The 72,089-nt window shown below is 34.5% G+C and overlaps 3 protein-coding genes across 3 annotated transcripts in view; 1 reads left to right on the top strand and 2 right to left on the bottom strand.

Moving 5' to 3' along the window:
* Window positions 1-37,136: 37,136 nt before the first annotated feature.
* LOC136227871 (signal peptidase complex subunit 2) lies at window positions 37,137-39,851 on the bottom strand. The gene is made up of 5 exons (XM_066016639.1): window positions 39,641-39,851; window positions 39,385-39,536; window positions 38,869-38,950; window positions 37,480-37,622; window positions 37,137-37,381 (listed from the first exon to the last, which is right to left on the bottom strand). The coding sequence occupies exons 1-5, from the start codon at window positions 39,719-39,721 to the stop codon at window positions 37,285-37,287; spliced, it is 555 nt and encodes a 184-aa protein (XP_065872711.1). The 5' UTR covers window positions 39,722-39,851; the 3' UTR covers window positions 37,137-37,284.
* A 2,594-nt stretch (window positions 39,852-42,445) lies between these two features.
* On the bottom strand, window positions 42,446-48,354 carry LOC136227397 (peroxisomal nicotinamide adenine dinucleotide carrier). Its single transcript, XM_066016047.1, has 11 exons — window positions 48,030-48,354; window positions 47,840-47,917; window positions 47,654-47,728; window positions 46,551-46,681; window positions 45,550-45,604; window positions 45,151-45,258; window positions 44,314-44,382; window positions 44,139-44,246; window positions 43,938-44,006; window positions 43,392-43,446; window positions 42,446-42,976 (listed from the first exon to the last, which is right to left on the bottom strand). Exons 1-11 carry the CDS (start codon window positions 48,108-48,110, stop codon window positions 42,783-42,785), a joined length of 1,023 nt encoding a protein of 340 aa, XP_065872119.1. The 5' UTR covers window positions 48,111-48,354; the 3' UTR covers window positions 42,446-42,782.
* A 23,021-nt stretch (window positions 48,355-71,375) lies between these two features.
* Window positions 71,376-72,089, top strand: part of LOC136226286 (protein SRC2) — a 1,222-nt gene continuing 508 nt past the window's right edge. Inside the window, exon 1 of the mRNA XM_066014674.1 lies at window positions 71,376-72,089. This exon is cut by the window's right edge and continues 508 nt beyond it. Coding sequence (XP_065870746.1) covers window positions 71,470-72,089 — 620 coding nt within the window. The 5' untranslated portion in view covers window positions 71,376-71,469.

Raw genomic sequence — 72,089 nt, forward strand, 5'->3', positions numbered from 1 at the left:
ACAACCTTAAGGTTTCTCAGCCAGTCCACATAATTCGGCCCTATGAGCCTATTACGGTCTAATATCGATTGGAGAGGTGTTGATAACATGTTTGGAATCAAAGAATAACTGCAGAAAATATAGATTGATAGTTAGTTATATATTTACAAGTGAATTAAAATGAATCAATGTGATATGGACTTTTATCATAATGGTTTTCCACTAATTTGGCGAATCCTATACTTCCAAATAGGAAATGATAATTCTTTGGAATGAATTACTAGTGGGTAAATCGAATTCTTATAAACTCTATTAGCTTATCCCTCAACTTCACATTGGTATTATTGGGACAACTAATAAATTCATAAGTTGACAACACTTGTCAATCACCTTGCACTTTGCTGTGAAATTCAATTTCATACTTTTCTAGCTCCTAGTGTTTTAATCCTTAGTTTCCCTTTGACATTATTGGATTTCAACACTAGATAAATCCAACCCACTAGATCAGCAGATTATATTAAGCCCGAATCAACATTGTTCAGCTTCACATTGGCATTATTACAATGTTAATTCCCTAACATAAACCACAAATTAATTCAATGGGAATTAATTTTCACATTAATCACACAAACCATTTGTGTATTAATGCACCAGTGGAGAGTCTCGATACAATTCTTGTATCTTTATCAGATTTAATATTTATTTGGAAGATTTCTGGTCTTGCAGTTAAATTAAATTTAACTTAAGGTCTCACTTTGCACATTAACCAATTTAAATTTCTAACATGCAATTTTGCATAAAAAGAAATTTATCTTGAATTAACACTTAATTCAATTTATTAGTTAATGTTTGCACATTATCCAATAACATGCCTTGTGGTGATCAATCTTAGCATTCATCTAATCTTATTGGTATAATTATGGATTGGATAAAATTGAACATGTAATTAATAAAATTATATATATTTATGTAGTAAAATCAAAATTGGTTTTATTACATAATTGACCCTTTTCGTACAATTGACCCTCAATTGTTCCTAAATGTGATGTAGATTAAAATCGATTGGAGGTTTTAATCGTAAACCAACAAAGATTACAAACTTCTCAAGCTTAACTTGAAGGTTGAATAAACCCAAAAGGAATGAATCCTTGCTCCAATGGAGGCTTCAAAATATAATATTCATCAAAGTTACTCAACATTACAAAAGATGGAGAATATATACTCCTTCTAAATAAAAGATAAAGACTAAAAGGCCACCCCTAGGGTTACCAACAACTAAGGAGCCCTAGGGTAAAATAGGAAATGCATAAAGATAGATATTAGGGTAAATAAGTTCAATGGCAAAGAGGTAAATAGTAGAGTGGCAAAACAGTAATAAAGAAGGTGGCAGATCTTGTCCTCAACAAGAAGAACTTGGGGAGGAAGTATTCTCCAAGTCTGATACGCCCCGCGTGGATGTGTCCCTGAACTTGATGTTGCTGGCTCGAACTCAAGACGCGAGGCGCCCGATAGATTACGCCCTGCGTCAAGATTACGCCCCGCGTCGTGCGACCTACGCCCCGCATACTCGGCCTCCTGATCTGAACTCTCATCCGAGGTTGGCTCCACGTCCCGCGTCTCGCCATACACGCCCCGCGTGTATGACCTCCTGGATGGTTCCCACGACTTCGAGTCCTTCACGCCTCGCGTCCCAGCGGACACGCCCCACGTGCTCTGTTCTTCGCCCTTTCCTTCCTCCTTCTCGGTTAGCTTTCTACGGGTCCCATCCTTCAACTCCGGTTCAATCTTTAGGGACCGGATGCCCTCATCATTCTCTCCTTCTTTAGAGGAGTTGGGCCCCAACTCAATGTTAGTACGAAGGTGACTCTTCCCCAAGGTTGATGTTCCGCTCTCCCCACTAGCAATGCGTGTCTCTTGGGTCGGCTCACCCACACCTAACAACCCGATGGGCTGCTCAACATAGGTCCCTTCTAGCGGCGTCGGTTCTCGGCTAGGGTATGCAATCAATGCCGCTTTCTTTTCTTCCTTAGTCGGACCCGTCAACGGTATGAGAATATATTTGACCCCTTCTTTGTAGACGGTGTACGTGTTGTCCCGTCCCGCATGTGAGGCGTCACGGTCGAACTGCCAAGGCCTCCCAAGAAGCAAGTGATACACATCCATATCAGCCACATCACACATAACCTTATCATGGTAGGCCCCGATAGAGATAGGAACCTTGCACCGGTGAGTGACATTGAGCTTCTCCCCCTCTTTGATCCAGCCCACTCGGTATGGCTTCGGGTGTGGTTCGGGTATTAAGCCAAATTTGCTCAAGGCGGCTTTACTAAGGATGTTCTCTTGGCTTCCACTATCGACGATCATCTCACATTTCAATCCGTGGACTAGACCTCTAGTTCTAAACAATTGGTGCCTCGGACCATGCTCTTGTTCAACCGACATCAATACCCTCTTCATTACATGGACCTTCCGCTCATCCCCGGATGATCCACTATCAATGGGTTCACAATATAACTCATGATTACCTCCATAATCACCATCATCACATCGCTCAACCATATTAGCGCTCCTCCTCCTTGGACACTCATTCGAACGATGACCTGGTTCATTGCATCGGAAACATTTAAACGGAGCCGGTTTTGTGTATGGGTTGTTGCCCTTAGGAAGGGTGGCTGTCCTAAAGGGTCGCACATCTCCGCTAGGTGATTTTCCCCCACTCAAGATCTTGGTTCCACTAGAACTAGCACCACATTTATCCTTGCCCACCTCTTTGGACTCTTCCCCCTCTTCACAAACTTCCTCAATTCTCGGCCTCCGGTATCCGTCACGTGCCCTAACATTCAATTGAGACTCGACCTTCAAAGCTAGGTTCCTTGCATCTTGAATCCGGATTACCATTTGTGTCCCAATTCTGTCTTGAATATTATACCGTAGCCCCTCTAGATACCTTGAAGTCTTTTGGCTTTCGGTTTCTGACAAGTTAGCCCTTGCCGAAAGCCTTAAGAACTCCGAAGTATACTCGTGCACGCTCCTCGGTACTTGCGAGCAATTCCGATAGGAGCTGTAAATATACTGCTCATAGTCGGGTGGTAAAAACCGCTCCCTCATCATCGATTTCATCCTCCTCCAAGACCTAATCGGTTCCCTTCCTCATCTTCTCCGCTCTTCCTTCACATTATCCCACCATATCGAGGCTCCCCTTTTCAACCTATATGCCACTAACCGAACTCTCCTATCTTCCGGTATCCCCGCATAGTCGAAGAACCTCTCCACCTCAAGCAACCAATCAAGGAACCCCTCAATGTCAAGTTCCCCTCCAAATGAAGGTAGATCAACCTTGAGTTTGAAAGCATCATCCCTATCATAGTGTCCTCCATAACCCACTCTCCCATTCATTCCGGCTTTATATCCGCCCCTATCAACATCATGACCCCCATACGAATCATTCATTCCATAATTTTCCCTTCCATGACCACCTACATCATCATCATTCAAAATATCCAAATTCCCGGCGCGCACATGCACGGGACCAACAACATCATGCATATTCATATCATTCACATGCCTAACATTCAACACATCATCATCCATTCTAATACCCATAGTTCTAGCAATTTTAGGCATCTCAAAATCATCAAATCGATCTCCATCGCTATCACTATCAACGTTTCTAACGGCTATGGGATTAGTACGTCTTACCTCTTGAACCCGAGGGTTCTTGGCTTGGGGTGCATAAGTTATCCTTGGTGGTGGTGTCGGTTGCCGTTCAAGTAGGGGGCAGGCTTGTTCCACTTGTCTCCGGTGAGGATCTCCGGTTAGGAGGTTGTGATTTTCGCGGGTCACTATTGTGAGTTCTTCCATGAGGCGGCGCAAGTCTCGGGTACTCGTCTCGTGTTTCTCCTCTAACGTTTTTAGAGACTCCGAAATATGTTTCATGTTACTTTCTAGCGCCTCAACACGGTGCTCCATGGATCCGGTGGCTTCGGTGGTGATACGAGGTTGAACCATTTCCGAGAAGAAGTCTCCGGTCAAGGAAAACGACTCGGCTCTGATACCAAATGATGTAGATTAAAATCGACTGGAGGTTTTAATCGTAAACCAACAAAGATTACAAACTTCTCAAGCTTAACTTGAAGGTTGAATAAACCCAAAAGGAATGAATCCTTGCTCCAATGGAGGCTTCAAAATATAATATTCATCAAAGTTACTCAACATTACAAAAGATGGAGAATATATACTCCTTCTAAATAAAAGATAAAGACTAAAAGGCCACCCCTAGGGTTACCAACAACTAAGGAGCCCTAGGGTAAAATAGGAAATGCATAAAGATAGATATTAGGGTAAATAATTTCAATGGCAAAGAGGTAAATAGTAGAGTGGCAAAACAGTAATAAAGAAGATGGCAGATCTTGTCCTCAACAAGAAGAACTTGGGGAGGAAGTATTCTCCAGGTCCGATACGCCCCGCGTGGCCTACCTCACGCCCCGCGTGGATGTGTCCCTGAACTTGATGTTGCTGGCTCGAACTCAAGACGCGAGGTGCCCGATAGATTACGCCCTGCGTCAAGATTACGCCCCGCGTTGTGCGACCTACGCCCCGCGTACTCGGCCTCCTGATCTGAACTCTCATCCGAGGTTGGCTCCACGTCCCGCGTCTCGCCATACACGCCCCGCGTGCATGACCTCCTGGATGGTTCCCACGACTTCGAGTCCTTCACGCCTCGCGTCCCAGCGGACACGCCCCACGTGCTCTGTTCTTCGCCCTTTCCTTCCTCCTTCTCGGTTAGCTTTCTACGGGTCCCATCCTTCAACTCCGGTTCAATCTTTAGGGACCGGATGCCCTCATCAAAATGTAACACTTACATTTAAGGCCAATATATAATTTTCATCACATTTTAATTTTATAACAGCACACAATATACAAACTAGACAACTAAAAATTGCCTAAAGCGTGCCCGCGCCATAAATCTGCAATCTGCCAATTTCGTCGTTTCTTCAATTTTGCTCCAAAATTACAATTTTCCTTGGTATTCCAAGACTTCAATATTTACAAACCCAAATTCATAAAAATTGAAATTTAAAATTATAACTATAGGAGTAAAATTATAAAAGAAAAAGCCCCAACAATCCATAATTATATCAATCTAGAGAACACAAAATCAATTAACTATAAAAGAACTTAGAGGGCTCTGATACCACTTGAAGGATTTGAAGCGGAAGCATGTTGGTATTTAGGAAACGAATTTCAAATTTTTTCCCTAAACAAACAATCAGTGTGATCCAATCACTCTGATAAACAGTCAAACATCCGACGTTTGACATCAAATCCTTAACAAAGATCATTAAATTCTTCAATAATCAAATTGATATTTATACTACGAGATTTGAAAAATACCTCTTGTAGATTCCAATCGGGTATTAAAGCTTCTCTAGTGGTGAAGCCTCTAGTCAGTCCACTAAGTCGATTAGATCAAGCCTCGAAGAAATTGATTAATCTTGCTCAAAACCGAAAACTGATTCCGGATCCGATTTTCTGAACCGAAAAACCGTGTATCTATTTCTCAAAATTATCAAGTATATAACTTGATATATGTTTTATATATATATATATGCATTCTTATCATCCAAATGGATGATAAGAATGATAATGGATGTAGTAGGACACTACGTGCCCTACTACATGCATTATAATAATAATATTATTAATAATAATAAAATATTAAATATAATAATAATAAATATTATTATATTTATATAATAAATTATATTATTATTATAATTATTATTTATATATATATATAATAATAATAATAATTAAAAATTTAATTAATTATGATATCTTTTAGTAAAACAGACACATCTCAATACTAACAGTCAACACTTGACTATTGTATTCGAAAAAAACCATCAGCTTAAATTGAGCAAGAATAATAATTTATAACTTCCTCAATTGAATATCAAACAGTGTTAGAATGTTTTGTCAATCTCATTGACATATTCAATTGTGTCAATTAATTAATTAAAACACTTTTAATTAATCAATTTAACTAAAGCTTGATGCAGACAACTTATAAGTGTGTGACTTTCTAGGTTCATCTTTAATTGGCATTAGAGGCATAGTACTAACTCTTAGTAAGTATGTGAGGAATCTAATTCCTTGTACTATAAGTGTATCCCATATAAGCTTAACTTATATTTACTTATAGTCCTCTAAAGGTCATGATCTCCAGCTAACACACTACGCCATTACGTCCCAATTAAAGAATGAAGTTACTTGAAGTAAACTTATAATTAAACTAATTATGAACCATTGATCATAATTTCCATGCACTAAAGTCATTTCATTAAAAATCCCAATCTTGACTAGAGTCACAAAGTGTCAAACTCTAATCGTCAAGATACTAAGAAATATTGATTAACTCTTTGATAAAAATAACTCTTATCAAAGAACCATTCTTTGATACTTATCTCATCAGATGAGTCTTATTGTCCTGGCCAGGAACTCATTCCATCAAAAAACCCAATCAATAACTATCTTAGGATTTATCTTTATTTACTTAGAGTAATGAATCCTCTATTAGCGAACTCTTGTTACACTACTCAACTAACTATAGTGATTCACTGTCGGATTACCAGAATTAAGATCCCAGTACAAAGCAGGAACAAACTATAATTACCTGTGCAAGAACAACTAAGTTTCCTCAAGTCAAAGGACTATATGCACTATTATGACCTAGATAATAATTATGTTTACTAGGAGTAAACCTTTGTGCAATTATTATCTAACGTCACAATTCGAACCATTCACCTCTTTGAATGTCCACATATTTATTCAGATATCAACATATCAAACAGAATGAGATTTTCTGTTTCTGATTAATATCTCATACTAATCGAGAAAATGAACAGAGGTGATAGTCTAAGGATAGATGAGTGTCCAATTCATTATCCACCGACTATGAACATTTAAGATTATTATTTTACCAAAGAAATATATCTCATTATTATTAACTCTTAATAATATTATCTCTTTGTAAATAATCTTTGGACTAATATATATTCATTAAATAATTAAACAACACAAATAATTACACATGAATATATATTTTATTAACTGCCATTTGGATACAAAATTTACACTGTAAAATATACAAAAGGAATGGCGTAGGGCATACAACACTGAACCATAAAAGATATCAAGTTTATGTCCTTATGAGAGTCTATAAATAAAAGATAATCAAATATTATAATAGAAAAGTAAAGTTATCCAAATTAAAAGAATGAGATCTATTCCTTTAAAAAGCCAAAAATTCACAATTATAATAAAGAAAATGAAAGTTGTGGGAAAAATGGAAAATTCCTTACTAGGTGAAAATTGGTCCTACAACTTATAAGCTACAAGATATGAAAGGACGGAATTTACCAAGAACTTGGAATATAATAAATCTCCAAAAATACCATCAGGGAAAAGAATAAAAGCTAAATAACTTTTTTATTTAGAGAAAACGTACCAGTCGAGAAAGATAATATATTTTAAATATTATAGCTTCAAAAAGTGTATATTACCATAAGGGTGGTAATAGAATAATGGATTTAGATTTACCAGAAAACCTAAGGGTTGGAAATGAATTAAAAGATACCCGATCAAACTTTAAAAATCATTCTTAAATAAAGGTGTGGTAGACATACAATGACACCTATCATAATATATGAAATTAAGATTTGATTGTAGGTTTAGACAAGGTTTAAAATTCATAACAACAACAAAGCCTTAGTCCCGAAATGATTCGGGGTCGGCTAACATGAACCATCATATAAAACCGTGAAAATCAAGTCGTGTCAGCGACACAGATTCGCTCCCTCCACTCCGTCCTATCCACTACCATATTTTCCTCAATTCCCAATAAACTCATATCACTCTCGATCACCCTCCTCCAAGTTTGCTTAGGTCTTCCCCTACCCCTCACCACTACATCCCTTTGCCACTCTTCGGTTCTCCTAACCGGCGCATCAAGCGCTCTACGTCTCACATGGCCAAACCACCTTAGTCGGTTTTCTCTCATTTTATTCTCAATAGATGTAACCCCTACTTTTGTCCTAATTATTTCATTACGCACCCGGTCCTTTCTCGTGTGACCACACATCCATCTCAACATATGCATCTCCGCCACCGACATTTTATGGATGTGGCAGTGTTTCACTGCCCAACACTCCGTACCATATAACAATGCTGGTCTAATTGCCGTCCGGTAGAATTTTCCCTTCAATCTATTAGGCATGCCGGGATCACAAAGGAAACCCGTAGCACTCTTCCACTTCGACCAACCAGCTTTAATCCTATGGGCAACATCTCCATCTACTTCTCCATCCGTTTGGATAATAGATCCTAAATACCAGAAGCAATCCGAGGCCTGAACAACTCTCCCATCTAGGGTGATTGTCCCTGCCTCCCTACTCCTACGGCCGCTAAACTTACACTCCAAATATTCTGTCTTACTTCGACTCAACTTAAAGCCTCTAGATTCTAGAGTTTGCCTCCATAGTTCCAACTTCATCTCCACTCCTTCTTTCGTCTCATCAACCAACACAATATCATCTGCAAACAGCATGCACCATGGTATACCATCTTGAAGTGAACTTGTTAGTTCATCCATAACGATGGCAAAAAGAAATGGGCTTAGTGCGGAACCTTGATGCACTCCAATCGTAATAGGAAACTCTTCAGTTTTCCCAACACTAGTACGTACACTCGTGCATACTCCCTCATACATGTCCTTTATGATGTCAATATATTTCCGCGAAATGCCTTTCCTTATCAAGGCCCACCAAAGTACTTCCCTTGGTACCTTATCATATGCTTTCTCCAAGTCAATGAAAACCATATGCAAGTCTTTCTTCTTATTTCGATAGTGCTCCATTAATTGTCTCATTAGATGGATGGCTTCCATAGTTGATCTTCTCGGCATAAAGCCAAACTGGTTTTCCGAGATCTTCACCGTCCTCCTTAGCCTTTGTTCAATCACTCGCTCCCAAAGTTTCATAGTGTGACTCATTAATTTGATTCCCCGATAGTTGGCACAATCTTGGACATCGCCTTTGTTCTTATACAAAGGGATTAAGGTACTTTTCCTCCATTCTGATGGCATCTTATTGTTTCTCCAAATTTTGTTGAAGAACGTCGTCAACCATTCGATTCCTCTTTCTCCCAAACATCTCCAAATCTCAATAGGGATGCCATCAGGTCCTACTGCTTTAAAATTCATATATGAAGAAAATAAATAAAGATCGAAATGTATATTTAAATATGGTTTAAGATTCATATATTAAGATCAGACTATATATTTAAGATGTGAAATTAAGATTGGATTGTATATTTAGATATAGTTTAAAATTCATATACTAAGATATGAAGTTAAGTTTATGTTTAGATAAGGTTTGAGATTCATACATTAAGATATGAAATTAAGATCACATTATATATTAAGATACAATTTAAGATTCGTATATTAAGATATAAAATTAACACCATGTTTGTTTTGTGGGTTTACAAGGTAAGATAAGTGTAAGTAAAATACTTATATTTGTTTTAAGGGTAAATTGGTGGGTTAAAAGGGATGGATTTTCTAACACTCCAAATTAGAATGTTTTTGTGGTAATCCATGGTTATGTAAGTTTATGTTACGAAAATTCTCTTTGCAACTTAAATAAAAAGTAATTCTCCACTCATTTCGTCATAAGGACACAACAATAATTTTAATATAACTTTACCTTCATTTACCTTCAAACCAAATATAACAACATTATTGAACCTTTACTTTACCTTACATTGATTTCAAACACAATAAGCTTTTTCATAATACTTACCATACTTCATAAGATCAGACTATATATTTAGATAGATTTTAATTTTCTTTTATATAGTTTCCATATTTAGATGTGGATGCAAAGAAAAAATTAAGATATCTAATGAAATATGATGCTTTATCTAAACATGAGGTTCGATGAGTACTGGTTATGGTTAATAATAAAGAGGTATTTTCATATGATTAAATGCAAAGATTCAGATTTATAAAATCACATTCTAAATAAAACACAGTAGAAGATTAATCTAGAAAAAGAAGAGCTCTTTTAAAAGAAATCAAAATTAGAAGTAGAAAGAGATCACACTAGAGCAAGAAACATAAAAAAAATGCTACACTACTATTTGGACTTGATCTTTAGAGCCAACACCTTGAATAATAATAGGGTTTGAATTTTCAATTTGAGGATCTTCTTGATCATGCAGAACTACCTCTTTGTTGCTTTGAAGAGATAGGTCCACCTCCATTTGAGTTATCTCCTCATATATAGAAAGTCTAAGAGACTATATGTCAAATGCCAAACTTGGGTAAAGAGATTTGAAATGTTTTTATATTCGAACTCTAAGAAAAACATAGATTTCTTGGTATAGAGACTCACATGGACATCTATCTTTTGAGAAATTTCTACTTTCTCATTTGCAGTCTCAGAATGGTGAGCATCATCACTTCCAGTTCTCTATAGAATTGAAGATTGGCCTATCGCTCCTCCTTAGTAGTAGTATACTTGAGGTCAAGGTCAAATTGGAGATTTTTCAAATCCTCCTCTAACTTTATAGTATCTGAAGTTTTGACCTCCATAGCCCCAACCTACCTTTACATGGTCAAGGTATAAGAAAGTAAGTCAAAAGAGAAAAGATTCACTGAGAAGTTTATATAGAACATTAGAAAAAAGATAACTTATATACTTACATAAATCTTTTTTTTTTGTCATTTGAAGTATGTTGTTGAAGAGATGCTTCCCGTAATTTCTCTTTAATATTTGGCAGAGTTGTCAAACTCTTCAAGTTAGATATGTTATAAGCATCCTCTAGAGGTACACCTTAACCATAAAGATCTAGCCACGGATTAGAGCATTGATCTAAAGAAAAAATCACAGCAAAACTACATATATAATAAAGAAAATAAGCATTTAGTATAGAAGAAAAAATAATTATCGAAGCATAAAGATTCGGAAATCATACCTCTCCGATCTTTTTGTTCCTGATATATTTGGAAGAAGATTCATCAGTTCAAATTTTATTTAAAGCCATATGGACCTCAATGCCCTTCTTGCACTACAAGAAATCGCTCTTTTGTGGGGAAAATATAGTGGAGAGATATTATTCGCCACTAAAATTAATAGATTTATGAGGACAATTTACTTCGCCACTGATCATGAGATTTTAGTGGGGAATTTATTTGTTCCCCATATAAAATGATATATCAGTAGGGACCCAATATATTTGATATAAAAACATAATATATAGTGGTGAATATCAATTTTCACCATAAATGATATATGCATTTAGTGAGGACTTTTCAATATAGCCACTAAGAGTAATGTATTTTGGAGTTATAATTTTCCCCACTAAAAGCATTTTAAGTAATTAAACATTTGTATTATCTTTTTTTTCTTATTTTTAAGTTTTATATATCTTTTTATTATTCATAAATTTATCTTTAAAATTTAAAATTTTACCGTGTAAATTAAAAATTATGAAATGACTCACTTACCAAAGACTAACTATAAAAAAAAGTTTATATTGAACTAGATCTTGAATTAAAAAAAATAGATAGATATAAAAAGAAAAATAAATTTATGGAGAATTTTCAACTTCGCCACTCACTCATGAAAATATTAATGGCAAATATAAGTAAAATCCTCACAATAAAACGAAAAAATAGCGTCATTTCTTGGCGCTTCAATAAAAAAGATAAACTTTTATTATATGTTTAGAAATATATTAGGGAAAATTACAAAGATGGGTCAAATGCGAGGTCCATTTATATATTTAACCCATTTACTCAACCTACTACATATCTAGACTGTTTTTGTGTGACTTTTCCATAATACCCTCAATAAGCGGCTATCTCCCTCCCGTCTGACTTCGCAGATTCTAGCATATACGAAGCCTACGAAGCTAATGTTTGGTTTAGTTGATGATTTTAATTAGCATATGCGAAGTCTGATTGTATTTTTAACAAAATTCGTTAAGTGGTATATAACAAAAAATGCCAAACAACAACGGATTCTAACATTAAAATCATAACATTATCAAAATTTACAACAAGATTGCCATAATAACAACATTAAAATCATAACATTGTCAAAATTTACAACAAGATTGCCACAATAAACTCCTAACAAATCATTTCAAAGTGAACCTAACTAATCTGGACGGAAATTTCTCCCTCTATAGGAAGTCCAGACTTTTTGGGATGAGAAATGGAAGTCTAGACCTTTTGGGATGGACGTGTCCCATGGTGCACACCAAGATTGGCACAATCTATCCTAACCAATCATTTCAAAGTGAATGTGCCAATCTTGAGTGAAATTTCTCCCTAAATAGGAAGGAAAGTCATCTCCTCTGCATCCGAGGACACTGCCTTCCAGAAAGGGATGTTATATATTCAATCACCTTCAAAAAAAATTAATCGTGTTAGGTAGGAAAAAGGACGATTTGGCTTCGTGAAATGAGGGTTAGCGAAGCCTGTGAATGTAAATGTGTAGGGAAGAGGATGATTTTACTTAGCGAATCGATGCTTTCGTGAAGTTTGCGAGGTGTGAAACGTGACGATCTACTTAGCGAATCGATGCTTTCGCGAAGTCTACGAGTGAAATTATGAACTTTTCTACTCGCAAACTTCACGAAATAATCGATTCGCTAAGCAGATCGTCACGTTTTAGGCTCTTTCTCATCGCAGATCTTCGCGAAATCATCGACTACGTAAAGTAATTTCATGGAAAACATAGAGAAAATAGTAGATACTTACATTTTTCGCGCCTTTCACCCTTAAAAGTGACAATAACAATATGATAAACTAGGAAAAACGATGGAAACAACGTAGAATACCCATTTCTTTGATGGTAACAATAAGAAAGAAACCAAGTAACGAGCAGGAACAGGAAGATGAAGAACCATGTCTTCGTTTTCTAGCATTACGAAGATGAAGAATCAAGAGATGAAGAGAGAAAGAAGAGAAATACATTGTGATTTGGAGGAATGGTGCAGATTTTGTATAATTTAAAGGAAGATAGTGTTGGTCCCATGTAACGTGAGAGAGTTAGTTCCAATGGGGGGTTAGGAACTATTTAAAAAAATTTCTCTTTATGCTGACTTTCTTTTTCGAACTAAGACTTTTACTTAGTCTTTTAGCACAGTGGTGCTGAGTGAGATCAGAGGCAGCTTTAGTTATTCAGTAACTAAGGCTGCTTCTATCGTTGAGTTAGGAGATAACACTGAAGTCTATTCCTGAACTCAGTACTCAAGCCACACAACTCAGTATATATATTTTAACATTTTACTAGGCACAATTTAAAGCAAGCAGATAAGACAAGAAGCAGAAATCACTTGTCATGAAAGCTGACTCATCAGGTAATAGTCAGTGAGTATACAAAGTACCTTCCTCTATATCCTATACCCAATACTATTTCTACCACTGAGTGCTATAACCGAGCAACTCAGTATCTCCTTCTAATCTCTAGAAATGATAATGATTTGTTCTAAATATAAAGAGCACTTTAGATGATTTTACAATCTAGACTTTTACACAAAATAAGAGTGAGTGTAAGATTTCTTTGCTTTGCTTTGGCACAGAACTTCAAATAGCAATTTGGTCAGCGTTTCGACTTGATGAAGATCTGCATCGAATGAAGCAAATGAGAGGCCTATTTATAGTGACATCTGAGGCACCGGTTATTTCGAATTTCAAAATAACCGTTGGAGAGAAACGACTTGTTGTCGCTTTCACTCGTCAGTACTCAGTGTCTTCGGCCAATGAGAACGTTGCCTTTTCTGTCTAATTCAGGTGACAGGTACTTCCGGTCGGTAAGCGTCAGATTGTCTCTCTACTTATGATAAAGTATTCTAGATAGCTTTCTGTGGCTTCTGAATCTTTCCCAAAGTGGAATAGCTTTGTCTTGAAGTTGTTCAGGTTAACTGCTGACCTGTCTTCTATCTGTTCGACTCAGCAGCTTCGGCGTGAAGTTGTTAGGAATCCTTCTGGACCCTTCTTCCTGCTGGGCCGCAATCTTCAAATGACTTGGATCTGTTGACTTGGGCTTTGACCTTCTCTTGTGAGCTTTTGAGCCTTGGTCTTTAATGTCCTTTAATTCTTATCAATTTAAATACTCAACATTGAACAAACACATTAGTAGTAAATAATTCAAAGCATTTAAATTTAATGTGTTGGAATATTTTATCATAGGAATTTAAATCTAATTTAAATAATTTTGTCAAATCAAAATCATTGTGGAAATGTGTTTCAACAGATAGGAAGATCAAAAGTCTGGGAATCATTAATGGAGGAGCCAACCGTTTCGCGTAACCAAGGAGAAGGGGGGAGAGACCGTTCGCGTAAGGGGGAAGTGGAAAGGTTAGGGGTATCATGGGAAAGTCACACAAAAACAGTTTAGATATATAGTAGGTTGAGTAAATGAGTTAAATATGTAAATGAGCCTCCCATTTGACCCATTTTTATAATTTTCCCAATATATTATCTGTCTCATTGCCATTCTCACCATCAGAAAAAACCTAACCCTCTAAAATCATTCTCTTTTTATGGGGACTGAAATCAAAATTTGATTTCTATGGGTTATGAGTTGAAATTGGAGTAATGTGCTCTGTTCGGTGTTGGAACTAGCATTGTCTTAGCTCCTGCAAGGTTCGTTAAACGATTCCCTTTGTCTTTTACGATAATGAAAGAACCAACCGTCTCTTAAGCCATCTAGTTTTATTTCCTTTCTAATGTTGCAATTTGATAGGGTTTTCACAAGTTAGTGGTTGATTGAGTTTTCTTGGCCTCAAAATGGGATAAATGGGTCCATTAAAACATTTGGGAAATGGGTTCTGTAACAAATCATGGAAATGGGTCCTTCTTAATGTCATGTTTATGTGAATCGTGGAATTGGATTTAGTAATTTATGAAATTAGTTGCTTAATAATGTCACATTTGCTGAAATTAGTTCCTTCTTAATGTCATGTTTGGCAGAAAAGTAGTAGGCTTAACCACAGAGAGCAGCAACAGGCGTGGAACTGATTCAAGTTTCTGATCATCTTGATGCGATTCTACTCAAGGCTAACAACCTCTCTTGTCTTGTTCTCATTGATTGTTAATACCTTTATTTTATCCAATTTTCATTGACTTTTAAGACTTATTTTTATGGAGTTTATGCTTTGATATTGTAGGATGGATTTTTGGTGCCGTAAATGTATCTATTTGAAGCCTAGATTGGAGAAATTGGCTGCTGAATTCGATAAATTTGGTGAAGTTATTGAGACTAGTTGCCATTGCCTACCTTGGTTTCTTAGAAGCCGGGTTGCGGGTTGTCTACGGCTGGGATTCCAGATGATATATTCTTTTAGTCTTATATGTTACTCATGTATGTGGATCTAGGTATGAAGTTTATAACTTGTGTTTTTAGAACTTATAAATAGTATTTCTAGTGTAAAATGAGTTAATAGGGTTTTTCATTACTTGATTATAAATAGGTTTTTTAACTTATTGATATAATCTTCTATATTCTGATCTTAGTCACTTCTCATGTGTTTAGAAATGAATTTGAATGTGTATTATATAGTTATGAGTGTTAGTGCATTGCTCTTGAATTTTCACTTATACTTTTTATACACGTTCAAGTTATTTGGCATATGTGTCATATGATGTTTGTTGACATATACATACTGAAATAAAGCTGATGTTTATACAAATAAATTAGTATTTGTTTAGCTCTGATATTCTTAACTCTGCTCCATATGGAAATTTTTATCTGATCTAGCTTTGAAAAATCTATCTAATTTCATGCCCTATTTTTATTGATTGAACTTTTCATGGTCACCAGTACAACAATTATGTTTTCTAAATTTCTGATCTGTAATTTTAACATGCTTAGTATTGATTCAAGATGTTTTGTGCTTTTACCATTAAATGCAAGTCTGAAAATTAATACTTGCGTGATAATGGACGCTCCATTTGTATCATTGCTATGTGCGTCATTATGAAATTCAATGCTCTTAAGCCCAGCAGACACTCATTGCGTGTACCTTGTTCAAATGTGAACTTTGGGTGTTCATGGTATCTAACTTGAGAAAATCGATGCAGATTGATTGCTTAGTCTCATATTTTCCTTTGATGTGCTCTCACATTTTTTACACTTTTGGAACCACAGCATATGGGTTCGCTTTTGGCACCATAAATAATCTGTTAGCTGCATTACATGTGGACGTGTTGAACTGATATGTCTCACTGTTTGTTAATACACTTTAAAACATGTTACTTTTAGAAAGTTTTCTAACTCTGTTTAGCTTCCCAACATGTGTACTTGTACGATTTATGTTTTTGGTTAATGGATTTTAATGTGTTGGTGGCTATGATTTGGAATCGTTGATTGTTGGTTGCTTCAATATTTAAGAATTTCTTAGTGGAATAGGTGTATATAGATTTCTTAGGAAGAAATCAATGTTAGAATAGAATTTTCATCCGATTTGCAGAGTCGGATTCATTTTAGTCTCTTTTATCCAAGTTTCAAACTTGATCTATTTTTCATTGTTTTTAGGGTTAAGGTGCAAAAATACCTTTAATGTTTTGGGTCAAGAGTAATTCTACCCCTAACGTTGATAGCCAAGAGTAATTTTTAGACTCTAATCTACTCTGTAGAACTTACTTGTCCAAATTTAGTTTACTAGATTTCTCAATATCGACTTTGGTCATATATGCTTAACTCATATTCATTGTTTTGAATTTTACTTGTCTAAATATAGATTCCTTGCTTCTATGCTTCTACGTATCCGTCCAAAATTGTTCCAATATAGCTCATTTTATCATCGTTTGTTTGCAGTTTGATATGATCTTACTCTTTGGTTGACCCGTGTAACAAAGAAGTGAGATATCACATGTTCAAGCAATCTTAGATATTGTAGGTGCTTTTGTTGTTGTGGAATAAGAGCCTTTGTGTAATTGTATCTTAATGCATGTATTCAATTTATTTAGAGAGACCAAGTAATACACTACAAGGAAAAGTTCCTAGGTTCATAGATCCTCATGGAGTTCTTTTTTAGGAATTGACTTCCATTTTTTAGAGCGAGCCACTTTGCTTTAAATAAACTTTCCTTTGCTATTCATTGATATGTTAACAACATTGTTAGTTTAATATATTGATTTTTGTACTTTTGTGTTTCTAGCTGGTGCATTCTTATGTCCGATGCAATTTAATATCCTCTGGTTTACAGTCCCTTAATCAGGATTATAGGTGATTGGTTTCCTTCGCAAGTTACGAGTGTCATTATATCTACTTTAACCATCATAATTAGAAAGGGTGGTTTGGCTCCCAAGCCTCTTCTCTCACCCAACTTCAGACAACATTTATTAAGTGTATACAGGATAATATAAGGTTTGTGTGGAATTGTAGAGTTAATGTTCTCGTTTTTTAGAACTCTATTATTTAATGAGCAGTGACATTATTTGAATGTTTTTGAACATGTAGGACGGTTCGTGCAAGTGCTGCTTTGGCACTTGGAAATCCTGGTGCACTTAGTACTGGGATTGATCCTCTAGTCACTGGCCTTATGTCCACTCTGCAGGTAATGCTTGTTGTTTTGTAGTTTCTTTTGCTTGACATTGCCATTTTCACCGCATGATGGAGTTTGTTTATCATTATGTTTTGTTGATTATTAGTAACTGAAATTACAAGTCATTTGATTAAGTAAACTAGTATAAGCAAGTAAACCAGTTTAACAAACAAGTTTACTCGTATAAAACTACTAGTATAACAAACCAGTTTACTGGTTTTATATGAGTTTACTGGTATAATAAATCAGTTTACTGGTATAAAAGTGATTTAATTGACGGACAAATTTTTTGTGTGAATATAAGTATGTATATTTGAATTCCTTTATATAGTCAATATTAACAATATTGATACTGTGATATTAAGGTAAAATTATTGTTATTTTATTCTTGACAGGTTTCAAGTTCAAAGTTAATATTTACGGGCACATTGATATTTTGTAATTGTCCTAACATCTATCTATATACTTAAAGCTGTTTACATTTTGCTGATGTGGAATTTTCTTAGTTTTTTAGGATTTTTATTTTTAAAAAATATATTCATTTTCGGAACCTCTTTTCGTTCTTCCATCTCACACGGTCTTTTAAACTCCTTCTTTGCAGTTTGATTTGCTTCATGTGTTCTCCTATTTTCTAAAAGTAACTATCTCTCAATCACATGCTCTACTTCCTCAACTTTCCTTTGGCTTACCTGCATTGCAATATTCTTAGATTTCCTTTATAGACTTTCATTTGGGTTCGATCTTAGTTTGAATATGCATTCCCTATTTTCCAGATTAGTGGAACTTTCATGCGTTTGAAATATCCCTTCTGCAATGGATTCGATCTACCATGGTTTAAAAGGTATATATATGCATTTGTGGGTTCAATTTTCTATAATTTTTTCATTACAATCTAGCCTAAGCGATTTCAGTCATTATGGGTTTTTTATTTTCTTTTTTCTTTATAGAGTTGGTTCTTCTTTTTATCTATGGATTGGATCTACCATGGCTTCAATATATTGTCCCCTATATGTTCAAGTTTTTTTATTTCTTCATTTTATACTGACTTAATTGGGTGCATGTTACAGATTTTCAATTGAAAATGGCGACATACAGAGAGTGCAAGATGATACAAATATATTTTTCAGTCTTGAATTTAAATCCATTGTCCGGTTTGAATTCGCTACACATAAGTAGCATTCGGAGTTGGACACGGCTGGCTAAAAGGTTTTTTTTCTCAGTTCAGTAGTTTGAGGAATATATAACTATTACCTAACCTGTTTTCTCAATGGTTTCTTCTCTATTGTTTCTCACTGCTTTCTCAATTGTTTCTCTCTCAACTACTTCCAATTGTAACTTCTGTAGAAACTGTTTCTTATTCTTACCTTTTTTCCCTCACCCTTAATATGTTTCCTCAACTGCTTATTACTATTTCGACTTCTAAAAAATAACGCCAGAAACCTTAACTAACACTTGCCATTTTCATTTACGGAATTTAGGTAATTGGGTTGCGAGAAATTGTCAAAAGGATATTGAAGAGATATTGAAGAGTTGCGTTTTCGTGAGAAATAAAGCCAGAATCCTATTGTGTACTGCTCCATATACTAATATTTCGATTTTATTAAATTTTTTATGTTAGAGTTGTTAAGTGAATGTAAACAGAGTTTAAAATTGTATATAGTGTATTTTTTCTTTGCTGCTAAATTAGATTTGCTAATTGATCAACTTTATTTGCTACTAAATTTTATTTTTATTTATATAAGCCATAACTTTCATAAATAGGTGTTTATAGTTATCCTTCTCATTATTTTATCATCTTTCTTTAGAAAGAGAATTTATGGCTAATGATTGTTTCTCTTGCTGCTTTAGCTTAGAGGTTAGTTTAAGGATTTTGAATTTCACAGATTCATTTGGTTAAAGATTATTGATTCAAATGCATTTCGCTTAATTTTACATCAACCTTTTTTGAACTACTATTCACTCGGACTGAAATCCTCTGTATTCCTACTATCACACTTGATTTTTGTTGAATATATTCTTGCAAATTTTGATATTTTGTATCTTAAGATTTATGAACACCAATGGCAGTAATATTTATTCGATTCCTACTACATGCATGTAAGTAATAATGAAATTATTATGCCTTTTCTTTGGCAAAAGTCAATAATATGTGTATTTTAATATCTCAAGATTTTAATTTCTTATATTATAATGGTTTATTTTGGATATGGGTTGAATCTTGGTATGACTTGCTCAAGTCAAGAGCATTGGTTGGTTATGTTAATCTTTTGTATTAAAGTTTCCAAATTTTTTTGAACCAAATATAGACTCGGGGAAAGATGTTTGCAAGCTTCATTTACATGTTTGTTTACTTACAAGGAAGAAACAAACTACATTGAGACAATAATTCATCACTTCAATGCAAGAAAAAACACAGTTCTACACCAACTACTTCGAATAGCTACACCGAGCAACAAATTATCACATTTCGTTGGTTTCCCTTTCCTGAATCAGATCTGGCATCATTTTTTGTATTTTCAATACGTTTCTGCTAAATAATCTTCATGTTTATGCTCTCTTAGTTTTTGGCAGGTTTTAAATTCCTCCTCACTTTATAGTCTTCCTGTATATAGGTGCTATGAAAGAGGAATATGTAGCGATTCTGCCAATTGGTAAGCAATTTATGCAAAACTTAATTTATGATTTTTGGATGTGAAATCATTTTTTGTAGTAGTTTAGGTTCATTACACACTATATATAGATGGATGTTTCAACCGTTTTGGATATCATGGTTTCATTTAAATGATTTGAGTGAAACCATTTCAGTGCTTCTTTGGGAACTTTAGCTAATCAAATCAAATCAAATCAATCTCATGGACTGATTTCAATTTGGAGTATAAACCTTTTTAATTTGATAATTGTATTATGCTTTGTGGATGTCAATTCATTTAGTGAAGTAGTTCATGTTCATTATACGGTTTATATAGATGGACATTTGATGTTTCAACAATTTAGAATAAGCATGGAGTGACAATTTGAGATATGTCTAACATGGAGAATAGCAATACACTCCATAATATCTTTTGTCTTGCTGGTTAGAGCTTCAAAGCAGAAACAATGGTTTATTTGTACATGTTTTTTGAATGATTGTATGCCTATATAATTATTATTATGAGAAAGGGATCTCTTGCATAATAATGTTTTTCTTGATTATTCTTATTGTATGTTGACTAGAATGGTCTTCGTAATGCACTAAATGTGGTAAGAATGTTGTTGAATTTGGATTTAAACTGTGTAAACTATATAATGAATCTAGGTATAATTTATATCAATGGGATCTTTTGCTCTTTTTATAGTTCTATTGCACAACTAAGGGATATTTGTGGGATTACAGGCAGACATGATTTCTTCTGTGAGAACTCTATATTTAGCAACTTTGCTTCGTGTTTCAATAAGGAATATCATTATATTTTTTTAGGTCTCCATGATGCAGACAATGAAATTCATACAACCAGAATTCGTGAAAAGGTTGTATAGTCACAAAGGTCATAACTTAAAAGGGTGAAGGACCTCTTTAACTAGGGTGTGGTTAATATGCTAATGGTGAAAAAGAATTACTTGATTGGAACCCCAACATAGGGGTGATTGTGTTCTCAATCTCCTCATGGATATGTAGAATACCCATCCAGAGCAGCTCCACTTTCTTTTTTAAAATGCCTTTACAGAACATTCTAAGTTTTTTTTTGTTTAATTCTTTTTTGTATCTGTGTACATGGGAACCATTACATGGTCGGTCAATTAATTTTTGTTTATATTAATGTTGATGTGATATTCTTTTTTTTTAATACTGCATTTGAATGAATTAAGTAAAGTGCATAAGTTTGTCAAACTTTAATGTTTATTTTACAATCTTTACCAAATAAACTTTGGATCCATTTACTTTTACTGGTTGATTGGATCAACACTTACCTTATTACCCGTGCAAAATCACGGTTTGCATATACTATCCATATGTTTGAACTTTTATTATATGAAAATAAAAAAAAATTGAACAACATAATAAAAAATTTTTGACAAAATTAATGTAAATTATTAAAAAGTTTGCTAATTAACTTTCTTTGCTTGATGTGGCATGCCGAATCTTCATTAATGACTAATGGAATTTCCATAAGCTTAGAATGTGTAATTCTTTCATATGGTATGAGAAGAAAAACTATTTCACTTGATGCAACTGTAAAGACAACTTTTCCTTGTGATCTTAAAATAGATGTAGAGTTCTCCAAATAAATGTCTTTCTGGTATCACCATATCCATAAACAAATCGTCTTTGGTTACTACATTGATGATAGTTTCATAGACCATTCTTTGATAATCATTTAATGACCTAATTAGGCTTTTACTTTCTTATGCTGATAATTTCCTATTATAATTAAGTTCATCTTGAATCTGTCTATTTCTTCCTTCATGCATTCGGAAATGGTAAAGTAGGATAATCTCTCAAACCTCTCATTTGTGTTTGTAAGTAGCACATATAAAAAGGGCATTATAGTTTTCACTTAAAAAGAAAAAAAAAGGACATCAAAAGAAATTAAGTTGAATATATACCTAGAAAATATATATATGTGAAATGGTCAGGTCTTTTGTCATTTCTATTTAATAAAAAAATATGTACTAATAGTCAATGAGAATGTTTTTGTAAATTATCATTTGAAAATAAAAAGAATACAAACTTGTAGTGAATGATTATAAGATTATATATACTTGAGATTATACTTATCCTTTTCTTAGTGAGTGATATTAGAGTTTGATTCAAACAAAAAACTAAGTTCTTTTTCCTGATATAACCACTCTTATCCTTATCTATTCTCTAATTTGAAAACAAATAAACTCTTCCTTGTTTTTTTTAATTATCCTAATATACTCTAATAATTTAAAATTTGAAATAACAAACAAACCTATTCCTATCCACATCTAGTTATTATTAAGTTGAACTTGATGTAAGTTTTTGACACACTACTATAGTTATATCTAACTATTGTATTTTGTAGTTGTTAAATCTTTTTTGTCATTATTAGTATAATTTCAAACTTTATGCTAAGTAATGATGTATTTTGTTTTATTATTATTGATTAATTTCTAAACTTTTATTATTATTAATTTTGTTAAGATATATTTTATTAGAAATGTCTAATTAAATTAATAAATTTTGATTATTATGGGAATTTTATTTTCACTCCAATGATTTATGTTTTGTGGCGATTTTTTTCACATAGTTACACATTCTTTTGTGATGAAATTTATATTTTCCCACATAACATAGTTTATTTGTGGGGATTTTTTTGTCACAAAATGTATATAATCAATGACGATATAAAATATAAATTCATTGTGGCGAATTTCTTGTCACAAAATGTGTCTCATCAATGGCAAAATACATATTCCCCATGCATATATATCAATGGTGGCGAATGTTTCGTCACTTAATATCACTCACGAAATCCATATTCCCCATAACATATATATTAATTGTGGCGACTTTTACGTCACACAATGTCACCTATCAATGATGATATACTAAGTTCCACACAAACTATGATTTTTTGTGGCGAATTGATTTTCCACAAAACTAAATAATGAACCGAATAAAATATTTATTTATGGGGAAATAAATGAGATGAATGGGGATATATATTTCGCCACAATATAATACCGTATTGTGGCGAAACTGAAATTCGCCATAAACACCTATTGTGGCGCCTATAGGGTGGCGAACTGAGGACGAACTATAATTTCTTCACTAAGTGATTTTGTGGTGAAAAATAGTATTTAGTAGCAAAATATTTTCCCACAAAATGCATGATTTCTTGTAGTGTTGGCTTGCTTTGAAGCCAAATCCATCGGAGTGGCATAAGCATCTTTTGTCGAACCCTCAGCCAGTTTCTACATCATGGATGGGAAAATATTTTCCTTAATAAAATTTTCATACAGGGGCAAAAGAAAGTGAATAAGAAAAGAATGTAAATACAAGTCTTTTTCCTTTTCTCTCTCTCTCTCTCTCTGTGGCGATGACGAAGGCGACTGCGAAGGGAAGGGTGGATTGGTCGGTGAAGGCGGGCGGAAGGCCGGTGTTGGATCTGGCGAGTCCGGTTGCGGGGCGCGGGCTGGGTGCAGATCTGGTACAGGAGGAGGCTTGGGCGGCTGATGATGGGAGATCGGAAGGATCTCGTCGGGGTAGACGGCGGAGTAACGAAAGACCGAGGGATCGGTCCAGGGATCGTAGTAGATCGAAGTGGGCTAATGGTGGGGAGGCAGATCTGGTTAATTCGGTGCCTGTTTCGGTGGTGGGGTGGCCGATCTGGATCAAGGAAGGGAGGGTTCTGCGGCTGCCGCATCTGGCGTTGGGGAAGGAGAAGGTCCGATGTTTTCGGCTGTGGACCGTGGGGTTGAGCAGAACGTTGTGATGGGGGGGACGCGTCCTGCGCTTGGTGCTCTGGGAGTGCCGGCCGCGCAAGCAGGGTATTCTTTGCGGCTTGCGCAGGCCGCGATGGCCGCGTAGGCCGTGCTTGCCGCGCAGGCCACGCAGGCAGCGCAGGCCGCGCAAGCCGCGCAGGCATTTGTGCCGGGGGACTTAAGTCTTTTACTTCCGGGACAAACTATGGAAGGTGTTTCATCCCCAGGCACTCGGGTTACTCAGGGCCAGCATGCCCAAGGTTATCAAAAGGATGGGGGAGCTCCCTCCTGGAGGGATAAGTTGTTAGGGGTGGTGGAGGAGGAACCCATGATGGAGGAGGATACTTTTGAGAACGATGATGGGGATTTTCTCTCCGATTCCGATTCTGAGGATGGTCAGCCTGAGAACCCTTTGTGTCCTAGGATCCGTCTTTCCTCAGAAGACAAGCGGGTCATGAGATCCAAGTGGAAATTGGCATTAATTGTCACTGTTTTGGGGAAAAGAATCAGTTTCAACTACTTTGCCCAGAGGATTCAGGCTCAATGGGCTAAGAAAGGGAAGGTTACCATCACTGACCTTGATAATGACTATTATGTCATTAGATTCACAAGGGCTGAGGATTACAATGCGGTGGTCAATGGTGGACCGTATATTATCTCCAATCATGTTTTGGCTCTGAGACCTTGGGTCCCAAATTTTGACCCCCATGACTGCTCTGTTAACAGAATCCTTACTTGGGTTAGGTTCCTAGGCATTCCTCTTGAATACTATAGTGATAGATTCCTGAACAAGATTGGTAGCCTGGTTGGTAAGGTCCACCATGTCGATAAGACTACCATTGGGGCAGTAAGAGGCAAGTTTGCCAGGGTCTGTATTGATATTGATCTTGCTAAGCCTCTTCTTTCTCAATTCTGTATTCAGAATAAGGTTTTTCATATTGAATATGAAGGTATACATAATATCTGTTTTGAATGTGGTATGTTTGGCCATACATTTGAGGGATGTCCTAAGAAGAGGAAGGAGGCGGAGGAGTTGATGCAACCTATCATAGGTGGAGCTGAGAAAAGTCAGGGGGAAGAAAGGAGTTTTGGGCCATGGATGCTGGCCAAGAGGTCAGTGAGAAGGAAGCCAAGTGCTAATGTCAGTTCTATTCATCCGCCAGATATTAGTCGGAAGATGACTACGCTCCAGATTGCCCCTGAGATCAAGGTCAGACCCCCGGATATCAAGAAGAGGAGTGAGGCTGGTGTGGTCTCAGCTTCTGGCTCGGGGTCTAGGTTCGGTGTCTTGTCCCTGGAGGAAGGTCGGGAATCGGACCCTTCCAATGAACAGATTGATTTGAGCATGCCTGGTCTGGAATCGGTCGAGCCTGTTTCTAGTCGGGGTAAATCTATTAATCCCCTCTTTGTCTCTGATGCTAAGGATAAAGAGCTCCCAGTCTCACCTTTCTACAGGGGAAGGGTCGAGTAGTAAGGTTGTTTCTCTGAATCCTCCTGTGGATGCTCCTATTGGAAAAGCTATAGGAGTGAGTAAGATGAACATGAAGAAACTTAAAGTGAAACCTAAGAAGAACCTTAATGGGTTAGACTCTTGGGCTAAAAGGGGACCTTCTGGGACTTCCTCTAGGCTCTCAGGAGCCCCGAATAAATACCTGATCTAGGGTTTGGGCTTGTGTTAGTAGTCTTCCTTTCTGATGGATTTCTTTGTTTGGAATGTTAGAGGTGCGGTGAGCAAGGCAACCCGCATTCATGTTAATGATCTTATTAAACAGTTTAACCCCTCCTGTTTTGTTCTTCTAGAGACCAAGGTCAGTGGAGCCAAAGCAGACGAGGTGGTTAGAAAGTTTAAGAATTGGAATTGTGTCAGATCGGAGGCTACTGGCCGGGCTGGGGGGATTTGGCTCTTTTGGAAGCCAGGTCTTGTTAATATTGATATTGTTAGTATGGACTGTCAGTTCATTCATAGTAAGGTGTGCTACCCTGGTAATAAACCTTTCTTTGTTACCTTTGTTTATGCCGATCCTGTTCTTTCTAATCGTACAAGGTTGTGGGAGATCCTTCATTCTATTAGCTCTAACATGGTGGAGGCTTGGTTGGTGGCCGGGGATTTTAATGATATTGCCCTTTTAAGTGATCAGAGAGGAGGGGGTAATCATTATGTGAACCGGTGCCTTAACCACAAGCGTAGTATGGATCTGTGTGGGCTTTCAGACCTGGGTGCTGCTGGCCACAAATTTACCTGGAAAAGAAATAGCTTGTTTGTGAGGTTGGATAAGGTGTATGCGAATGTTGCGGCTATCTGTAGGTTTCCTGAGGTCAAGGTGCTGAATCTCCCCTTCCGTCACTCTGACCATTGCCCTATCCTCATTAATTTGGTCAAAGGTAACCGGCTGAAAGGTAATAGACCCTTTAGATATCTTGTGGCTTGGGATTCTCATCCCGACTTTAGGAATTTCGTGAAAACCAATTGGCATCCCCACTCTGATGTTCTCCTCGCTGCTGAGGAATTCAGAAGGAAGGTGGTTGTTTGGAATAAAGACATATTTGGCCATATTATCAGGAGGAAGAATAAACTCTTGAGGAAGATGGAAGGCGTTCATCGTTGCTTGGAGGCTCGTTTCGACCATAGCTTAAATGGTCACCTTAGAGCTCTCCAGAATGAGTTGGAAGCTGTGCTTAGACAGGAAGAGCTTCTTTGGTTCCAGAAGTCTAGGAAGGCCTGGATTCAAGACGGGGATCGGAATACCAGGTTTTTTCATCTCTCTACGATCATTAGGAGACAGAGGAATAGGATTGATGCTATCAAGGACGCTAGTGGCGAGTGGATTTTTGAGGAGGAAGACATTCGTCGCTCAGCCCTTGATTTCTACAAGGACCTGTTTAGAGAGGAAGCTGTGGACTTGGAGAGTGCCCACTCTGGTATTTCCTTTCCTCGTTTGGGGGAGGAGGCTATTAAAGATGCTTTCCATCCTATTGACCTTAAAGATGATCTGGCCTTCTCTAGCATAGGGTCCACTAAGGCTCCTGGGATTGATGGTATCCCCGCTAGTTTCTATCATAAACACTGGGATACTGTTAAGGAGGGCATATACAGTTTTGTGTTAGGTGTTTTTGGTGGCTCTAACGATATCAGGTCGGTTAATAAAACCCTCATTGTCTTGATTCCTAAGGTTGTTAAGCCTTCCTCCTTCCTCCAGATGAGACCCATCAGTCTTTGTAATGTTTTGTATAAAGCTATTACTAAGATTGTGGCTAATAGAATCCGGAAGATCCTTCCGGATATAATTAGCCAGAACCAAGGGAGCTTTGTTCCTGGTAGACAATTGATGGATAACGTTGTTATTGCCCAGGAGGTTGTCCATTCTATGAAGATTAAGAAAGGTAAGAAAGGGATTGTGGCCCTCAAACTGGATCTGGAGAAAGCCTATGATAGATTGAACTGGAGCTTTCTTCTGGATAGTTTAGCCAAAGCTGGCATCCCGGAGAACTGGAGGATTTTGATTGAGAAGTGTATCTCCTCTCCTGTTTTCCAGGTCATGATCAATGGGGACATGTCGGATGAGTTTTCTCCCTCCAGAGGAATTCGTCAAGGAGATCCTATGAGTCCCTTCCTCTTTGTTATTGCCATGGAAAGACTGTCTCACCTGATCCAAGAGGCGGTGTGCAAAGGGACTCTCCACCCTGTTTCTATCAACAGACATTGCCCCCCTATTACCCATTTACTCTTTGCTGATGACGTCATGCTTTTCGTTGAGGGTAATGAGGAGCAAATTAAAACAGTTATGGATATCCTTGATTGTTTTTGCGAGGCTTCTGGCCAGAAGGTTAACATCCAAAAGTCCCGTATGCTTTGTTCCAAAAATATGGACAATAGCTTGTGCAGAAGACTGAGTGAGCTCTCTGGCATACCTCTAACGAACTCTTTGGGGAAGTATCTTGGGGTTCCTCTTCACAGTGACAGGGTTTCCAAAGCCTCTTTCAAGGATATTTTGGACAAAACTAATGGTTTGTGTGCTAGCTGGAAAGCTAATTCTCTTTCCCTTGCAGGTCGCCTTACCTTGATCCAGTCAGTTAACTGCGCTGCTCCGAACCACATCATGCAGGCCTGTAAGCTTCCTGAGCCTGTCCTTAGTGACCTGGATAAGATAAATCGGCGTTTCCTGTGGGGTGAGTCTGGAGATGGGAGAAAGGTTCACCTGGTCCCGTGGAAGGAAGCTTGCCAGCCTAAAAACAGGGGGGGTCTTGGTATTAGGCAGGCAAAGGACAATAATAAAGTCCTGTTAATGAAACTTCTTTGGAGAATGTGGCAATGCCCCTCCTCCCTTTGGGTCCGTCTCTTGTGCGGGAAGTATCGGAAAGATAGAATCTTTGGTGGCCCGAAGGAGAGGGTTGTTAGCTGTTCCTTCCTCTGGAAAGGGCTCAGTGCCGTGTTTGCTGAATTCTGTACGGGGATTGGCCTGGAGGTGGGTAATGGTAGATCTATTAGCTTCTGGTATGACACCTGGATTGGTGATAAACCGCTGATTGATGTGTGTAATGCCCCTCCGTCGGCTGATCTCCTTTCCTGGAAAATTGCTGATGTGGTGGACTCGGAGGGAGACTGGATCTGGTCAAAGTTCGACTCTTTCTTTAGTCTGGAGACCCTTCTTAACATTAGAGGAGTGAAGATTAGCAATCAAGAGGAGGATAAGGATAGACATTGCTGGGCCTTGACGAATAATGGTACTTATTCTTGTAAATCGGCCTATGAAGCTTTTACCCCTAATAGGGCTGATCCTCCCTTGGAGATTTGGAAGTCCATATGGTCCCTCAAGATCCCTTACCGTATCAGGAGCTTCCTTTGGCTGGGTATCAAAGACAGGCTCCTTACGAATGCGGATAGACACAGAAGGCACTTGACTGAGTCTAATGCCTGTAGTAGATGCAGAGGCAATGTGGAAACCTTGTGCCATGCCTTGAGGGATTGCCCAAATAGTAAGAAGATCTGGGAAGGGATCCTCCCTCATCACATCCTCCCTTCCTTCATGGCCTTTTCTGAAGGGGACTGGTTCTCTCAAGGAGCCAAGGGGAACTTGCTGGCCAACATGGAGCACGGTGCCATCCTCTTTGCTATTACTTGTCACCAAATCTGGAAGTGGAGGAATGAAGAATTATTTGCGGGTAAAGCTGTCCTTATTCCTGATTTACTGTTTTTCTTCTCGAAGAAGCTCTTTGTTATTACTAAAAGCTTTGAAAGAGATTCCCTTGTTCGCCCCTCCCCGGATAAAGAGATCCTGCTAGTTGGCTGGAGTAAGCCTAGAGAAGGGTTTGCTAAGTTGAATACTGATGGCTCATGCCTTAGCAATGGCAGAATTGCTGCTGGAGGAGTTCTTCGGGATGCTGGTGGCAATTGGATGGCGGGGTTTACCCATAACTTGGGGACGGGCTCCTCCTTTTAGGCGGAGCTCTGGGGTATCTTGTCAGGTATTAAACTCGCCATTCGCATGGGTGTTAAAAAGCTCTCGGTGGAATCTGATAATCTGGAGGCTATTAACAGGATTTCAGATAGCCAGGCTGTTTGTCTGAAGAGCCAGAATCTCATCAAAGCTATTTTAAGGCTTCGTCCTGCCTTTGAGTATCTTAATTTCTCCCATATTTTTAGGGAGCAAAACCGCGTGGCGGATCGCTTAGCAGCTGCTGGGCATGAAAGAATGTTAGGTGTTTCTACCCTCTCTGTTCCTCCTTCTTTTCTTTTGCCTTCTCTCCTAGAGGATAGGATTGGGGTCAGCCTTCCTAGACTGATCCCGGTGTAGGTTTTTTGTTGGTTTTGTTTTTTTCCTTTCCTTTCTTACCAAAAAAAAAGAGAAAAGAATGTAAATAAAAATGCATTAAAGTACCTTGGAAACGTTAAGAGGCTTCCCCATAAATTGAGAACCCCCTATTTTCTTGTTCGATTGTAAAGCAACAATCTAACAAGGTATAACTCCATAAAGAAATTCATACCCCCTAAATTTCGAGGAAGGTCTACTAAAAGCTCAAGGGATTTATATTCTAAAGTTCATAGTCTTTATTTTTTGGACCAAGACTCATTAGTTTGCTTATTACAAACAGAAGTAAAATATACTCTTCCCTGGATTGGATATAAAGCAGTCCATGCTTCCATTTTTTTTTCAAGAAGATACTCAGTTCTTAAAGTGGGAGATATTTCTTCTTACAAAATTTGTTATGGTCTTCACTAAATTCATGAATGGACGGGGTAGATATGTGTTTGAACATTTTACCATTTAAAGTTACTCCTATATTATGCACAACCAATGAAATGTAGTTAATTCACATCCAAATTTAAGGTGAATCTAGCAGCACACATTAGTACAAAAAAAAGTTCATGTGTATTGGTTCTTATGGCAAATAGAGAAAATATCTAGAAAATAAATCATTTACATCGGTTCTCAATCGAAGACTAAAGAAAATGCATATAAGACATGGAATATTTTACATATGCATCAGTTTTAAGTTGAGAACCACGTAGTTGTAATTATAATTTGCGTCACACTTATTTTAAATCGATGCAAATGAATGATTTAGATAATTGTTTTGCACTTTTGATTTATTGTGACACAAATAATTCAAAAAACTTAAACAACTACGTCATGGCCTTCACTTTTGTGGAGCTCACAATATATTAAGTTGCTTAGGTGGCCTGAACATTTGAGCTTTAGGGGATAGTAAATATGTTGTTTATTTTTCTCAACCTAGTATAAGACCTCCTTCCTAAGAGCATTGAGTGGTGAAAATTTGCACTTCAGTTGTTCTATTGGTCTATTATGATCTCTATACTTGTCTTCTCGTGGTTGTTTTCTTGATTGATTATCCAGACCGATGCGATCTTTTGCAATTGAACTTCTCAACAATGGGTTGAGTTTGTGTCCATACCACTTGAAAAAATCTTTGGCCATTCACATAAGATCCAAAAAAGTTTTAGACCGTCAAGTATTAAGCTCATAGGATAAATCTTTGTTGTGGTAGGTTGCGGCCATAATGTACACAAATGTTTCAAATTTGAGGTGCCAGATCTATATTGCTGCTTTTTTGGAGGCGCTCAACCCACTCTCAAAAGGCTTTCATGCAGTTCTTAAACCAGGTAGTTGAGGTCTTGGATTGTCTTACTTACTGGTATTAATGTGATAAAGTGCTCGACGAACTTGTTTCCCATTTGGCTGAAGCTTCAGATGGATTCGTATAGAAACTGTTCGTACTAGTAAACAACTACCTCCTTCAAGGTCATAGGGAAAAGGCAACACATAAAAACATCAGTGAAGTTCTTCACATGAATGGTCGGATCTTTGATTCCATTGTATTTCTCGAGGGAGATGTACTTGAATCCTTAAGGCATTGGTTTATAGAGTATGCTTGCACAAAGTGGAGAACTAGTATTTGTTACCTCTGACATACAAGCATCTACCCCAGCATTTGCCATAACATCCATTAGCTCATTTCTAATGAGATTAAAAATTGACTCCTTTTCTATGGGACTTCTTGTCATCCTAACTCTTAAAAGAGGCCCTTCGGTGGGTTGACCATCAATATTTAGGAGATCTTAGTACATTAGTTTTCTTTGGCTGTATTTATCAATCTCGAGATTTAGACTCGATAGAGTTTCTTTGTGGAGATTCAGATTCGTTAGAATACATCCAGGACCTAGGCTTATTTGGAGGAGATTTTGGTTTGCTTAAGCACTTTTGAGGCTTATATCTATCTAGGAAGGATTCGACATCGATAAATTCCCTCTTGATTCTTCTTCGATGCGGTGGAGATCTAGATTTAGCTGGGCTCCTCCATGGAAGACGCTTTTGTGGATGAGAGCACTTTTCTTATAGAAATCTTTCTTGTTTCTCTCACTATAGGGCAAGAAGGGTGATTTGGAGTGATGCCCTTGATGCTTGTGTGGGCTTCGTTGTTTCTCCTATGTCCTCCTTTTTGAGTTTGCCTTCTAAGACTCCAATGATATCTCTCTCCTACGAGAGCATATGATAATGTGGTGTCTGGTAGAACATGCGACATAATCTTGGTTGTTCAAATGCTTGATGGATTTTCAACTCCACCTAGCTTTTCTTGCATGTCGGCCATTGTCATCGCATTTATGTTGTTTTCTTCCTTAACAGTTTCCATATTGTAAATGAGTTGTTTGGTGATCTTGTCCATGAATTTTCTACTTTCAGGCTCGAGCGAGCCTAAGAATTCTTCAATATGCTGGTTGAAGTCATGTGTGATATGGAGGAAGCCGATAGGATTGCCTCTAGCATCTCCATGGGTTCAAATGAGGGGTTAAGGACCATCAATTCCATTCTAATGTTACAATTGTACGTCCTAGTTTACTATATAAACACATGTCATCTTTCGAATGGGGGTGCCTGTTGGCTATTAATGACAATTTGTGTTTTGTCAAAACTGTCATCCTATTATTCTAAGTGTAGAATAAGAGATGAGTGTTGATGTGATCTCAAAATTCTTCTTTTATTAATCTGTGGCTTAACGATTAATTACCTTTATTTAGCTTAATTTAGAAAACTCTTTTCACGATGTGTCTCACTTACTTTAATAGAATTATGTATCCACCTTTTATGTATCAGTTGGATTTTAGCTTAGACTCTTTATGTAGATTTATATATATATATATATATATATATATAATAAGAATTTTAAGTAATGTAAAATTGAAGTAGGAAATGAAAGGGACATATATTGAAAATGGAGAAGGAAGTGAATTATTGGTATTTACATTACATGATGTTTAGGAGTAGGAGTAGGAGTGAAGAGTATTTTAGGTAATGATGGAAGTCCAAAGTATGTTTCTTTGTGTGGAGTGGGGCTATGGAAACAGAGATATTTTTATTTTTGTTTGCATAGTTTAATGAGGAAAAGGTATGGCATATTCCAATATCACACATTTTGATTGGAGATCCCAAACCCCACATTAATTAAAATAAGAAAAAGTGAACATCAATCAACCCATAGCAAAGTCTATTATTATTAACTACTCTCTTTAACAATATTGGTGGGAGGTTTGAGATAAAATTAAAGGTTCTTTATTTGTTATTTTACATAAATACATGTTAATAATCAATTAAGTTTTAACAAATAAATTTACACAATTATCTAATTACAAAAAGTAATCAGTTAATAGCTATTTGCCAAATATGGCTTGTCTTTAAAAAAAAATCATTGTCTTCCGTCCGTTATTAATAGCCACTAAGAAATTCTATTCTTCTTCATCTAGATTTTGAGGTTTTCTTCCGACTTTCAGCTAAAAAATAAACTCATTTTTTGCTTTGTATTGTTTTTTATTGAATAAATTTTTGATTGATATTATGGTAGATTTAGTAGTTTCTTCTTTATTTGTAATTTTTTTTTCTTTCTTTATGAATGGTTATGGTATGTTTTTCTATATGTTTGATTGTCTTATGTATCCCTATACAAGTTTTATCATATTTTATTTAGTGAAAAAACACGAAAGTTTTGTTTATTATCACATAAATTTGGCTCATTGAAAAATCACGAAATCATTCTTGAAAAAAAGAATAATGATGTTAATTATGGGTGGAGTGTATTTCTCACCGTTACGATAGAAACAGTTTCAAACAATATCTAATATTATTGTATCATGATCTATAATATTAATATTCAAACTTCTTTAATATACTTTTAGATTGTTTAATTAAATCAAGATATAATATTTTTCTTATAATTCTTTTTTCTATATTAAATTTCCACTAATAAAATAAAGATTATAAATTTAATTTTCATAACTTATTATAAAAGAAAAAAAAAACTCTATCCTACTATCTATCTAGTATACGAAAAGGGAAAAATAAATAGTATCTATACTCGGAAAAATTTAATCTCTATCACATAATTTTTTTTTTTTCTTTCTTTTTTTCTCTATCATATATTAAAAGAAAAAGACTATTAGACTATCACTTTCAATATAGATTGTGATTTTTCCTTTTTTCTGCTTGACAACTGTAAACTTAAATATTATAAAGAAAATGATGGCAGCCAATAAAGGCTATATAAGATAGGCAGATATAAAATATAGTTTCCATTTAATATAATACCCGGCAGATTGTTGTTAACCACACAAATTTATTTTAGAAATTTTAGAATACTCTAATTCCATGACTAATGTTAGTAAACAGGTATTAAAAAATGTAGACCGTGTGAATTAATTTAATATTTGAAAATACAAATAAATATTTAAATAATCAATTCATGTGCTCTTAGTAAAAAAAAATGCAAATTTATCCTAACAGTTTTGGGAAAATATCAGATTTACCCATAACGTATGAAATTGTGCAATTTTACTTCTAACATTGTAAAGCAATATCAATTTATTCTTATCTAACAAAAAAATTTACACAAATTGTTTTACTGCTGTTTAATTATCACATCAGTATTATAAAAAAATTATCGCATCAAACCTTATAAACATCAATTATGTCTAAAATATTTATTCTGTTATTAACATAATTATAGATGACAATTATAAATCTGCCAAATATATGACAATTATAAATCTGCCAAATATAAATTAATTGTAAAAAATTGCATAAAATGCTTACTATGTTATTAAAACTGGTTCAAACAACTTGTCAAAATACCCACAATTGCTTTATTTTATCAAAAAAAAAAAAAAAAAACATGTTTGGAAGATCTGATTTGATAGTCGAATAACTGTCAATCAGTTCAAATATTCATTTTTAAGCATGGGAGCGGATTCGCCGGAAACCGGCTTCCTCTTTGATCTGTTGTTACTTCAATATCATCCGTTGTTGTATCTCATGATAAACTAACCCCTTATGGTTACACACAATTTGTTTTTTTAGCTTCCATTTCCTTTAAAGAAAATTGTTAGTTTTGTGACATTTTTTTATTAGTTTGTGTGATGACATCATCTTGACAAGAAATGATTTGAATGGAATAAATAATGTTAAGACTCATCTAGATAAGAGGTTGGGTGTAAATCAACCGAGCCACTCACGAGCGGTTCGATGGTTGACTCGCTAAAAGCTCAGTTCGATTTATAAACGAGCCGTTCCCGAATACGATTTAAAAGTTCGATTCGTAAACGAGCTGAGTTTAAGCATAACAAAGCTCAGCTCACAAGCTCGGTTATAGACTTGTGAATAAGTTCATGAAAAAGCTCGGTTATAATGTACACAAACAGTCTCGATAGAGTCTCGTGAACAAGCTCATGAATATCAAATATTATTTATATTTAATAATTATAATTTGATATAGCATATTCTAAATTTTTTTTATTTGATATTATAGTAAAACATAAATTAGATTAGAAGGATAGGGAAGAGATTTAGGGTTCACTTCTCCTTCTCCCGTTCCTCTTTTCATTTTTGCCTCCCTCTCCTCACACTAATTTTTATTTAATGATTAAAATGAGATTTTTAATATTTATACATGTAAAATTGATTATTTCATTTGCTAAATATGCAATTATTTTATTTGATATTATTTCATTCACAAACACAATAAACGAGTTTGTTCATGAACATACTTAACGAGCAGCTCGCAAGCAAAGCTCGTGAATAAAATAAATGAGCAGTTCGCGAGCTAAGTTCGTGAACAATATAACTGAGCTGCCTTGTGAGCAGCTTGTGCACAAACGAGCTTCTAAACAAGTCGAGCTCAAACACAAATTTAAACTCAAACCGAACTCTTTAACATTATGAGTAGCCGAACCTGAACAGGCTAAAGCTGTCGTCTCGGCTCAATTACAGCCCTAGATTTTTGTAAGTTCTTCTTAGGACTTGAATTTGCTAGAACTATAAATTCTTGTGTCAAAGAAAATATGCCAAACAGGCTATTTGGCTTTAAAGCCTACTACAACTCTAACGGATTCTACTGTTAAGTTATCCAAAGGAAGTGGTAAACTAGTGGATGACAAATTGTATTATAGGAGATAATAGGTAAATGTTGCACATGACCAAACTAGACCAGACATTTCCTTTCCTATTAACTCTATAGCTCAATTCTTAGATTGTCTTATTGATGTCTATATACAAGCTCTACATAGAATTATCTGGCCCATCGGAAAAGCTATAGGAGGATTTAGCCGGTGGACTCCGCCCTTGTGTTGGCCATGACTGGGGCTCCAGGCATAGCCAACGAAGTAAATATATCATGGGAGTAGTTGTGTTATTGTATTTGGATAGTTTTATTATCATTTAGTTAGATTAGTCAAGGTTATGTTAGTCCCCCGTCACACATTATCACGTGTTAATTACGAATAATTAAGTTAAACTAGTAATATAAAAAAGCTCTCTTGAACACTTGAGTATTTCTCTCCATCATCTTCTCTATCTGTAATCTTTCATTCATCAATGTAGTTGTTTGATTCATCTTTTAGAAACAATTACTAATTCCATACCCCTTTCATTTCCAATCTTTTTTCTCAGTTTCTTTCATCTATCTTCCTAACAAGCTCACAGTAGCATTATGGAAAATGATAATGATTTTTTCTTTATTATTATTATTATTTTCTATCATCCAAAAACTATCCATTTTGATACCCATAAAAAGTTACATCGCAAACTATTAAGTAATTTGAATATATACAATATTTATATGATTAATTTATGGAAGGAAGATTATAAATAAGCTTGTGTATGTTTACAAGACCAGCTGATCATATTGACAAGTTAGAGGGTTAAGTTGAACTTATAGTTAATGTTATTCCCTGACATTGAAAAGAAACGATCACTCAGATACATAATGTGAAGTAACAGCATAGTTCCTTCAGTACCATTGAATGTATGGTAGTATTTGACAAAATAGGCACATGTCAGGGTTCTCAATGCACAACGAACATTTTCTCATTCCTTCCGTAACCGGTGACGCAGAAACAAATGAAATGCAGATGCAAATGACCGCATTATAGCAACTAGCATGCAAGATCAACCAAATGAGAAAAATATGCATGAAAAGAAAAAGTTGAAGACCGGGAGGAAGAACATCTTCCTGAGATAATGCAACGATTAGACCCAGCAGAATGAAAGCAGTCATCAGGTCCTGCTCAGCAACTATGAACTATAATGATTTAAGGGGCAGTCTAAGAGAAAGTGCAGTTTTTTCATTTAGTTTGGCTCAAAATTTCTAAGTCAAGCAATATAATTTGAATGAACATCCATATGAAATCTGAAATATGTTGGAGGTCTATCTGTCTAACCATTGACCTGCAAACGCTGTCAGACCAGTAGATCATTTGCCCTTCTTTGGTTCCTCTGAATAGTCATTTAAGAGTGTTTCAACATCTTTCCAGAACAATCCTTCCACCAAAACTCCGTCCTTGGTGAACCTGCAAGAGCTTGAAAGATCAGAATGCAAGTGAAATAAAATGGTGCACAAACATGAAATAAAAGCAATCTGTGTGTTGTGAATGATAAAGCAACGGACCATTGGGTGACACTCTTAGTGAATTGCACTGGTTTCCCAGCTGAGATTGATTTGGGATCTGAACTAGCTACGCTAAGTGTATATTCATCAGAAAATCTGGGGAGCTTGCTAGAGACAATTACACCAGTGGTGGTGTAAGAACCCTGCGCAGAAAAGGATTGGCAATTATGTGATCATACTTCAAAGGATCAAAACTGAGAGTACAATACTGTAATAAGTCATAAATAGTGAAGCTAGACATATTAAAACATGGAGTTCTCCAGATTGTTATTGTCTACAACAAACACAATAAAAGAGAGGAAAAAGAAAAATCCACGGACTATTGAGGAATGAAGGAAACAGTTTTCACAACAAATATGCAGATTGCTTTTTTAGAGTTTAAATATTGCTTCCCCCCTGATCTCCGTAATTTCAATGCTTTATGCATAAAACACAATTATTTACAATAGCAACGATAAGATTTATGAGCATACACTGCAAAAATACACATGTATCACCACCTCAAACTAACACAAATAAATGAAGTGACAAGAGAATAAAGAACTAAAATAGGGAACAACTCCGGAGGTCAGATTCCTTGAACTCCAGAATTATTGAAATACAAACTGAAAGATTTACAGTCTGTTGGGTTTCTTCTAGAAATGCTAACAAAGAAAATAAAGATATCATCATCACACAAGTGTTCACAGTGAAGAGAGGGTGGGGACACTTAAAAAAAGCTCCTTGCCAATAAAGAGCAGGAGACATTACATGCATGCAAACATATAGAGAAATAAACACAATGGTATTAAACATTGAATTTTAACCAGAGAAGTAATTTAACCATAAATCAAGAGAATGTGGTGTAGAAATGTTGAATGAAATACATATATGCACATGTAATAGATTATAATCCTCAGCACATTACCTTCAACATTTCCTGAGGCTCTCTTAAAGTATTCATTTCACTGCTTTATGAATATAGATTACTAGCAACTAACTAAGAATTAAACCTACCTCATTCAGACTAAAAAAACAAATATTTCCTCTAAACTATTGGCCCAAACCAATTCACCCCATCCAAATTGCATTACTTGGCTTAAACTAATGAAGCAACTAGCGTACCGAACCTGAACTCAATTAAAGAAGAATACTTCAATATATACGCATGTTCAAAGTTCTAACCAAAAAGTTAAATAATTTTGCCAAGACTCGGCACGATAAAGTTCCTTTGCAGTTGTAGTAAATTTATATTCACAAGTAAGCCAGTTCAATAACAAGCTACAAGTTCAACATCACAATTTATCATGGGCATATATATCACAGAACAATAAATATTAGCAAAATAATGTCAGCAAAACCACATGGTCACTGTAGCAAAACATTCCATTTCAACAAATATCAACTTACCTTTGGAGGATAAGTGAACAAGATTGCGTTCTTCTCTTTTGTGTATATGATGAGCTGCAACAGTCCGTTGAAGACTACATACTTGCCAGAGTCAAAGAGTAAACAAATCTGAGTTTAATATGTGCAGAGTAAAACTCTTTCCTTTCTTTATAACATACCAACAAAGAGAAAAGTAAAAGAAAATCCTAAGTAATCCTCCTGCCTACCCTAGTAAGAGACGAAGCTAAATTCACCAAAACCTTTCCAAATCTGGTAACCCATGCCATTCTGGTTTTGAAAATGAAAGTTTACTCACTAGAACTGAAATGGCCCAAGAATTTCAACTTATGGTCTCTCAAAAACAGTTAATTCACTAATCAAATCACAAACCAATAATTATCAATCCAATTCCTACAATCCAAATCCACCAATCTAGCAGGATCGGAGGAATTATTATTTACAGACAACAAAAAATTAAATAATGAAAGTGAAGAACAGGAATACATCATAATAAGAAATGAAAGTTTCAAAGGATATAATACGATGCAAACGATCAAAAAGTCCTTATTCTCAGGGAACTTCTTATTGTAGAACTGAGCGACAAGCGCGATAATTATGATGATAGCCCCCATAAACAATCTCAAATTGCTCATCCTGACATCTTCCACATATCCACGACTCGTGACAATCTAGAAATAAACAAAATCAAAGGAAAAACAATGCATCAACCAATTGAATTACAGAGAAAATGAAAAACACAGTAAACTTAGGGTTTTAGCTGATTGAGTCTTACCTCAGAGACAGACTCATCAAGAATGTGCTTGATAGAGTGGTGATCTAAGAGATTGGCCTTCTTTGGGCTCTTGTTTGACATTTCTTGTTTCTTTTTCTGCACTTACTGGTAAGAAGCGAGAGAGAGAGAGAGAGAGAGAGAGGGAGAGGAGATTTTGAGTTCGTTGGTCACAGTTGAAGGGTTATACGAAAACAGAGGGTGGAAAGGAATGGGAGTTAACACGACGACGTTTTCGTTAGGGTGTCAATATGGATCTGCTGTTACATATGTCTTAATTCTATGCGTTTCAATTCCACACCTAATCCTCACTCCAAAAAGGGTAAAGAATCCACACATGATCCTATGAATTAAATTAGATTTTGAGCAAGCTTTTTCACATATTACATTCAATTCATGGGATAATAAATAATAATAATAATAATGTCATATATTATTCCATTAAATTAAAAAACACAGTACACAAAAATTAAGAGAAATAAAACCTTCAATCCATACAGATTATAGCAGGGAATAAAAACTAGGCCTAATGCATACCCCGCCCCTTAAAGTTGTCTGTTTTGTTCATTTAACCCCCTCAACTTACGGGACAACCCTTTAACCCCACAAACTCCAAAAAAATGCTACTTTTAACCCCATATTTTAGACTGCCGAGATATAATGTTGTCCGTGTGTGTCACGCGCGTGACACGTGTGTATCCCACATTACCCAGCCCCCTAAAGTTGTCCGTTTTGTTCCTTTAACCCCCTTACCTTACGGGACAACCCTTTAACCCCCTAAACTAAAAAAAAAAACGTTACTTTTAACCCCATATGGGAAAGTTCTTAATATTGAAAATTTGCTATAAATATCATTTAGTCATCACTTCTCTTCCAGTGTATTCTATACTTCATGTCAAATCAGATTTTAACTCTTCCTTTGTATTTCCTTTCCACTGTATCTATATACACTGTGGTCATAATTCATACAAAGTTAAAACATTTTTTACAATTCCAACATGGATTGAGACCAAAAAAAGCACCAATTAAAAATTAGAAAGACATCAATTAAATCTTCTTTATCTCCAATGCCCGTACTTGAGTTGGAATTAGGAGGTTTTTTGGAGTTTAGGGGGTTAAAGGGTTGTCCCGTGAGGTGAGGGGGTTAAATGGACAACTTTAGGGGTCTGGGTATGCATTTTTTTTTACAGTTGGAGGCAAGAACAAAATCCTCCCACGCGCCTCCTGTGTTTGAGACACGAACGTTTACTAGGTCAATGCCACGTCGGACGATATAGGGTTAAAAGTAGCATTTTTTTGGAGTTTAGGGGGTTAAAGGGTATCATTCTCGTAAGTCGAATCCTGTAAAAAAATCATTGTAATTCATTTTTCATCATTTAGGATTTAGATCTGAGGTTTTTTTTTTTTTTGCAACCACATAAATTTATAAATAAATTATGCTGAAATTTAACAGTTGGTTTGAGAGGTGAAGGTAATCTATTTGTTTAAGTTAAAGATTTTAAGTTTGAATTGTAATAATATATATTAAATTTTAAATGGATGAGAGATCAGGATAATTAATCTAGTTACTAAAAAAATATAAAGTACAACAACCAAAAAGTAATGTTTACCTTTAACATTATAAATTGTACAATATTAGTCGGAATGTTTATAAGTTTGGTCAATATTATTCTTAACATTTGAAAATTTGACCAATTTTCAATTATTATTAAAAGAGTACTCTTGTTATATTTGCTCTATCTTAGTAACATATTAAAAACACGTGATTTAAAAAAAAAATTTATTTGACACTAAATCAAAGACACGTGTGCGTACAAAATATATATATTTTTAATCATTTTTAGTTTTTTTTATGGGTACTATGTCTTTGATTATCGCTGACGACTGATAACATGACGTACAAGTGAAGTAGAGATAACAATATTCATAACTGTGCAAAGTATAATTGTAGTTAGAGTTAAAATTAACCTAAATTACAAATCTTAATAACATGTTCATGGGTTGAACTAAGCCGGGTCTAATCAGATTTCTCACATAATTACCTTGTTCAAGCCAATCCCGGCCATACAATATGCACATTGGGTTCGGGCTAGGCTGGGCTAAGGAAACTATTTTCCAGCCCAATTCAGACCACCCATCTAAAATATTTATATTAGAAAAAATAAATTAAACTATGAATATAGCGAATAAAAATAAATCACAATGAATTATTATTATTACTTAATTGAACAAAATTCATAATCTGGAACATTTCTATCCCATTGCAAATCCAAAATACATTATTGATGATCATCCAAACAAAAGCCCAGCTGGAAGAAAAGTAGAAATTATAAAACTATAAGAAATTAAATATGGACAAAAAAAAAAGTATAAAAAGTATAAATATATAATTTTTTAAAAATGAATTTCTATATCAATTTTCCTTAAAAAAAAAAAAATACATATCCAAACTCAAGCCATGAAAGACTCAACTTATGAAAGACGAACTTGAATGGATAAGTGAGTTCATGAATAAATCTATCATTACGAATATAATTGTACCATTTATGATGCTAAAATTACTCTTGAAAAATTACTCTTGATTGCAAACGTAGAGAATATTTTTTCACCTTATCAAAAAAAAAAAAGTTTAACACTTCAGATTAATTGCTTTTATTCAAATCATTAAAAGTGATTTCTCAAGTGAAGAAATTAACAATAATTACTTGGTAGTTATCCCGCTCTAACATAGAAATACACTAATAACATTTTCTCATATTGTTTAAATCTCTATAAATCCACATAAATTGACATATAGCACACGATTCATATAAAACATTCAAAGTTGAAATTATGTTTGCAGTGGCTAAGTTGCCTCTGTAAACCGAAATCATTCACTATAAATAACATATTTTCATAGGATCAAGCTCGAGTTTTCACGGTATTCTGCCTATTGTTTACATGGCCTATCGATGATGTAAATAACTCGTAAAAGAATAATTTTGGTACAGTGATAGGCAATGCATATCCGAATGCATCACTATTATTACAAGTACAACGATCAAGCCTTAAATAAATTATACCAGTTCCGAATTACCATTCCGCTAAGCCACTCCGAAGGTATAAATATAGTTAGTTGGGAGGAGAGATTCCGATAAAGCTGAAATCAAGGAGGCTTTGATCTTGCTGTCTTAATGCTTCCGTTGGTAAACAACGATCGAACACCTTTGACAAGTTCTTCCTTAACCATGAACAAGACAGCAGCAGCAAGCACGCTTTGTACGATTTTCGTGCTCATGCCTTTGTAAAAACCATAGAATCCTTCGTAGCGAATCATCTTGAGGATAGCATCAATAGTGCCTAAATTGAAGGAAATGAATGAAAGAAAACATCACAACCGTTAGCTTCAATTTCAAAACAAGTTTATACAAAAAGAAAGTGGATTTCGAAGCAAGTTTGAATGGGAAGTGCTCAAGCTCTGAGAAAATATGTTATATGATATACTTTTCTGATATGCATCACTAAGAGTACAATGATCCAGCTATAGATATAATGCCCAAGAATCGTGCAGCGAGTTGTCGCAGCACCTTCTTTTAGCATACATATATATAGTAAAAGTTGACTTATTGCAATGGTATATACTTGCATATCTTTCTACCAAAAAAAAAATATATACTTGCATATCTAACAAGAAGTCTATCGTGTTGGTCAAGGCCAAACTAGATTTTCATTAGTTGATAAGATCGAAATAAAAACCCATCAACTTAGTGCATACCTTCGTAATGGTGCCTTTTGTCTCCAGTCTTGAGCTGTTTTGCTTGAAGCCTCGACTGCAAGGGAAAATAAATCAATCAGGGAGCTAAAAATCAATAGCACGTTTAAAATCTATGCATGTTTTATCTCCTAAATATCAATGTTCAAATAACTTTTTTCCCAGTCAAAATGTCACTTTAACACACTTTTTTCTTCCAATTTTATTTTCATTCTGTATACCCACTATCTGACACCCAATGCTTTTTCAACAGTACTCGAATATCTTGCTCTAATCCATGACATCTAAGCGTTGTGAGCTCATGTTTTTCTCAGGTTTGACTGAATTGTTAAACTTGGTCTCTTAAAAAATTGATAAAGCTATACTCCTAGTTTTTCTGAGCCAACAAATGTTAGAGGAAGGAGGTTGGGGTATGACGAAATAAAAATTAAAAAAAAAAAGAACTCATTCTAAAAGTTCAATGATGGTCCATTTAGATCCTTTGAGCCTTAAATATAGGTTAATCTTGCAAATAAATGATAGATTTCTGGATGTCCATTTCTTATATACCTTCACAACAAGAAGAGGATATGTTACAACAGTAGCTCCAAGCTTTGCCACAGCTCCAAGAAAAAATATCTGGCATAAGTAGGCAACGTGCTTAGCTATTGAAATCGAGGTAAAAAAAAATCAAATGGGTAAGAGTGCTATGCAAATATTGAAATTTAGATTGAAAAACTTGGGGAGTTGAACAAAACAAAAAGGACAAACCTCCAAAGCAGTGACTTCATTAGCGCCCTTCTTAGGCAAGCCACGCTTTCTCTTGAGCTTCTTCAACATGGTTTCATATAGCATGAATTGCATGGAAGGATTGCTCACCTATGGAGTATATAGCCAGAAAATCAGTGATAAATTTAGGAAGATTCAAGACTCAATTATCACGTACCATGATCAATGTTGGCAATACACCTCTCCAAAATCCCCAAACGCCACCTTCATCATAGACCTCTTGAATCTGCACACAATTTATTTTTTTAATTGCAAACTGTAAATGAAAAGCTTTTGCACCAAGAACAAGATAATGCATGCTGCAACCACAAAAAACCACATTTTAATTTTAATGTTGAGCTACAGAAAAGAAAACTATCCTCATTCAGAAAATAACCAAAAAAGTCAGACCACCAAAACCAAATTAAACTGATAGTTCCAAAATATCACGCATTAAAAAAAATTCTGAAAACACTCAGGATTCAGCACCAGCTCAACTATTGACCATTCTTCTTTCTCATAAACTTCCAATTCAGGGCTACTTCAATGCTGGAAAAGGCAATAAAAAATGCATCCTTATTCAAATCCAGAAACAAAATTCTACATGAAAACAATGACCAGTTCCGCTGCACTCATCAGCTCTCATCAGTTGGAAGTAGGTGCTTCTCTGAACTTGGGTAGGAAGCCAAGTTTGACCCACCTCCTCTTCCCTTTTTCAAGGCACACCGGGCACAATGACAAATTTATCATCCTTCTATTGCAGATGTTAAAAATAACGATTCTGCAATGCTTGCAATACCATTTACCACAAACAATTACAAAATTTATCATGCATACACCTAATGTCCTACGCACACAAAGGAGAAAGAGTCTCATGCTAAATTTGCCCGAAATTATTACACATGAATAAAATATCATAGTATTGCTTTAGGGATGGTAATCTCAGAGCTTCACGCCATCAAAAATTGCACAAGCACAATAAAAATAAAAAATATAAACTTCTATATTTACCTACCGCATGGCCAGTTCCAAAGGGAGGAGGCTCAATTGCAGCTAAAATAGTTTCATCTGGAGCAACTGACAACTCCTGCTGCTTTGAGTTCTTTGACACTTTTGTATGAGTCTGCATTGTAAAACATGAATTTAAATATAAACAATGAAGCCTCATGTCAACAAGTGAAACTAACAACATGTATATCATATCATACATTAAATGAAAAAGTGTAAAATGGAATAGGAAGACCACATGCAAAAAATATCTTTAAGATTACATAAAGTAGGTTTGAGGGTATGCTGACTTTTATGTCACTTCCACATTTTGAAACAAATTCAGGCAAGCTCTGTTGTACGAAAAAGTTTAGCAAAAAGGTGAGAATATATTACAGTGACATAAGGGATGTTGGCTACTATTTACCTGCATTCGTGTAACAACCACCCAAATGGGATTTGTCATCAGCACATTTACACATCTGCAAAGAGAAGGCATCAAATGTGCTTTAAATCAAAAGAATCCTGGAGAGCAAAGGCATCAAAATAAGATGATGATAGAACTGCATTGGAATTTTAACCTCCTACTTGGGTTCCAGAAATGCTATTAGAGTTATAGACAATGAATATGTTTCCTTCTAAGATGTCCTAGTAAGTACATGTCAATCAAACTAAACAACAAGTTACTTAAGAGAAAACACGAAATAAAATAGTTACTTTTATCACGTCTCAATGTCTCATTAAAAAAAGTCCTGACGTTCATCCACAATTCTCTAAACAATAGTATAATATATTTTCTATAGTATTTTCTCCAAGTTGATGTTATCAACTTACAACTTTGAAAGCCGGGAAAACGACAAGAGACAGAAAGAACTATCATTATGTTTCAAGTGAATTCAAGAGTAAAAAATACATATGTATCACCTCAGATTAATCTGTAAGTTTTTTATTGCCATGAAAGGGCTTAAAAAAATCTAAATTTTAAGACAGCAGGTTTTTGAATCCATAAGTCCATCTGTAGAAAGAGATGCTGAAGTAAAAACATATCAATGGTGATATTGCCTTAAGAACAGCTGTTACTGATACAAAATCAAGAAATTGAAAACGAAACACAATAATAGCAAATGTAAGTTCCTCAATTGGTTGCACCTCTGAGCTGAATTTTGGAAAGAAAGGTAAGGGAATCTACCAATAAGTTTATCACCAAAAACATGAAAAAAAGAACTACAAATCATATGTGGATATGCATGACACGAATTGAACAACTGGACCTTACCCCTAATGGTCTAGGGAGTATAAGGTAGAAGAGGTAGTGATGGTAATTTGGTCCCCTGAATTATTTAGTATTCCAAATATTATAATAGACGTTTTTTTTTTTTTTTTTGATAATGAATAGATGCGATTCAGAAAGAGTATAATGTAAATTACCCAGACATAGCAGCCACCAGAAGTGATGATAACATCCCAACTGACCCATCACCAAATCCTTTTTTCATACGTTCTAGTGCAATACCTTCAGCTTTATCCCTGAATATTTGATAGAAATAATAATAAACACCCTGTATCATAAAGAGAGAGATAGGAAGCATATAAGAACCCACAATTCTTAATAAAGTGATGCAGATCTACACTATGCATATATGTAACACCTCTTGTGAAAGTTGACCTGTTTGGTATGGTCTCCATTCTTATTTTTGGTTTAAGAAAATGAGAAAAGAACCAATGAAACAACAAACAACACATTTGCATTTTTCTACAATTCAAATTACATGTTTTTCTGTTGCAAGTCATCAAATAACCAAACTCTTTTTTTTCCAATAGTTCCTATTATTAGCAATTAGGATAAAGGAAGCTTAATCTAGGAAATGAAAGCAACTGCCTGAAACAATTTATACAGCACTCAGCTAGTTGACATTAGCACATATCTCAATTGCATTAACAGAGGATGTAATTCTGGGCTGAATTCAGTACCATTTCAAATATTAAATTCCTAAATCTGAAGTGTGTACTCTAAATTAGTCTTTACATTCATAATCGGCCAAAGCTTAATCTGCACTTACTCACAGAGGGTTTTCCATTTATACAAACAACCAGACAGACAGTAGAGGCCAAAAAAGCACACAAGAAACTTAAACTATGGTTTCTACTTAATTTTTACCCTTGAAGCAGATAGTTGCAGAACGGACAGGTACAAAGATGAACTCATTACAGGAACGAATGCACAAATTCTACCTCCACAGGACCACATTAGCAATTTCATTGAAAGTCACGATATAAGTGACCAAAACCATACTAGTATGACTAGAATTTCTAAAAGCCATGAATCCACCAAAAGCATCACCATATATCCTACTAAACAAATTACAACAGTCAAGTTAAAAACATCATATTTATCAGCAAATTAAGGCATTCAATTTTATCACAAAACAATTACAAATGCTTTAACAAAAATTTCAAAACTACAATAAAATCAGAATGATCTTCATTATGTAAAATCCGGATTACATTAAGAGCTAGTAAAATTCCCTCACCTGAGATGCAGCTGTGCCAACAAGAGATGGCGCCAATCCCCCATATAATCTTTCCCACCCCTCATGCTTTACAACCTATATTCATCCAGTTGAAAAGAAAAACAAAATCAGATACCGTATATCAGCACTCGAAAGCATTGCCCAGAAAACTTCAAAAAAACAAACAAAAAAGAAGAAGCAAAACACCTGACACATTAGCCCTATAGTACCAAGCTTTCTCTTCTCTTTCTTTGGATCACGCTCCGTTTGTTGCCGAGTATTTACCTGTAGATAATAAGTACACAGAGTCAAATTTGTGATACAAAAATAAATATATATATTCAACTAAGAAAACAGAGTATAATAAAAGCACGATGAGATGATCATGGAAATTTACAGTTTGAAGAGGATATGTGATAAGTTGAGCGATGATCCCGCCGCCAGCTCCGGCGAGTCCATTAATTACAGCGTCAGACATGTTAGATTTCTCGAGAAAATCTCTCAAATTTTCCCGGGAAAATGGTCAGAGGAAGGAAAAGAGGGACGAAGAAAATAGATCTGGTAGTTGAGAAAGGAAGGAAATATAGGCGAGTACGAGTTTAGCCGTAGCATAATAATTAATGAATAATGCAGATGAAAATAATGAAATTTTGCTAGCTTTGATTCAAGAGTCTGCAACGTCATCTTCCTCTTCCATTTTTTTTCTTTTTTATTACTTGTTTCGTTTAAGAAAGCAAACAATGTGTGACTAAACTGATCACGACATGGCTTGATTTTCGGGCCTGCATTCCCAATGACAGTTTTATCCTTTACATTTGTGTTTTTTTTTTTTTTTTTTGAAACTTTAACAATTTTAATACGTTTTGAATTAAATGTTTTATCAAACAAAGTTTTAGAATCGAATATTTGTATACACTTAAAAGGTTAGTACTAAATAGAGTTTGATAATAGATGTTATTATCAAATTGGAATCGAGTTTTTTATCCCTGTATCGAAATTTTACTATAAAATAAAAAAAATAAACTTGTGCTTTTCTCATTTAAAATAGTTTTTCTTTTGTTACAAAAACGTAACTGAGATTATCATCCATTGGTAAAATCAAGGTTTTTTTAAATTGATATTATCTGATAGATGATAACTTTAGATCTCTTTTTATAAAAAAAACTCGTAAAAAATTCAATTACAAATCAGCAAAAACACAATTTATTTTTAGAATTATCTTATTTTAATATAATATAGTAATAGTAATTTCATTTGTTATGGCAATATAAGAGTAAATCTATACTATATATAATTGCGGAAGCAGAGAGAAAATGAGAGAAGTGTTTCAGAGGCTTATTTCATTAGTGGTCAAACATTTAAAAATCAAGATTAAAAAAGATTTTAATTAATTAAATTTTATATTTAATAAAATAATATAATTAATTATATATAAAATATGAAATTCGAGTGAGTTATTAATGCTCATTTTATTGGATGTATATTAATGCTCATTACAATTACAATATGTAGAATTAAAATTTTATATTTAATAAAATAATATAATTAATTAAATATGTAATATGAAATTCGAGTAAGTTATTGGATGTATATTCATGCTCATTACAATTACAATATGTAGAGAATTGGTATAGTTAAATATAATAATAATAATAATAATAATAATAATAAAAAGTAATGATACTCGTTAAATTAATTAAGTAATAATTGTTAATTTAATCGTATAACAATTCAGGGTAGGTGAAGAGATATTGCATTAATTAATTATATTTAATAAGTATTACAGTAAAACCTCTATATAGGAATACGTTTGGGACCGGACAATTTGTATAACAATTGGGAGGTTATTCTTATATAGAGTTTGGTACCCAAAAAAAAAACCAACACTTAAAGTTTATAAATTTAATGTTTGGCATATCAAGTCTACGAGTTTTATTTCCAATACCTAAAGAATTGGAAGAGTTTTGAGTTTAGTTTCCAATACATAAAGAAAAGAGTTTTATGGGAAAATGGTAAGAATTTATAGTTAAAGTTGGAATTTGTGTGCCAACTCATATTTAATCTCAATAATTTTTAAATTTTTTAATAAATTTTGTTTAAATCCTTAATACATATATACATTATTTACATAATTATTCCTATATAGAGGTATAGTTTCTAAAGGTGGGACTTGGATTATGTATAACAATTAACATTTGGGAGGTTATTCTTATTTATAACCGGTCCAAGTTGGGACCGAAATTTTTTATAACAAATTGGAGGTTATTCTTATATAGAGTATTCCTATATAGAGGTTTTACTGTATTATTACATCAACTGTTACAATTTATTGTACTATATAATGTAAGAAGTTTGTTATTTTTTTCTTCACAAATTTACATCCCACAAACTTAAATCTCCAAATACGGTATGATGAATTTTGTTACAGTTATATGATTTTTTTATGAATCTTTTTTAATGAATATATTTTCATACAGTATGGCAATGTTGCAAATTAAGGCTCGCTTCAACCAAATTAGCTATCTCTTTGCCGAAAAAGACACGTGGAGAATAAGAGTCAGGGTTATTAGGTTATGGGAAGCATTTAACACAAAAGAAAACAATTTCGTAATGAGTTTGGATATGATATTGCTAGATGAAGAGATATTCATGTTATTGAGAACTTCAAAATTATACCAGCTTCGCAAAACTACAAGCTCATTCCTAATGAGCATAAGATTGTGTTTCTTCTAACAACTAAAGTAACACAAGTTGATGAAATTGATTGTAAAATTGCTCTCCAAAAGTTTGAGTTTGTTACTTTTGACAAGCTTATTGATAGATGTGAAAACAATTTTGTTCTAACTGGTGAGATATTTGAACTATAGTTTTATAATTTAATTCAGTTTCAAATTAAATATTAATTTCAATTGATTTTACGATATTAATTTTACAGATGTTGTTGGAAGAATCACAGCAATAAGCTCGATCAATGAAATTGATGTTAGTAAAAAGAAACGAAAGAAAGTAGATCTCGAGCTGATGAATTATGAATACGATCTGTAATTAATTTTTCTGCAATTTAATTTAATTTCCCTTATTTTTATCAAAATAAATATATATTTATACTTGGTTCCTTAATTATAGAGGGAAAATGATTAGATCCACGTTGTGCGGGAAAGTAGCCATAGATTTTGATGGAATGTCAATTTCCACAAAAGACCAACCATTGGTTATTATTTTAACATTAATGACCGTGAAGAAGTTTTTGGATAAGCACAATTACTAAATAGATACGAATATATTTTTGTATGTAATAAATAAAATATATTTTTTTAATTGTAGGTCAATATACAATATCGACTACATCAACTAAGATATATTTGAATTTCAACATTCCCGAAGTCGAAGAAATTATGAAGTAAAATTCTTTTGTATATTAATGATTTTATCAATAACTAATTATCTATGTCTTTTTTATTATTTATAGGAATGTCAGAACCAAAGAATCCATTCGAATCATACCCAATGAAGATAACAATGAGGATTTGAAGAATAAGAAGTTCAGGAATAGAGTGAATGTTAATGATATTAAAAAAATTCAATGAGAATCAGAGGAGCAGGTAAAATTTATGCTTTTTAATTGAAAATTAAAAAATATATTATAATAATTATATTGGTCAGGAGAAGACTTTCACAGTGCTCGCTACAATAAAAAGCATCAATGAAAAATTCGAATGGTACTATTTGGCATGTGAAATTTACCGAAAGAAAGTAAAGCCGAAAGATGATACATTTTGGTGCGAAGAATGTGAACGAAAACCAAGGACTGCACTTCCAATGTAAAATTTAATAGTAAAATTATAATAATCTTTCTTTGCATATTGAACAAAATTATAAACATATATTATTTTTTCACAATTACCGATCACAGATGAAGAAAGCACCGGAAAAAATTATGCCGCAAATATAGTATACAAGGAAGTTCTTCAAAGACTTTACTAAATTAGAAATTATACAAACACTGATATGGATTGTATTTTTTATTTTTATTATTACCATTTTAAGTTTTTTTCTCATTTTTTAAACATGAATTCTATATTATTATTATTAGAAATACTATATATAATAGTGCAACCAAAGAGAAATTGATGAGGAGAGTTTTGGACGCCTTTTTCACGAGTTGTAAAAATAGTAGCAAAAAAATAGAAAATATTATATCTGTTAACCTTGTAAAACTTATACTAAAGAGCTTTCCTATTTTGTGTAGAAGTGTGGGGAAGCTAGGATTCCTAATTGGTCTAGGTTTAGGATTGTATTCCTAATTGGTCTAGGTTTAGGATTGTGTTTGTACATATAGTTGATGATATTGAATGAATAAGGGACGGAAAAATTATTCCCCAAACTTTCATGGTATCAAGAGCGGGTTAAATTATTTTCGCAAGCGGACGCTATCGACAGAAAGAAGAAAGAAAAAAAAGGGAAAAGGCAGAAATCGACAGTGAAGAAGAAGAAGAAACAGAATTCTTACAGATCCTTCTTCAGTTGAAATCTGTCTTCTTCAATTGATTTCTTTCCTTCTATTTTTTTTCTCTTTCTTTTGATTATTGATTGACGCTATGTCGGACGGCAAGAAGACCGAGACCGGTGGCGGAGGAAGCGGAACCAAGAAGATTGATGTATACTATCTTGGTTCTAATGATAATCCCGGACATTTGATCACACCTGTGCAATTAAGGGGCGAGAATTACGATGAATGGGCTAGAGCAATCCAAACATCGTTGAAGGCGAAACACAAATTTGGTTTTGTGGAAGGAAAAATTCTGAAACCTACTGATGCAGACCAATTGGAGGATTGGGAGTCCGTGCACTCGATGTTGGTGGCATGGTTACTCAATACTATCGAACCTAAAATTCGATCCACCCTGCCGAATTATGAAGAAGCAGATGCTTTATGGAAGTACTTAAAGAACAGATTTTGTGTGGTTAATGGCACAAAAATTTGTCAATTGAAGTCCTCGCTCGCAGAATGTAAGCAAGGAAAAACGGAAGAAGTTGCAACCTATTTTGGATGATTTTCTAAGATATGGGATGACTTGATCACCTATGTCAAATTGTCGGTATGTAAATGTGATGGTTGTAGCTGTGACATGAAGAAGCAAGTTGTTGCAGTTCAAGAAGAAGATATGCAGCACCATTTTCTTATTGGCTTAGATTCGGCTTTGTACGGAACGGTACGATCGAATATCCTTAGTCTTGATCCCTTGCCTGGCATTGATAAAGCCTATGCTCGAGTCATTCAAGAAGAACGACTAATCAAAGGAGAGATGAAGGAAGAGTGTGAGCAAGTGATGGCTTTCAAAGTGCAGGATGCACGTGGGGGCAAATCCAAATCCACTGACAATTCTAATAAACATTGTTCAAATTGTAATCGTGATGGACATGATGAAGCAATCTGTTTTCAGTTGGTTGGATACCCGGAGTGGTGGGGTGACAGACCCCGTGGTACTGGAGCTGGCCGTGGCACAGGCACAAGCGGGCGCGACAGTGCAAACGCGCGCGGTAGGGGAGGGCGCAACGGGCATCAGGCCTGAGCGAATCGAGAAGCAGTGACACTAGGGGGCATAAACGCGCAGGGAAATTATGGTACTGATGCTGAGGCAGCAGGTCTTTCCGGCATTACACCGGCACAGTGGACGCAATTAATTGACCTATTGCATCACGCCAAAACTACTGAACATCTGCAAGGTATGAATGATGACTTTGCGTGGATTATTGACACAGGTGCGACACATCATGTTACTGGGAACCTTGATGAGTTACGTAATGTCCAAAAAATTGAAAAGTGTCAAATTGGACTACCTGATGGAAAAACTGCAAATGCTGAACAAGAAGGCATGGTGACATTGAAAGGGGGTTTATTGCTACATAATGTTTTATTTGTGCCTAAATTAAATTGTAGCTTGATTTCTGTGAGTCAATTAACTCATGACTCCAAGTGCATTGTACAATTAACAAGTGATTTATGTGTTGTACAGGACCGACTGACGAGGAATGTGATTGGAATCGGTGAACTTCGAGATGGACTATATTTTTTCCGTGGAGGTCCACAGGCACAGATTTTGACAGTTGCAAGAGGTAATTCGATAGAGCTGTGGCACAAGAGACTCGGGCATCCAGCGGAAGAAGTAGTGAAGCACCTCCCTCATCTTAGTTTACCTAGTAGCAATAATAATAAACCATGTGATGTGTGTTTTGATGCAAAACAAACTCGGAGTAGTTTTCCTTTAAGTATGAATAAAACTAGTTCGATTTTTGAGTTAGTTCATTGTGATTTGTGGGGGCCTTATCGTACCCGTTCCTCTTATGGTGCATCTTATTTTTTGACTCTGGTAGATGATTTTTCAAGAGCAGTATGGGTTTATTTGTTATCTAGTAAACTTGAGGTTGAAAGTTGTTTTCTTAACTTTGTTGCCATGATGAATCGCCAGTTTGGTAAGAAGATTAAAATTGTGAGAAGTGATAATGGGACTGAATTTCTTAGTATGAATAAGTATTTTAGTGCCCAGGGAATTTTGTTTGAAACCTCACGTGTAGGGACACCTCAGCAGAATGGTAGGGTAGAAAGAAAACATAGACATATTCTAAATGTTGCATGTGCATTGCGTTTTGAAGGAAATTTGCCTGTTTCTTTTTGGGGTGAGTGTGTGCTAGCTGCATGTCATCTGATTAATAGGACTCCGTCAGCAGTCTTGAAGGGAAAAACGCCCTATGAGGTTCTATTTCATAAAATTCCCATGTATCACTTGTTACGTGTGTTTGTGTTATGCTCATAATCAACGTGCACGGGGGGATAAGTTTGAGAAACGGAGTCGAAAGTGTGTGTTTGTCGGATATCCGTTTGGCAAAAAGGGGTGGAAGTTGTACGACTTAGAGACTAAAGAATTTTTTGTAAGTCGGGATGTGCAATTTTATGAAGATGTTTTTCCATATCGGACCTCGGATTTGAAAGTAGCATCGCCTGAGATACTCCCTCTGTCAACCCGAGATGACTTGTTTACCGAATCTGTCCACGACAAGGATGGCTCGGACCCGATGACAGTCACGTTAGAGCAACCCGTGACTTCTGATGATGAACAGGCGGCAGCAGCAGCACAGACGCTGCCAATGTCTGTAACGCCAGAATCCGGCGCATCTGTAATTCCGGCAGCTTCGACTCCACCGCCTGCTGGAATAGCAGATGTCCCGGAGGCAGAATCGATGGTGGAGGAGGTTCGGCCTTCACCAGAAACGACATAAGAACTGTTAGGGAGGGGGAAACGAGCAAAAATTCTGTCTACCAAACTTCGTGACTTTGTTACTCATACAATTCGGAAAAATAGTCCACTCGAAGCTTCATCAACTCCAACATCTTCCTTAGGTACTCCTTATCCTATAACTCACTTTGTTAATTGTGACAATTTTTCTGCGAAACATCGTGCATATCTTACAGCAATTAATGCTACAGTAATTCCGCGCAACTTCAAAGAAGCAATGAAACATCAAAGTTGGCGAAATGCGATGTCTACAGAAATACGTGCCCTTGAAGAGCAGCAGACATGGGAGTTGGTCAAACTTCCTGAAGGAAAGAAGGCTATTGGGAGTACATGGGTGTTCACAGAGAAACATGATGAACATGGCAATCTCTTGCGCTATAAAGCGCGTTTGGTTTGTTTCGGAAATCATCAGGAAGCTGGCATTGATTATAATGAAACTTTTGCTCTGGTGGCAAAAATGGTGACTATACGCACGTTTCTATCTATAACTGCAGTCAAAGGATGGTCGGTCCATCAGATGGACGTCCATAATGCTTTTCTTCATGGTGATCTCCAAGAAGAAGTTTATATGAGGGTACCGCCAGGATTCGCCGGACGCAAGGAGAATTTAGTATGAGATTGCCCAAATCTTTGTATGGACTCAGACAGGCTCCAAGATGCTGGTTTGGAAAATTGGTGGAGGCACTGAAGAAATTTGGATTTTCATAATCTTATTCGGACTATTCCTTGTTTACTTTTGCTTGTGGGGAAGTCCGGATAAATGTGTTGATCTATGTTGATGACATGATTATTGCAGGAAATAATGAAGTTGCATTGAAGGCATTTAAGGCCTATTTGGGGACATGTTTCCGCATGAAAGACTTGGGTGCTTTAAAGTACTTCCTGGGTTTGGAGGTAGCACGAAGTAAAGAGGGATTTTTTATGTGCTAGAGAAAATACGCACTTGAAATTATCTCTGAGACCGGGTTGCTTGGAGCGAAGCCGACCGAATCACTTATGGAGCAGAATCACAAGTTGGCTTTGGCCAAGGGTGCTTTGTTGAAAGATGTCTCTCGGTATCGCCGCTTGATTGGACGACTCATCTACTTGTCCGTCACGAGACCGGATTTGGCATATGCGGTTCATATACTGTCGCAATTTATGCAAGTGCCTCGTATTGAGCATTGGGAAGCAGCTTTGCATGTGGTACGCTATCTTAAAAAGAATCCTGGACAGGGAATTTTGCTTCGTTCTGATAGTGCATTACAATTGGAAGGATGGTGCGATTCAGATTGGGCGAGCTGTCCGCTTACTCGTCGTTCGCTGACTGGATGGTTAGTCTTACTTGGCTACTCACCTATTTCGTGAAGAACAAAGAAGCAACATACGGTCTCAAGGTCCTCTGCCGAGGCAGAATATAGATCCATGGCGGCAATTACGTGTGAATTGAAGTGGTTAAAACAACTTTTGCGGGAACTAGGGGTTAATCATCCAAAAGGCATGCGGTTGTTGTGTGATAGTCAGTCTGCTTTGTATATTGCCAAGAATCCTGTGTTTCATGAACGTACAAAGCATATTGAGGCAGATTGTCATTTCGTTCGTGATGCTATTCAAGACGGACTCATTTCTCCTTCATATGTGCCAACGGAGGTTCAACTTGCAGATATCTTTACTAAAGCCTTGGGCAAGTCTAAGTTTGAGTTTTTAATGCGCAAATTGGGCATTTGTGATTTCCATGCTCCAACTTGAGGAGGGGTGTTAACCTTGTAAAACTTATATTAAAGAGCTTTCCTATTTTGTGTAGAATTGTGGGGAAGCTAGGATTCCTAATTGGTCTAGGTTTAGGATTGTATTCCTAATTGGTCAGGTTTAGGATTGTGTTTGTATATATAGTTGATGATATTGAATGAATAAGGGACGGAAAAATTATTCCCCAAACTTTCAATATCTAATATAATTTATATTTAATAGATGTAATAAAATAACTTACAAAACATCCCAATATGTATATTTTAAAAAGAATATCAATATCATTATATATGTAAATGATACAAAATTAAAAAATTAAACAATCTTAAATAATTGTACAAAAAAAATTTATATACCCGCGCAACGCGCGGGCACAATACTAGTTTGTATAAATTGAAACACGTATTATTTTAATTAAGTTTAAAAGAAAAATAAATATTTTAAAGTAAATTTAAAAAGTTCGTGTGAATAAATTATTTTAATTAAATTCAGAAATTAAAAAGACATCTCTATAGGTAATCAATTTTTTCTTTGGAAGTAGGTTGTAGCTTTTTTTTTTTTTTTGGTAAGAAGGGAAGAAAAAAAAACAAACAAACAAAAACCTAACCCGGGATCAGTCTAGGAAGACTGACCCCAATCCTATCCTCAAGAAGAGAAGGTAACAGAAAAGAAGGAGGAACGGAAAGGGTAGAAACAGTAGGTTGTAGCTTTTAATACAGCTTTTCTTGAATCAATTATTTTTATTTTGTTGATATGGTTTTTAACATGTTATGTGATAAGTTTATATTAATATTAAATGAAAAGTTTTAATAATTCAATTAATCATCACTCATAATTTTAATACTAACTATCTTTATACATATATTTTTTCTGATATACTACATAATTTTTTTTTTTTTTTTTTAAATATACATAGATGTATTACTTTATTAAATTATAAAAGCAATATAATAAATTAATTTTACATAATTTATTAATGTATTTAATATATCTGGACCATCTAGACCCGACTAGATACTCAAAATCGAAATTCCATTTTTTTCCTACCTAGACCCTCTTGCCATTTTTTGCCTGCCTAGATCGCATTCAGAATAAAATTCTTCTAATTGTTTTATTTTATTACTTTATTATCACTTTTGAAATATTTATTATTTTTCAGATATTGTTGTTTAATTGTGTTTTCTACTTATTTTCATGATATATTTTAACACTTTATGGACAAAGTTTCGTAATTTTTTATTAATCAAACTAGTCTTGCACCCGTACTATGCACGGTATAATTAATATTTTTAAATATACCAAATATAATTAGATTAAAATGATATTTAATTTTTATTACTAAGTTCTTGATCTTTTAAATGGATAATTGATTATTTTTTAACATAATAAGCTCTAATTTTTTAAATAGAAATATCAAGCTCTTGATTATTTATTTTTTAATAGAATTGCAGTGTGTCTCTAGTTTAACACGTCAATTGATTGTATGTCAAATAATTTCGTAACTATTTTACTTTAGAGGAACAGTAATATCCTTACAGTTTTATACATGTTAAACAGTACTTGAATTACACACAGTTTTAAATGTACTTTTTAGTTTGAATTATGGATTAAGGTGCAAAAAACCCCTAACGTTTTGAATGAGGAGCAATTTTACCCCTAACGTCTAAAATGGTGCAATTTTACCCCTAGTGTTAGAAGCCGAGAGCAATTTTACCCCTAACATTGATAAATTGGATCAATTTGAGAAATAATTTATCAAACTGTCTTTTCGGTCATGAATCTTGTTATCTATACTTCAAACATGCGTCATTTTATCAGTAACAAATCATAAACATAAGTTGGGATGTGAAAAAAAAATAAAAAAATAGTCTTTTTTTTTGTACGAATTAGACAAAAAAAATTCAAAAAATTTCACCGAATTTATAAATATTAATCTCTGATTCTATTATTAAATTATAAAAAACATGAAATCCTTTTTTTAGAACGAATTGTTATGCAATTGGTGCAAAATAAGGAACAGAAATATCTCCATTTTATAATAGTATCTGAAATTGAGCCAAATTATCAACGTTAGGGGTAAAATTGCTCTTGGCTTCCAACGTTAGGGGTAAAATTGCACCATTTTAAACGTTAGAGGTAAAATTGCACCTGAACCCTTGAATTATTCAAGGGTTGGCTTAAATGACCCTAAAATAAACAATTTTAGTCTAAATTTTTTTTTTTTTTTTTTTGTTAAAAGCAAAAAACATATATGGCTGACAAACCATAATTTAAAGAAAGAAGAGTGATTCCAAACATGCCATATAACTATTATCAAAGGTGATACTACACAACATAGTTCATATCACTGAATTTCTCAAGTCCGATCTCTGTAGTGGATAGGTTAAAACATGTCATCATAGGCTATCCTCTTTCAAACACTCAACTATTACATGCTGCAATTGAAGTATCTTCTCCTTTGCAAAAGGCATTAACTGTGATAATAAAGAGAGAGTAAGATGACCCAAAAAAAGCACTTGTATAAATTTACATTAAGAGGTGAGTCAACAAAATTCAACTCAAATCTATTATCTAATATAGGTTACAACATATAATACAAAAAAAAAAAAAAACTAAAGTGAATAGTTTATGGCAGAAGACGTGAACTCATGAAAAATAAAGATAAAACAATAAAAAGAAAGGAGAAAGAGAATAACTCACTATTTTTGCAACCATATTCAGAGGGGACCTATCTATCAGATCTGAAAGTATATGCACCAAAAGTTTGCTGAAAAAAATCACTAAAACAACCAAAATTTTAAATTTTAAATTACCTAAATTTTATCAGCGAGATGATGAAGATTGGAGAGTCTGCATTTGTTGTCGCTGCTAAACCAGGAATCAGAGTCATTGCTGCATCTGTTCTTGAAAAAACGGTTCTGGGTAGATGGCAGAAAAAACATAATAGGGCAATCAATAAATAGAAGATAATATAAAATTGCATCTAAGCAAATATTTGACTCACGGAAACATGGCGAGGGGATAGAAGAAGAAAATTCAAAGGAAACCCGTGATATATACCATTGATTATTGAGATAGAGAGGAACCATGAAACACCTGCAATCTATGGTCGGCATGGTCGTTTCTGAGTAGCCAATTTATTAGCGAAGAATGCCAAAGGTCGAAGCCAAATCACAACAAAAGAGTTGGATTAATAGCTAGTTTTGAATATTGCATAGTTCTAAATAATTGATAAATAAAATAATAATTTTATAGATAAATATTTAATAATATAATTGAAATTTATATTATATTTCTAATTTTTAATTTTAATTAGTGACAAAATGAGGAACAATTCTATTATTATTGTTTTATATTATTATTATATATAAATACCATGCGTGCAAAAACTCCAATTGAAAAGTAGCTTTAAACATCAATAAATGAAAGGAACAATATAAACATCATGGTAGCAAATAAATAACATAATAGGATATAAACACATGCTTTTTCCTCAACTCAACTACCATAGCTTTCAAAATCAGAAAAAAACAACAACTAACAATGTGAACTTCAACTGCATCAATTAACAATGCTAATTTCATCTAGCACCAATTACAAAATTATAAAATTCGGTATAGAATCTAATAATTAAATATTAAAATTGATACAGAGCAAATAAAAACACTACGGTTTATAATATTTAGACTCAATCATAAAGCAAATAAATAAATATTGAGACAATAACAGTTTACCTAAAATGAGAAAAAGGTCGGAAGAAACCCCATAGTTTACCTGAAAAACAACAAAATTAACAAAGTAAAATACTAACACTCTCACATGAATTACCAGAAACCTTAAACATAATGATTGTTAGACAGATCCATTTTACAACACTGCATCACTGAATTATTTTAAAGTGTAAATCAATTTGAATCTATTATTAGACAAACCGATTGTTACACTGATAGTTTAAATATTCTGTTACACTGATGCAGAATATTCGGATTCATTGTTACAATAGAAAACCATGAGAGGAAGGCTGAGAGAAAACCTAGAGTTTACCCGAAAGAGACGGTGAGCCATAGAAAGTAATACGATTTGAGAAAATTACAACAAAAACGAATTAAAAGATGAAGAGTTAGGGTTCCAATTGGAGAAGAAGTTGAAACCGAGCATGAGTTTCTGGCATTATCACCAACCGAAACCTATTTGATAAGGACGGATTATCACTTGACATCTTTATCCAATCTATATTTATTTATTTTGTTATTTTACTGTTTGTATTCTGTTTCTAAGTAACTACTGCTAAACGATTTTGTTAGATAATTTATTAAAATATAAATCTTATTATATAAAATAACTCATAATATTCTTCAAAAAAAAATCATAATATAATATAGTTTTATTTTATTTTTATGTTTATATGTTAAAAATATATTTTAATGGTAACTTTAGATACTAAAATATAAACCCTAAACCATAATTTATAAACCTTTAAAATATAAATATTAGGCTCTAATTATAAATCTTAAATTCTGAAATATAAATTATGGAGCTTATAAAAAACAAATCATAAATCCTATTTTATAAACACATACCTTAAATATAGTGGGATCGACAAAAGTTGATAACTAATAATTTTTTAATAAGAGAGTTATCTAAAAGAGAGTTACATCGTTAGATTTTTTAGCCAAGAGTTATCCAATTTATTTTTAATAAACAAAAATCAATAGTTAATAAATTCAAAAAGATTGGAAGGAATATTTTTAATCCAATATAGTTTGCGGATGAAAGAAGTATTTTTTTTATTAATGTTAGCAAAAAAACATGGAAGAAAAAAAGATAAATAAAAAATTATTTTTAATCAACAAAAATCGAGGAGTTGAAACCTCAGCTCCATCGTTACTGTTTTATATTATATATACTAGTCTTCTACCCGTGCTATGCACGGTATATATAAAATTTAGAAAATATATTGAATTAAATTTTAATTATGTGATGAATGGATTTATAATTTTGTTTTCAGATTTTTAAATATATATGTTAAATATATAAATATGATTTATTATATAATTTACTTTTAATGTTTTTCATTTTTTTTATCAATTAATACTATATTATTAAATGTTGTAATTAATTAGTTTTTTTTAATTTTATTTTATGACTACGTAAATCATTACTTTGTTTACCATTGATAAATTAGTTTGAAACATGATATTAAGTCAAAAAATATAATTTTAAAAAAAAATCTTTGTAAATATTACTACTATTTTTTTTTATAATGAATGACTTAGAGTAATGTTATACTTCTTGAACACTTGCTATATTTGAAATACATAATCGAGCCACACTAATTTGACATGAATTTTGACGAATTATGATGACCAGAGCAATATTTATTGTAAATAAATTAATTTTTTTCTTTTTTAACCATTAAACAATTATAAGTTATATACATTATACAACTATCTACAATGTATTATATACATAATTAAGAGTGAACTCTATTTACAACTTAAAACATTACTAAATTTAACCATTGCCTTTTTTCCTTGTAACCATATACATTTCTATAAACCGTCCAACTGATATTTAAATACATGTAGGGTTGGGGACATATATATATATATATATATATATATATATATATATATATATATATATATATATATATATATATATATATATATAATTTGTAATAAAAAATTTAGGCCTGATACATAAATAACCCCCTGAACTTGTCTAAATATTGCAACTGCCCCCTCCAACTTTCAATTGTAACAACTTACCCCTCAAACTTGTCCAATTGTAAAACATAACCCCTCAAACTTGTCCAATTATAAAATATAACCCCAAATTGCTGATATGGACTACAATTGAAGAAACACGTGAAATACAAAATTTGCAACGCTCGTGGAGTGCGATAATCAGATCTTTGGCGTGATACGAATCCGGAGAAACATTTTTACGATTGCTTCAAGTACGGAGTAAAAAAATTTCCAATTTGGGGTTATGTTTTACAATTGGACAAGTTTAAGGGGTAAGTTGTTACAATTGAAAGTTGAGGGGGGAAGTTGCAACATTTGGACAAGTTTAGGGGGTTATTTGTGTATTAGGCCATACATATATAAACCTTAAATAATATTAGTAATTCATTAATAAATTCAGAAAACTAAAAAAAGAGAAAAAAATTGGAGTTGTAATATGTAAATAGGAATTTGAATTTGAAATTGAATGCAAAGCAAACCTTTTAAATAGTTTAAGGAAATAATTGAAAGCAATTAAATTAATAGCAGAAATTGTGAGAGAACAATTAAATTAAGGAAGAGTTATTGCCTTATTAGTAACATGCATTGAATGTCTATAAGTAATTCTATGCAGCTGAAGAAAGAAAATGAAAGTAATTGGATTGGTTGTAAAAACACCGAGTAATTGGATACATCTACAGAAGAGCACTTAATAATAGTTGCGGAACAATACCAGACTCACCTTCATGAAATCCACCATTATAGAGACATTCAAATAATTAGATAGAGTTCAATCCGATCAAATAAAGGAAAACTAAAAGAAAATTAGATAAGCAAAAAGGAGAAGCAGATATGTAAAGGAAAACTAAAAAAACTCACCCGAAAGACAGAATTACAGGCAAAAGTAATCAGAGCGACCCAAACAACAACGACAATCATAATAGAGGAAGAAGAAAAAGAAAAAGACAATCATAATAGAGAAAGAAGAACAACTAAGAAGAGAGAGAGAGAGAGAAAGCAAATTTACCTGAGAGCCAGCAATGAAGAGGTAGAAGCCATTCAAATCCAAGTAGAAATCAGATGGGCATCAGCCACTATCAATAGGAAAAGATATGAATCAGTGATGAGAAAATCAAACTGAAAATGGAAATCCATGTAAAAAAAATAAATAAATAACAAAACAGCAAATAAAAAAATCAGAATGAACACAAAAATGAAACAATTGAAGGATCCTAAAGTAGGAATAAATAAGAAGAGAAGAGGAAGCCGTAGGAATAAATAAGAAGAGAAGAGGAAGCCCCAAAATCGCAGTAGAATGGTAGAAACGGGCATGCAAGGGATGCATAGATTAAAACCCTAGTGACGTAAATTAAGGAGATTATTGAGAACAATGAGGAGATTGCTTTGTAAATTAAGCAAGATAATCACAATTTAGTTGAGAACGATGATATCGCCAGGTCACAGATAAGGTTTTATTTTTCAAAACGGTCTTTCAGATAACTATATACCTAATGGATTTTAAACTATTTTTTTTATAGATAATACGAATTAAAATAAATTTGAATAACTGATTTTATAGACTTATCACATTATATAAAAAAAATGAAAATATTCAATGATAATAACACATTATATTTTATGACTTATCACATTAAACCAAAATCACATTATATAAAAAAATTGAAAATATTCAATGATAATATCATGTTATCACATTATATTTTATGGACTTATCACATTAAACATTTGATAATATCATATTATCACATTATATTTTATAGACTTCTCACATTATATAAAAAAATTGAAAATATTTAATGATAATTAATCAATATTATTTTAATCAATAATAATCGAGGAGTCGACACCTCAGCTCCATCGTTACTGTTTTATAGTATATATAGATTATAAGATATGTAGAGAATTAGAGAGATTTTAGGAATTAATTTAAATTCTGTAGAACTTTTAGATATAGTACGGATAAAATAATCTTTTTATAGATAAATATAATAATAGAATTAAAATTAATATATTATATTTTTTATCAGTAAAAAAGGAGGAAGTGACACCTCAGTTCCATCGTTACTGTTTTATATTATATATAGATTACTTATGTACATTATTTTTTATTTGTTTAGGTTGTTTTAACGATATTGTTATTTAAATATTGTTGTAGACACAGTTTAAGGATATATGTTACAGTTTCCAATTAAAAAGATATATGTTACAAATATATATTGTCTATATTACATTATTTTATATCATTACTTTTAGATACATACTCGAATTATATTAATATAATAATTTATTTATCAACAAATGAGAAAATATAAAAATACAAATTCTATTAATTCTCTATTAATTCTTGTTTGCACCGTAATTATTTTTTTGGCTTTTATATATTTTAAATATATTAATTGGTCTAAACTACGTCTAACTAGATTTTTCCAAAGTAACCTAAGGGAGCTGAAATGTCGTTTATTGGGTTAACGTGTATTTAGTGAGCCAATGAAAAAGCGAGAAAGTTAGAAAATGTCAAAGTCAATCCTTCATGGAGATCATGGAGACTAGATGCTGGAGCAGTTACTCAAGATATAATCTGAAAATGAAGGACGTGACTTAGTGGAAGGAAGCAGGAAGTTACCCCAACATCTATAAAGTGCAGAAATTGCGATGAAAATTAGGTAACTCAACACACACTCAAACAAAACTCTAGCAATTTCTTTATAGACTTCAGAATTTTTAGAATTCTTAGTTATTTTCTTAGTCTTAATTTCCAAGTTCAAAGTTCAGTCATTATTCCAGTATAATTTTATTTTATTTGTTCTTTAATAATTTCTGTAAGGTCGGTATCGTTTTGATAATCGAATCCTTTGTAATTTTACGGTCTCTTTATTTCTTAGAGTCATTTGATAATTAGAAGTTAGTAAATGCATTTTTATTCTATAGTTTGAGAATACTATAATTCTCTGGCACGCCTGGATTTTTCACAAAAGAGCCAAACTAAAATTGGCACACTAGGTGGGACCACATCACAATGCCGCCAAAGAAAAATGATAAGAACAACAAAGAACTTGTAGCAGCCAGTTTTGAAGAAAAGATCACGGCAACAAGCAATGTTTCACATATGATGGAACGAATTGAAACGGAAAAGAATGTTATCCCCAGAGGATAAACATGGATCACTATAGAGATCCAAATATCACCATTCTTGGAGAGTCGTTTCAGTTCCATTGAAAAGAATATGGAAGCTCTGAGGTTTGACATAGTTCAAAAGATGGATAAGATACTCCAGAAGCTATCGAAGCCAGTTGTCATCAACAGTGGAGAAAACCATGTTCCTCAAGGCTCCCCGGAGTCCATTAAACGTCGTGGTGTGTCCGGCATTAAGAAGTATTCTAGTAAGTCACCCGTTTCTCAATATTTTGGAAACACTAACCCTACCTCCCACACATCTTCATATCATGAGGAGGCAGGAGGCCACCATATCACTAGGGAAATGAGGGGGAAACTATAGAGGAAATGAGAGGAATGTTCCACATATGCTTATGTTCACCAACAAAATGGCATCCCCCAACATATTCCAGCATTCACTATAGAGGCAGTGAGAGAAGCTTTCCAAGAGCTATAGGGGCCTAGCCTCTGTCAAGTTGGCCACATTGAGTTCCACAAGCCTTATCCTCATGCGATTGACATAGAGGAATCCTTATCTAAGGGGATATAAAATACCTGCCTTTTCCCTATTTTCTATGAGAGATGGTTTGTCAACCTTGGAGCACGTAGCAAGGTTCATAATCCAATATGGAGAACTTGCCAACTACCCTAACTTCAACCATCTTAAGTTGAGGTTCTTCCCGAATTCTTTGGCGAGACCAGCCTTCACTTGGTATGTTAATTTCCCTAGAAACTCCATCCATGGGTGGAAAGATATGGAGAGGTAATTTCACACTCAATTCTTCCGGTCAGAGCTAGAAGTATGTGTTGCTAAACTTTATAGGCTTACTCAGAAGAGAGCGAAAATGAATACCAGTTTATTGCTCATTTCAAAAAGATAAGAAACAAATGCAATGTCTATCTCCTAGAGGTAGAGTATGTAAAGATGGCCGAAAGGGGACTTGACATCGAGCTGAGGAAGAAGTTCCAAAGGATGGAGTTTAGGGACTTGTATGAATTAGCTGCCAATGTGACAGAGTATGAAGATCTGCTGAGGGAAGAGAGTCAAAGAAAGAATAATGTGATGTCATAGGAACTTACTATCAAGAATTATATCATTAGGTTATGGTGGCGGATCTCAAAAGTGCATGGACTCATGTTTGCCCCTTACTATCTCAGCCCACCAGAGGACATGATGCAGTAAAGAACTCTTTTAATGATAAACCTCCTTAATTTAGCTTTGATGTGTCTAGGAGTGATGCTCTTTTTAGCTTTCTTCCGAAGGAAAAGTTTATTACTTTGCCTATAGGTCATAGATTGCCAACTAAAGAAGAAGCAAGAGGCAAATTATATTGCAAGTATCATGATTCCTGGAATCATACAATCAACAACGATTAGGGCTTCAAGAATGTTGTCCAAAAAAGGATCAACAAGAGAGTCCTTTAGTTCCCAGAGAATAAGAAAGTGAAAGCGATGTCGGTTGATGAGGATCCTTTTCTCTCGATGGTGACTATGAACATTGTGGCAGTAGATATCAAAGTTGCAATCAATAAGAAGAAATGAAACCTCCATCTGAAACTTATAGAATCGTAAAAGGAGAAATGTAGAAGCTACCATACCTTGGTCCCTGAGGAGTACCTCAGAGGTCTTGATGAACTCCAAGCTAACACTAACGGGAAAGGGGGCAGAAGTAAAAAATCTGAGTAGAAGTGAAAAACGTCAAAAGAAAATCATTATGGATGAAGAGTTCAGAGTGAGAGGGGCAAAAAACATCCAAGAGGTGAGTTTCGCAGAGAGAAGTATCCCCCAACTTCCAATAAAAGAAGACCTTGTTGTGTGGTTCCTCAAGTAAAAACTTATGGTAACTTGCGGCACGTGGTACACCATAAAAAGTTCCCCCAACCTCTTACAAAAACACAGAAGAGAAGGATGCAGTGTAAAAGAGCAGATGCTGAAAGGCACTATAATGAAAAATATAAAATAGGGGAACCGGTGGTAAAAGAAGAGGTCAAAGATGGTGAGCCAGAGGGAATAAGTTTAGAGCAACGTTAGGTTATTGTGTAAGTTATTGTGTATTGTAAATACATAATAATCAAGTGCAATGTTAGGTTAGTTATACGCAGGGGTGTTTATGTAGTTAGATATACTTCACCTAGGGTTCGAGTGTTTGCAAATCGCCAAATGCGAACCAAATTGCTAAATTGCGAATCCTCTTTTTTTATCATTTGCATTTAGTGTAAAATGCAATCAAATTGCGAATGAACTATCTGCTTATTGATCGCAAACTACAAAGTGCGAACCATGTCTTATAAAATGCGAAGCTTATTTTGCATTGGATTGTATAAGAAATGTGATACATAACGTAAAATATGATTCACATATCCTCTAATGCTAACTAACATACTAAATGTGATACTGGATTTTCAATCTATTTCACTATATTTCACTCAATTTAAAACTATATTTTCTATGTCTGTGTTTATGATACAATTCTTATAAGAATTTGACAATTAATTTTTCTCATTTCAGTAGAAAATATGTTCACAAAGATTGTTATTTGTTTGATCTCGTGGAATGGTCATTGGAAAAAAGTTGCAAGTAACATGACATACGTGGGTGGTGTATCGAAGTTGCCCTGGGTTTAAAAAAAATCAAGTTGGCGAGGTTAAAAGAGAGAATTTACACTTATATAGGTGTTGAGTCAACCTCATTTGATTACGAATGTCCATGCAAGCAAAAGACGGTCCAAACAAAGTATCTATTGCATATCGCAATGATGTACGATGCTTCCTAGACCATTGCTCGATGAATTCGACCTATGTGATGCCATTATATGTTGATTTGATATCTCGAACAATAGATGCAAAAATTCCGCGAGGTTGTAAGAAAGAAAATACTGAGAGAGTAACCATCCGTAAGACAATGCACGTCCAAACCATGTATCAGACCAATCAAGTAGTGATCCAATTGTTGAGCAAATGACACATGAAGATATATAAGGCACTTATAACGCTGATCATGATGATGCTGAAGATATATGAGGGTATTTATAACGCCGAGTATGATGATGCTGGAGGTACGTTTGTACTTGAGACACAACCAATTGATAAAGTTATTCATGAAAGGAAGAGTCTAATTTAGTAGCATATATCTAAATGGGTCTAAACATGTAAATAAGCCTCCTTATTGAGCCAGTTTTATAAATTATCCAAAGTTAATTCCTCCTCAGGCCCTTATACATGTTGCTGTCGATTTTCTAAAGGAGTTCCAACAGTCTAAAGCTAGACGATCAATTCTAAGAGGTAATTGTAGGGTTTTTATGTTGCATCTTGAGTTCTGCTAGAGTTGGATTTTGTGAAAGTAAATATTGATGTCGCTAATAACTTCGTTAGTTCTATAGTGGGTGTGGATGCTATCTACCGTAACTCGTTGGGTAGAGTTATGGCGTGTCGTACTAATTTTGTCCCAAATTGTTTGTCGCCTTTAATTGCTAAAGCGTTTAGTCTTAAAGATAGTTCAACTAGATCCTGAATCGGGGGATGAGTAATGGTAAGGTGGAAATGAACGCGTGGTGGATGGCTTCTTTAATAAGGAGGTTGATGTATTCGAGATTTCAGAAATCTATTATATATATAAAGTGTGGAAACAAACTAACACATGACAGGATATTAAGCTTCTTAAATATGATGCGGCGTACTAAAAAATAGGAGGTTTGCTAAGAATTCTATTAACAAAGAACTCTAAATTCACGGCTAAAACTAATGTAACTCCAAATTCAAGAGTTTCAAACTCAATATAATTCTACACAACTACATATTTCTTATTTACTATTTATAGGAGTTCACTTTTTTTTCATCTCATTTTCTCTACTGTTTTTATATTATATCTGGAATTTCACATCTTTTCTACTATTTCCATATTACAAAGATGATTATATTTTTTTTATGCAGGTAAATATGTCACCCAGAATTTTTTAATTTGTAGCTATATTTTTTTTTCTATATCGTGGAATTTGTATGTAAAACCTTCTATGTGAAAATTGCAAGAAATTGAGTTAAATGAAAAAGTGTGAAGGAGGAAAGGGCTTTCGTTCTTGGGAATGCTAAGATGGTGAATTATTGGAAATCCTCTCCTTATTTTCTTAAAGAGAGCATAGGAAAGAGTAAGTAAGTCAAACTTATGAACTTATTTTAGGGCAAAAATCCTTAATTATAAGTTATCAGCTTCTTATGTGAAAAATGAAATGTGTTTTTGTATTTGCTTTCCTTCTTATTTTATTTAATGAGCTTAAATTTACTTGCTTTGACAGATTTTGGCTTTGGTGTAGTGGACATGTAAAACTTGTTATTTTTTGTTGCATTGCTGCATTGGAGAAGTTGATGAACCGAGGGAGGATTCTGCTATGAGGAGAAAATATTTTTCCCTTTTCACTGTATAGTTAGCAGCAATTATGTTTGCCTATTCCATAACAAAATTTCCTTGCAAGGATTAGAAAATTAAATTTGGTCATTTATTCTTTATTTATATTGTATATGGAGTTCTGAATTTTTATTTGCCAACAGTGTCTTGAGTTAGTCTTTTAAAAAGAACTAGATGCAGACCCGTGCACGGGTTTCATATTTTCATTGTTACTTTTTTAATTAAATATATATTTTATATTCAATAAAATTTATAAAATAATTTTAAAATTATAATATTGCTCTTCCGTTCTAAAAAAGATATTATATATTATTAATTATATTGTTTAAAGAATCAACTAATAAGATCTGTTCATGGATCCATTGGCATGTCCAGTCCGCCTATTGTATATGAAGTTTTGAAATTTGTTTGTAAAAAAATTTCGAGATGTTATTTTTTTTTTTCTAATAGGGAAAGAAAACTCCATGTAATAGTCAAATATTCATCGAGTTAGTCATGTAAAGTAAACAATTTTTCAAAACTCACTGCACTATCCTTTCACAACTTACTCTTTTGAAACCAAAAAAATTCTATTGGAAGACTGATTAGTAAATTTTATTAATAGTTCCATTATTGATGGTTTACGAAGTTCTATTGTTCTTCCAGTTGTTATTTTAACATATTTATGTAAATATATATTTAACGCTTAATAAATGTGAATTATTTGAGAATCATAGTAGAATAATTAAAAATAACATTAAAAATAAAAAGTGAAATGGTAAATATAATTAAATAAATATAATAATTTTTATATGGCAAGTCGGGATGGGTTGAATTTTGCTTTTGTTCAGATTTTTTTCGAGTCCAATTCATTTTATGTTCAAATTTTTTCGAGTTCGGGCCGAATTAGATTAAATGTTAAATATGCGTGTTCAGATCCAACTCACAAAAATCGGACTTGACGGATCAATGAATCCATAAACAGATCTTATTAGTTGATTCTTTAAATAATATAATTAATAATATATAATGTCTTTTTAAGACGGAAAAGAACCATTATAATTCTAAAATTATTTTATAAATTTTATTGAATATAAAATATATATTTAATTAAAAAACTAACAATGAAAATATGAAACCCATGGAATGCACGGGTCGGCATCTAGTGCTTATTGATTGTTCGTAAGTTAGCTAAAGTCTTGTTTGAGTTTCCATTTAACTCATATCAACAAAATAGTCCTTTTATTTTTTCTAGTCCGTCGGATGCCCCTCATTTTGTACGAGCTATTGTGCTGGTTAATGAAAATAATAATAATAATTTTGTCCCATTGATGTGAAGGGTAAGCGTAATTCCATTACTGACCTCGTCATTAGGGGTAAAACGGTAATTCGATCAATCTTATTCCTTATCCTCTTGTAACTCCTTCCAGTTCTCACAAATAACCAATTTTGTCATTACTTACCGATAAGTAGCGTCTCAAATCTTCTCCTCATCCTGCTCACATCACCCTACCTGCGCATTTTAGCTTCAACCATGGCTTCCTGTCGCCCTTCACCGTCCAAGCAGCTCGATCTCGAGCTAACCGTAGTCTCCGCCAAGCATCTCAAGAACGTCAACTGGAAAATCGGCGACCTCAAGGCCTACGCTGTCTTTTGGGTCGATCCTGACCGGAGATTAGCTACCAAGTCCGACGAATCCGGGTCGACCCGACCTGTGTGGAACGAGCGATTCAGTCTCCCTCTCTCCCTTCCTCTACAGGACTCTTATCTAACCATAGAGATCTTCCACTCCAAGCCCAGCGAAACCCCCAAACCCCTAGTCGGAACCCTCCGCGTCTCCTTGAAGGATCTGCCATACCTTGAGGACGCTTCCCGAATTCGGAATTTCGAGCTGATCCGCCCGTCTGGTCGTCCTCAAGGTAAGATCAAGATAAAGCTCGGTCTCCGTGAACGGCCGTTGCCACCGCCGCCTCCGCCTTCCCAACTCGATTATCACCACGTTGCCTCTCCTCAGAACTATTATTACAATACTTCCCCTGCTCCCCGTGATTACAGGTATGGAATGACTCTTCCCCAATCGCCATCGCCACCACCTCCTCCGCCTCCTTACACATCCTATCACGATCCTTATGCTTCGTCCCAGTATTATTCCGG

This window comes from Euphorbia lathyris, chromosome 4, assembly GCF_963576675.1.
Source record: "Euphorbia lathyris chromosome 4, ddEupLath1.1, whole genome shotgun sequence".
NCBI lineage: Eukaryota > Viridiplantae > Streptophyta > Magnoliopsida > Malpighiales > Euphorbiaceae > Euphorbia > Euphorbia lathyris.

Coding starts and splice junctions, on each gene's coding strand:
- LOC136227397 (XM_066016047.1), bottom strand. CDS start 48,110: ATGTCTGACGCTGTAATTAATGGACTCGCCGGAGCTGGCGGCGGGATC. Junction 44,247..44,313: donor TATTGCCAACATTGATCATG/GTACGTGATAAT, acceptor TATACTCCATAG/GTGAGCAATCCTTCCATGCA. Junction 42,977..43,391: donor CAAAAGGCACCATTACGAAG/GTATGCACTAAG, acceptor CCTTCAATTTAG/GCACTATTGATGCTATCCTC.
- LOC136227871 (XM_066016639.1), bottom strand. CDS start 39,721: ATGTCAAACAAGAGCCCAAAGAAGGCCAATCTCTTAGATCACCACTCT. Junction 39,537..39,640: donor TTGATGAGTCTGTCTCTGAG/GTAAGACTCAAT, acceptor GTTTATTTCTAG/ATTGTCACGAGTCGTGGATA. Junction 37,382..37,479: donor ACTAAGAGTGTCACCCAATG/GTCCGTTGCTTT, acceptor AAGCTCTTGCAG/GTTCACCAAGGACGGAGTTT.